At 27.8% G+C, this 60,948-nt stretch overlaps 2 protein-coding genes and 1 long non-coding RNA gene across 3 annotated transcripts; 1 reads left to right on the top strand and 2 right to left on the bottom strand.

Annotated features, from left to right (window-relative positions):
* Positions 1–1,411: 1,411 nt before the first annotated feature.
* Positions 1,412–56,039, top strand: LOC126267571 (NADH-ubiquinone oxidoreductase chain 5-like). Its single transcript, XM_049972875.1, has 2 exons — positions 1,412–2,251; positions 55,758–56,039. The coding sequence occupies exons 1-2, from the start codon at positions 2,152–2,154 to the stop codon at positions 56,006–56,008; spliced, it is 351 nt and encodes a 116-aa protein (XP_049828832.1). The 5' UTR covers positions 1,412–2,151; the 3' UTR covers positions 56,009–56,039.
* Positions 12,797–49,217, bottom strand: LOC126267584 (uncharacterized). Its single transcript, XR_007549043.1, has 2 exons — positions 48,448–49,217; positions 12,797–13,579 (listed from the first exon to the last, which is right to left on the bottom strand). It is a non-coding gene; the product is annotated as an uncharacterized LOC126267584 (long non-coding RNA).
* On the bottom strand, positions 22,087–23,806 carry LOC126267572 (NADH-ubiquinone oxidoreductase chain 5-like). Its single transcript, XM_049972876.1, has one exon. The coding sequence runs from the start codon at positions 23,037–23,039 to the stop codon at positions 22,689–22,691; it is 351 nt and encodes a 116-aa protein (XP_049828833.1). The 5' UTR covers positions 23,040–23,806; the 3' UTR covers positions 22,087–22,688.
* Positions 56,040–60,948: the final 4,909 nt, after the last annotated feature.

Genomic DNA, 60,948 nt, shown 5'->3' on the forward strand with positions numbered 1-60,948 from the left:
TTTTGATCCCTCTTTGTTTATTAAATAATTGTTGATGGTTGGTTCATTCTTTAATGTTTCTGTCGGGTTTTGTTTTTATAATTTGTGTTTATTCATATGCTGATTTGAATATAATTAGATATTATTTTGGTATTGATTATTTTTCTTTTAGTTTAATTTTACTTAGTTTTTGGATTTGTTCTTTAATAATCACTGCTAGAGGTTCAGTTTATTTAAGTTCATATCATTCTAATTTTTTTGTTTTTATTGTTTTGATTTTAATAATTATGCTTTATTGTTCATTTGCTAGATTAAGTCTTCTTTCTTTTTATATTTTTTTTGAGGCTAGATTAGTTCCTACTTTACTTTTAATTTTGGGTTGGGGTTATCAACCTGAGCGTTTGCAGGCTGGTGTTTATTTAATTTTTTATACTTTGGTTGCTAGATTACCTTTATTATTAGTTTTATTTAAGGTTTATGATTTTTCTAATACTTTATATTTTCCTTTATTGGTTGATTTTGGTTCTTATTATTTTATGTTTTATGTATTTATAATTTTGGCTTTTTTAGTTAAGATACCTATGTTTTTGGTTCATTTATGACTTCCTAAGGCTCATGTAGAGGCCCCTATTTCAGGTAGAATAATTCTTGCTGGTGTTTTATTAAAGTTAGGTGGTTATGGTATTTTTCGTGTTATAAAGGTTATTTCTTATTTGGGTTTAAAGTTTAATTATTTTTGATTGTCTTTAGGTTTATCTGGGGGTGTTATTGTAAGATTTATTTGTTTTCGTCAGGTTGATTTAAAGTCTTTAATTGCATATTCTTCTGTTGCTCATATAAGAATGGTTATTGGTGGATTGATGACTATGAATTGATGGGGTTGTGTAGGTTCTCTTTCTCTAATGGTTGGTCATGGTTTATGTTCTTCTGGTTTATTTTGTTTATCTAATATTATTTATGAACGTTTAGGTAGACAAAGATTATTAATTAACAAGGGTATAATTAATTTGATGCCAAGAATGGCTTTATGATGATTTCTTTTAAGATCATCAAATATGGCTGCTCCTCCTTCCTTAAATTTGGTAGGTGAAATTAGATTATTAAATAGAATTATATCTTGATCTTCTTTTAGATTCTTTGCTTTGATTTTTTTATCTTTTCTTAGAGCTGTTTATACTTTGTATATATATTCTTATTCTCAGCATGGGAATTATTATTCTGGTGTTTATACTTGTTCTCTTGGTTATTTTCGTGAATATCATCTTTTACTTTTACATTGATTGCCTTTAAATATTCTCTGTTTAAAGGGTGAATATTTCTTTGTTTAGTTTGCTTAAGTATTTTAATTAAAAATATTGTTTTGTGGAATCAATGATATGAAGTGTTTCATCTTAGGCTGTGAATTTATTTTCTATTTGTTCTTTGAGTTTTTTTTCTTTGTTTATTTCGAGAACTATAATTTTTATTTTAGGTATTTATTATTTAATAATTGATTATAGAGTTTTTGTTGAGTGAGAGCTTTTCAATTTAAATGGTTCTATAGTTGTTATAACTTTAATTTTGGATTGAATATCTCTTATTTTTATATCTTTTGTTATATATATTTCTTCTTTGGTTATTTATTATAGAGAGGATTATATATCTGGTGAAAAGAATATAAATCGTTTTATTATTATTGTTTTAATATTTATTCTTTCTATAGGTTTTTTAATTATTAGTCCTAATTTAATTAGAATTTTATTAGGTTGAGATGGTTTAGGTTTAGTTTCTTATTGTTTAGTTATTTATTATCAAAATGTAAAATCTTATAGTGCTGGTATATTAACTGCACTTTCTAATCGTATTGGTGATGTTGCTATTTTAATTTCTATTGCATGAATGTTAAATTTTGGTGGTTGAAATTATATTTATTATTATGATTTTATTTCTAATTCTTTTGAAATAAAGCTCATTACTATATTAATTGTTTTAGCAGCTATAACTAAGAGAGCTCAGATTCCTTTCTCTTCATGACTTCCTGCTGCTATAGCAGCTCCTACTCCTGTTTCTGCTTTAGTTCATTCTTCTACTCTTGTTACTGCTGGTGTTTATTTATTAATTCGTTTTAGACCAATATTGGATACTTATAATTGTGGTTGATTTTTACTTTTAATTGGTTGTATAACTATATTTATGGCTGGATTGGGCGCTAATTTTGAGTTTGATTTAAAGAAGATTATTGCTCTTTCTACTTTAAGACAACTTGGTTTAATAATAAGAATTTTGGCTATAGGTAATCCAAAGCTTGCATTTTTTCATTTATTGGCTCATGCTTTATTTAAGGCATTATTATTTATATGTGCAGGTTCAATAATTCATAATTTGAAGGATTCTCAGGATATTCGTTTTATAGGATCAATTGTTAATTTCATACCTTTAACTTCAGTTTGTTTTAATGTTTCTAGTTTATCTTTGTGTGGAATACCTTTTTTAGCGGGATTTTATTCAAAGGATTTAATTCTTGAGATGGTTTGTTTAAGATGAATTAATTGTTTAATTTTTTTTCTTTATTTTTTTTCTACTGGTTTAACTGCTTCTTATTCTTTTCGTTTGTTTTATTATTCAATATCTGGTGATAATAATTTTTATTCTAGATTTTCTTTTGATGATAAGGGTTATTATATTTCATTTGGAATAATTGGTCTATTGTTTGTTGCTGTTTTTGGTGGTAGTCTTTTATCTTGATTAATTTTTCCTATTCCTCATGTGATTGCTTTACCTTATTATTTAAAGTTTTTAACTATTACAGTTGTTATTTTAGGTGCTTATTTAGGTTATCTTATTTCTAATTTTGATTTTTCTCATAATTTATTTTCTTTAAGTATACTTTCTTTTGTTAGATTTGCTGGTTCTATATGATTTATACCTTTTCTTTCAACTAAGTTTATTAGATATATTCCTTTAAAAATAGGTTATTATTCATCTAAGTCATTTGATTATGGTTGAGGTGAATTACTTGGTGGTCAAGGTTTATATAGATTATTTATTTATTTAATTGGTTATATTCAAGGTTGATATGATTCTAATTTCCAGATTTATCTTTTAACTTTTATTTTTTGAATATTTATTTCGGTAATATTGTTTTTCGTTTACTTAAATAGCTTATAATTAGAGCGTGACACTGAAGATGTTAAGGAAGTATTTTTACTTTTAAGTATTTATAAATATAGATATATTATTTTTACAGTGAAAATGTAATGTTTTATTTAAACTATATAAATTTTAGAAATGTTAACGGAGTTTAACCGCTAATATAAAAAGTTAGCAGCTTTCATATTGGCTTTACATTTCCTTAATTGGAACTATTATAGTTCAATTATATTATTAACAGTAATACGCCTCTTTTTGGCTTCAATTAATAAGAATAAGGGTAGTACATACCAATCTTCCAGGTCGAAACTGACTGCAATATTTCGCTTCTTATTCTATTTAAGGTTGATTGATAATATCAATACTTTTTGAATGCAACCCAAATGTTATATTTAACTACAACCCTTTATTCTGCTCATTGTAATGCTCCTTGGTTTCATTCATGGTATAGTCCTCCTAATAGAACTAGAATAAAAAATATTGTTGATACTGTTCAGATTATAATGTCTGAAGTTTTAAAAATAATTACAATTGGTAGAATTAGTGCAATTTCTACATCAAAAATTAAAAAGATTACTGCGATTAGGAAGAATCGTATTGAGAATGGTATTCGTGCTGATCTTTTTGGATCAAACCCACATTCAAATGGTGATCTTTTCTCTCGATCATTAATTAATTTTTTTGATAGTGTTGTTGCCAGGATTATAACAATTATTGGAATAATAAATCTAATGAAAACTCTTGTTGATAGAATTAGAATTGTTTTTCTTGATTTATATCAAGCTTTCTGATTGGAAGTCAAATGTACTATTTATACTAGAAAAACAATTATCTACCTCATCAATAAATAGAGATATATAAGAATAATCATACTACGTCTACGAAGTGTCAGTATCATGCTGCTGCTTCAAATCCAAAGTGATGTCTTGGTGAAAATTGATTTATTGAGTGTCGAAGTAGACATGTTGATAAAAAGATTGTTCCAATAATTACGTGTAAACCATGGAATCCTGTTGCAACAAAGAATGTTGATCCATAAACTGCATCTGCAATGGTAAAAGGTGCTTCTCAATATTCATATGCTTGAAGTATTGTAAAGTATAGTCCTAATAACACTGTGAAGAATAATCCTTGTAGTGCTTGAGTATGATTAGATTCCATTAAACTATGATGTGCTCATGTTACTGTTACTCCTGATGCTAAAAGAATAGCTGTATTAAGTAATGGAATTTGTATAGGGTTAAAGGGTTGAATTCCTATTGGAGGTCATAGTATTCCTAGTTCAATTGTTGGTGCTAATCTTCTTCTAAAGAATGCTCAAAAAAAAGAAACGAAAAATAATACCTCTGATGCAATAAATAAAATTATTCCTCATCGTAATCCAATTGATACAAATCCTGTATGTAATCCTTGATATGTTCCTTCTCGTACTACATCTCGTCATCATTGAATTATAGTTAGTAGGGTAATTCCAAATCCAATTATGAATAAGTTAATATTAAATAGGTGGAATCATTTTGCTAGTCCTGATACTAGGACTATTGCTCCAATTGCTCCTGTTAATGGTCAAGGTCTATAGTCTACTAAGTGGAATGGGTGGTTTGAGTGAGTTGTTAACATAGGTTTAATATACTTCTCTAGAATATAGAGTTCTTAGAATTGAGAAAACATAGGCTAGAATTATTGCTACTGCTGATTCTAGAATTAATAGAAGTATTTGTCCAATAATTAGTAATGAGATTAAGTTTATTGCTATAGATGGTCCTGTGTTTCCTAATAAGGTTAATAATAAGTGTCCTGCAATTATATTTGCTGCCAACCGTACTGCTAATGTACCTGGTCAAATAACATTACTAATTGTTTCAATTTCTACTATAAATGATATTAATGCAGGCGGTGTACCTTGTGGTACAAGGTGTGTAAATATATGATTAGTATGGTTAATTCATCCAAATAATATAAATCTTAGCCATATAGGTAGGGCAATTGCAAATGTTAATGCTAAATGTCTTGTTCTAGTAAAAATATAAGGGAATAATCCTATGAAATTGTTAAATAATATTATAATAAAAATTGAGATGAAAATGAATGTGGTTCCATTAAATGATTTTGGTCCAAGAAGTGTTTTAAATTCATTATGTAAGGTTAAATTTAGTTTATTTCAGATAATGTTAATTCGTGATGGTGTAAGTCAAAATAGTGATGGGATTAATAATAGTCCTAGAAATGTTCTAGTTCAATTTAATGATAAATTAAAGATGTTAGTTGATGGGTCAAATGTTGAGAATAGATTTGTTATCATTTTCAATTTAAGTTTTTTATTTCAATTGTTCCTTTTTCTGCTCTTTTAATAAGGTTAGGTTTAAATGAGAAGAAGTTTATTTGATTAAACAAGATTAATGTAGCTGAAAATATAATGAATAGTGAGAATCATATAAGAGGGGATATTTGAGGGATTTGGATATAATTTCCCCATCAGAAGTAGTCGTTAATTTACTATTATTTGGTTTAAGAGACCATTACTTACTTTCAGTCATCTGATGAATTTCAAGGTGTACTAATTTTTTTAGTTACTTTAGATTGACACTCTAATGTTATTTATTTTAACTAACTCCTTAAATTATCTTAGATAATCACTTAATAAATAAATTTACTGAAGTTCTTTCAATTACAATTGGTATAAATCTGTGGTTTGCTCCACAGATTTCTGAGCATTGTCCAAAGAATAATCCAGGTCGATTTATTGTGAATGTTCCTTGATTTAACCGACCTGGCGTTGCATCAATTTTAACCCCTAATGCAGGAACTGCTCATGAGTGTAGAACATCTGATGCTCTTGTTAATACTCGTACTTCTGTATTTATTGGTAGGATTGTTCGGTTATCTACATCTAGTAGTCGGAATCCATCATTTTTAGGTCTTGTTCTGGTGTTATATAAGTGTCAAATTCTACGTCTATGAAGTCTGAATATTCATATCTTCAATATCATTGTCGTCCAATGGTTTTAATTGTAATTATTGCATCTACTGAATCATCAAGTAAATATAATAGTCGTAATGATGGAAGGGCAATAAAAATTAATGTAATTTCTGGTAAAGCTGTTCAGATTGTTTCAATTAAATGTCCATGAAGTATATTACGGTTAGTATAGGCAATAAATAATATATAACTTAGGGCATAACCTACAATTACTGTAATTAATAATAATACGACCATAGTATGATCATGAAAGAATGATAATTGCTCCATTAATGGTGAAGCTCCATCTTGAAGAGATAAATTTGATCATGTTGCCATTAATAAATATTTTCTAATAAAAGGTCAAACCTTTATTTGTAGAGCTTAAATCTACTGCACTAATCTGCCATATTAGAATCTAGAGATTAATGGTCATTCTGAGTAACTATGTTCTGCCGGAGGGTTATTTTGTAGTCATTCTGTTGATCTTCTTATGTTAGCTCTAAATATAATTGCTCGGTTTGTAATCATTCTTTCTCATATAATTACAATGAATATAATGATTCCTACAATAGAAATTGTAGACCCAATTCTTGATACTACGTTTCATGATGTATATGCGTCTGGGTAGTCAGAGTATCGTCGAGGTATTCCTGCTAATCCTAGGAAGTGTTGAGGGAAGAATGTTAAATTTACTCCAATGAATATAATTGTAAATTGGATTTTTAATCATGTATTATTTATAGTTAATCCTGTAAATAGTGGATATCATTGAATGACACCTCCTATAATTGCAAATACTGCTCCTATAGATAATACATAATGAAAGTGGGCTACTACATAATATGTATCATGTAATACAATATCAAGTGATGAATTTGCTAATACTAATCCTGTTAATCCACCAATTGTAAATAGGAAAATAAATCCTAGAGCTCATAATAATGGTGGATTGAACTTGAATTTAGTTCCATATAATGTAGCTAATCATCTAAATACCTTAAGTCCTGTAGGTACAGCAATAATTATTGTTGCTGATGTAAAATATGCTCGTGTGTCAACATCCATTCCTACTGTAAATATATGATGTGCTCATACAATAAATCCTATTAGTCCAATTGATAGTATAGCATAAATTATACCTAATGTTCCAAATGATTCAATTTTTCCTCTTTCTTGACATACAATATGTGAAATAATTCCGAACCCCGGTAGAATTAAAATATAAACTTCTGGGTGTCCAAAGAATCAAAATAGATGTTGATATAGAATTGGGTCACCCCCTCCTGCAGGGTCAAAGAATGATGTATTTAAATTTCGATCTGTTAATAATATAGTAATAGCTCCTGCTAAAACTGGAAGTGAAAGAAGGAGAAGTAATGCTGTAATAGCTACAGATCATACAAATAAAGGTGTTTGATCTAAAGTTATACTTTCTGATCGTATATTAATTGCTGTTGTAATGAAATTCACTGCACCAAGAATAGATGATACACCTGCTAAGTGCAGTGAAAAAATAGCTAGATCTACAGATGCACCCCCGTGTGCAATAGCTCCTGCTAGAGGAGGGTAAACTGTTCATCCTGTACCAGCACCATTATCTACTATAGAAGATGTAAGAAGAAGGGTTAGTGAAGGTGGTAGTAATCAAAAACTTATATTATTTATTCGTGGAAATGCTATATCTGGTGCACCAATTATTAGTGGAACAAGTCAATTACCAAATCCACCAATTATAATAGGTATTACTATAAAGAAAATTATTACGAATGCGTGAGCTGTAATAATAACATTATAAATCTGGTCATCCCCAATTAGAGATCCGGGTTGGCCAAGTTCAGCACGAATAAGTATTCTTATTGATGTTCCTACTATTCCTGCTCATGCTCCAAATATGAAGTATAAAGTACCAATGTCCTTATGGTTTGTTGAGAATAATCATTTTTGCGGTAAGATGGCTGAATTTTAGGTGGTAGACTGTAAATCTACTTATGAGATGTTTTCTCTCTTATCATATTTAGGTCTTATATTCAATTATGATTCTAGACTGCAATTCTAGAGGTGTAAAATTTTACTAAGGCCTAAAAGATTATTCTTTTAATTATAACTTTGAAGGTTATTAGTTTGATTAACTTAAGTCCTTAGTATAATGAAATTAAGGTTGATGTTGAAATCAATCCTATTGTTGAAATTATTACTGTTATAGGAAGAATGATTCTTGATTTTTGGGACTTTATCTTTATAGATCACGAATTTTCTGTGTATGATATAATTAGAGCTGAGAATCTAATACGTATATAGTAGTAGAGTGTAATTGTAGTTAATACAACTATAATAGTTATAATAGTTGTTATATTGTTTTCTATTAATGATTGTATTACAATTCATTTTGGTAAGAATCTAAAAGAAGATCAAGATATAATTCTATTTAATAATCTAATTTCACCTACCAAATTTAAAGAAGGAGGAGCAGCCATATTTGATGATCTTAAAAGAAATCATCATAAAGCCATTCTTGGCATCAAATTAATTATACCCTTGTTAATTAATAATCTTCGTCTACCTAAACGTTCATAAATAATATTAGATAAACAAAATAAACCAGAAGAACATAAACCATGACCAACCATTAGAGAAAGAGAACCTACACAACCTCATCAATTCATAGTCATCAATCCACCAATAACCATTCTTATATGAGCAACAGAAGAATATGCAATTAAAGACTTTAAATCAACCTGACGAAAACAAATAAATCTTACAATAACACCCCCAGATAAACCTAAAGACAATCAAAAATATTTAAACTTTAAACCCAAATAAGAAATAACCTTTATAACACGAAAAATACCATAACCACCTAACTTTAATAAAACACCAGCAAGAATTATTCTACCTGAAATAGGGGCCTCTACATGAGCCTTAGGAAGTTATAAATGAACCAAAAACATAGGTATCTTAACTAAAAAAGCCAAAATTATAAATACATAAAACATAAAATAATAAGAACCAAAATCAACCAATAAAGGAAAATATAAAGTATTAGAAAAATCATAAACCTTAAATAAAACTAATAATAAAGGTAATCTAGCAACCAAAGTATAAAAAATTAAATAAACACCAGCCTGCAAACGCTCAGGTTGATAACCCCAACTCAAAATTAAAAGTAAAGTAGGAACTAATGTAGCCTCAAAAAAAATATAAAAAGAAAGAAGACTTATTCTAGCAAATGAACAATAAAGCATAATTATTAAAATCAAAACCATAAAAACAAAAAAATTAGAATGATATGAACTTAAATAAACTGAACCTCTAGCAGTGATTATTAAAGAACAAATCCAAAAACTAAGTAAAATTAAACTAAAAGAAAAATAATCAATACCAAAATAATATCTAATTATATTCAAATCAGCATATGAATAAACACAAATTATAAAAACAAAACCCGACAGAAACATTAAAGAATGAACCAACCATCAACAATTATTTAATAAACAAAGAGGGATCAAAAAAATAGTTATAAATAAATACTTTAACATAAAGATAAACCAAAAGTATTAAAAAAATCATTACCATCAGAACGAATTATTGAAACTAAAATAGAAAGACCTAAAGCACCCTCACAAACAGAAAAAACTAAAAAAATAACAGGAAAAAAATAATCATAATCAAACTCAATAAGAAAAACAATAACTAACATAAATAAAGAAAGAACAATATATTCTAATCTCAAAAAAACCATTAATAAATGTTTACGTTTAGAAGAAAAAACATAAACACCAGCAAAATAAATCAATAAAGAAGTAAAAATAGAGAATACAAACATTAGTTTTAATAGTTTAAAAAAAACGCCGGTCTTGTAAACCGGAAATAAGTCCAGCCCCCACTTTTAAAACTTCAGAGGTGGAAAAGCTTCCATCATCGGTCCCCAAAACCGGTATTTTAAATAAACTAACCCCTGAAATGATCAAAATAATAATTATATCATTATCAAATGTAATAAATATTAATTTTATTAAATTAAGACACCCAATATCAATAATGCTTTTTATTATCCTTCAAACCTTCCTAGTTGGATTAATAACAGGAACAATAATAGAAAGATATTGATTATCATATATTTTATTTTTAACATTTCTTGGTGGTATACTAGTATTATTTATTTACATTACAAGAATTGCGTCAAACGAAATATTTCAGCCTAAATCAATCACTATAATTATTACATTAATAATGTGAGTATTTATCATATTAATATTAATTATTCTAGATATATCTATATTTATAGACTTTTTCAAAAACACCGAAACTATAAATATTGATAATTCAATCAATTATCAAGAAATAACAATATCTTTAGAAAAATTATATAATAGACCAACATTCATTATTACAATAATAATAATAATTTATTTATTTTTAGCACTACTAGCAGTTGTTAAAATCACCAATATTAATCAGGGACCTATTCGTAAAATAAGATAATTACTAATGAATAAACCCTTACGATTAAGACATCCTTTAATTAAAATTATTAATAACTCTTTAATTGACTTACCTGCCCCAACAAATATTTCATTTTGATGAAATTTTTGATCCCTATTAGGGTTATGTTTGGTAATTCAAATCGTAACTGGACTATTTTTAGCTACACATTATACATCAAATATTGAAATAGCATTCAGTAGTGTAGTACACATCTGCCGAGACGTAAATAATGGTTGAATTATCCGAACCTTACACGCAAATGGAGCATCTATATTTTTTATTTGTATTTACTTACATGTAGGACGGGGAATTTACTATGGATCTTATATATATATACATACCTGAATAATTGGTACAGTGATTTTATTTTTAGTTATAGCAACTGCATTTATAGGATATGTCTTACCCTGAGGCCAAATATCTTTTTGAGGTGCAACAGTAATTACTAATTTATTATCAGCAATCCCATACTTAGGAACAGATTTAGTCCAATGAGTATGAGGAGGATTCGCTGTTGATAATGCAACATTAAATCGATTCTTCACATTCCATTTTGTATTACCATTTATTATTGCTGCTATAGCAGCAATTCATTTATTTTTTCTTCACCAAACAGGATCTAATAATCCTCTTGGACTAAATGGAGATATTGAAAAAATTCCATTCCATCCATACTTTAGCTTTAAGGATTCTATTACATTTGTAATAATAACATCATTATTAATTATACTATGTTTAATTAATCCTTACCTATTAGGAGATCCAGATAACTTTGTACCTGCCAACCCATTAGTAACACCAGTTCACATTCAACCAGAATGATATTTCCTATTTGCATATGCAATTCTACGATCTATCCCTAATAAGTTAGGAGGTGTTATTGCATTATTTTTATCAATTAGAATCTTAATAATTTTACCATTTTATAATAAAACACCATTCCGAGGCATTCAATTTTACCCTATTAATCAAATTTTATTCTGAATTATAGTAGTTGTTGTATGCTTACTAACGTGAATTGGTAAACGACCTGTTGAAGAACCTTATATTATAACAGGTCAAATCTTAACAATTATTTACTTCACATATTTCTTAATTAATGTCCATGTCGCAAACGCATGAGATAAATTAATTAAGGAATAAAGTTAATTAGCTTAGGAAAAGCATATGTTTTGAAAACATAAAATTATAAGTTTAACTCTTCTATTAACTTTTCTCAAAAAATTTCACTAAACAAATGAGATAAATAAAATCTTTAAACCAACAAAGAAAATAAAAAAATTCAAAGATAAAGGTAAAAAACTTTTTCAAGCTAAGTACATTAATTTATCATAACGGAACCGTGGTAATGTTCCACGAACCCAAATAAAACCAAAAGATATAATAGCAAGCTTAATAAAAAATATAAAAGAATAAAAATCCCCGCCCAAAAAAATTAAAGCCAATAACATTCTTATGAAGACAATTCTAGTATATTCAGCTAAAAAAATTAAAGTAAAACCACCCGCACCATACTCAATATTAAATCCTGAAACTAACTCAGATTCCCCTTCAGCAAAATCAAAAGGAGTACGATTAGTTTCAGCTAAGCAAGAAGCAAAACAAGCTAAAGCTAAAGGAAAAGAAATAATAATAAATCAACAATAAAGCTGATAGTTTATAAAATCAAACATATTAAAACTACCAATTAAAATAATTAAAGACAATAAAATTAAAGCTAAACTAACTTCATAAGAAATTGTTTGAGCAACAGAACGAAGAGAACCTAATAATGAATAATTTGAATTAGAAGATCAACCAGCAATTATAACAGTATAAACACCTAATCTAGTACAACATAAAAAAAATAAAAATCCATAAGAAAAAGAATACATATAAGTTAAATAAGGAAAAATTACTCAAACGGCTAAAGAAATCATTAAATTAAAAACAGGGGAAAATAATAAAGTAGGTAATTAGATATAATAGGAATTGGCTGCTCCTTACAAATTAACTTAATAGAATCTCTAAATGGCTGAGGAATTCCAACAAAACCTACCTTATTTGGACCCTTTCGAATCTGAATATAACCTACAACCTTACGCTCTAATAAAGTTAAAAAGGCAACACTAATTAAAACACAAATAACCAATAAAAGAAAATTCAAAATAAATATAAATAAATCATAAAGTATCAATACTATTTGTAGAAAAAATCTACATAAATGAACTCTAAATTCAACACATTAATCTGTCAAAATAGTAAATAAATTAATATTAATCAATATAACAAAAAATATTTTAACCATATGGTCCTTTCGTACTAATATGGATTAACAATCTTAGGATAGAAACCGACCTGGCTCACGCCGGTCTGAACTCAAATCATGTAAGAATTTAAAGGTCGAACAGACCTAATCATTGGGCTCCTGCACCCAAAATTTTTCTTAATCCAACATCGAGGTCGCAATCTGCTTTGTCGATATGAGCTCTCAAAAACAATTACGCTGTTATCCCTAAGGTAACTTAATCTTATGATCATAAATTATGGATCAAAATAACAAACATAAATAAATGATATAATAATGAAGAGTTTATCTATTCTTCATGTCACCCCAACAAAACATCATCATTAAATATAGAAAGACAAACAAAAAACTATATAAAAGTAAAATGTCAAGCTCTATAGGGTCTTCTCGTCCTAAAGAAGAATTTAAGCCTTTTGACTCAAAAGTTAAATTCAAAAATTTATTAAGAGACAGTTGATTTCTCGTCAAGCCATTCATTCCAGCCACTAATTAAGAGACTAATGATTATGCTACCTTTGCACGGTCAAAATACCGCGGCTCTTTAAAAATACGCTCAGTGAGCAGGCCAGACCTCAAAATATAAACAAGAGGACATGTTTTTGATAAACAGGCGGAAATCAATTTTGCCTAGTTCCTTATAATAAGTTCACAAGGTAAAAATTTCATACAAATAAATATACTAATTCTATCATTATTACAAAAATTTTAAAATTAAATTAATAATCTTAATAAAAAACCTAAAATATTTATAAAGCAAAATAAAAAATAATGAACTAAAACGTAATCTTAAAGATAGCAGGTTTAAAGCTTACTATTATATTTCTATAAAATAAATTATAGGTTATTAACTTCAAAGCTTATCCCTTAAAGAATAAATAAGTTAATATTTTTACTTAAAAAATTAAATAAAAACAAATAACTTTAAAAAATTAAATTTTTTCTTAAGAAACTAGATATCTTGGGAAACGATTAACATCTCATTTCTATAAATAATTTAATAATAATTATGATACATTAACTATAAATTATTTATAAATCAACCCAAATCGAGACAAGTAAAATAAATACTAAAATTTTGATAAACCCTGATACAAAAGGTACAATAAATAAAATCTACTTAAAAAAATTTAAAATAATATTTCATAAAACACTTACATTACCAATAAACTATAATTTAAAAAATCAATTCTATAAAATATACTAAGACAAAAATACAATAAAATTATTTATATTAAATAATTAAATAAACAAAAAATAAATATAATAAAATAAATAATCAAGATATCCTGATTTGCACAGAAAAATTTTCAGTGTAAATGAAACACTTTACTAATAAGTTATATCTAGAAACTCTTCCTAGATACACTTTCCAGTACATCTACTATGTTACGACTTATCTCATCTAAATTGAAGCTACTTTAAAATAAAATAGAATAATCAATAATGAGAGCGACGGGCGATGTGTACACATCTCAGAGCCAACATCAGTTAAATTAAATAAATTAAATTACTATCAAATGCACCTTCATTAACAGTATTTCACTATCAAATCCGTTATAAACAAAAATCTATTGTAACCCACCTCCTCTTAACTATAAGCTGCACCTTGACCTGAAATATTTTATAATTATAAATCTTGAGAATTATAACTCTAAAAAGATTCTCTGATAACGGAGATATACAAACAAATAAATTAAGTAGAGTAAATCGTGTATTATCAATCATGGGGTAGGTTCCTCTGAATGGAATGAGATACCGCCAAATTCTTTGGGTTTAAAGACCTTAACTAATAGTACCCTGGTAAATATAATTAACATTTAAAATAATAGGGTATCTAATCCTAGTTTATTATTTAAATTTCACAGATTCATAAAAAGGGCCACAAATAAATTTTAACATTTCACCTTACAAATTTATATTTCAACCCTAATAATATAAACAACTGTTTTAACCAATAATATTCACTTGTATCAATCGTATAACCGCGGCTGCTGGCACGAATTATGCCGATACTAAATCAATTGCTAAATCCAAAATCACTTGATAATTAAATCAAATTACTGCAAAAAGAACATTTAGTCTAACAAAACTTACATATAATACAAAGAAAAAGTGAATAAACAAGCAAGAATAAAACTTTTAAAAATAAAAAATAAGAAAATTTTAAATCTATTAATTCAGGAAAAAATAAAAGATTCAAATATTTAAAGAAAAAAAAAGAAAAAAACCACATACATTAACAAAAAAAAGAAACTCCCCTATGTATGACCACAACAACTTCTCTATTATATATAATTAAAGATTAATATGGAACATGTATAGCAATAAATGTATTATATTCTTTCTTATTTAATCTTTCTTTTCACTAATAAATAAAGAAAGATTAAATAATATAATAAATATATTTTATACAATTATGTAATTTAATATAATATGTTATTAATATGAATTCTTTTTTTTATATTAAGTTAACTTTCATATAAATTAGTTAAATAATCTAATTATAGGTAATTTACATAATTATAATATTATAATTATTATAATTATTTATATTAATTTTAATATTTTATATTTAAATTAATAATTTTATTTATTATATCCAATTATAATAATATTAAATATTAAATTACATATTATTATATATATTATATTATAATAACCTATTTTAAGCTAAAAACAAAAGTAGCTATAATCCTAGGTAAATAATTGCATTAAAATAATCAATTGATAATGGTAAGATGAACTTAAAATACTTTAATTTCAATTAAATGTAATATATTAATATAAATTATTTATTACATATATATATATATATAAAAAAAATAAAATGAGCAGTATAAATTAATCCTAATTAAACAAAATAATACATAAAAGAATTTCAAAAAAAAACATTCGATTTATATATTAAATAAATGAGGTGCCTGATTAAAGGGTTACCTTGATAGGGTAAATAAAGTAAATAAAATTACCTTCATTAAAATTACATAAGATAGAATTAAACTACCTCCTTTAGTATCAAAAACTAACGTGCATCATACACCTTAATGTAAAAAGGTAAGCTAAACAAGCTAATGGGTTCATACCCCATTTATAGAGGTATCAATCCTCTCCTTTTTAATGACCAACAACTCTACAAAACTCTCTTCCTATCAACATTAATGATAGGAACGATCCTGTCCATTTCATCAAATTCCTGATTTGGGGTTTGAATAGGACTTGAGATCAACTTACTTTCATTTATTCCGCTCCTAACAAGAAATAAAAATATAATAATAAATGAATCATCAATTAAATATTTTATTGTCCAAGCAATAGCATCGACAATATTATTATTTTCAATTTTGCTGATTCAAATAAAATATCCCATGGGATGGGAAACAGAATTTATCCCATCAATAATAATTAGATCTAGACTATTATTAAAGATTGGAGCTGCACCTTTCCATTTCTGATTTCCAGAAGTTATAGGAGCATCAAGATGAAATAATTGTTTAACATTAATAACATGACAAAAAATCGCCCCAATAATGGTCTTATCTTATTGTATTCAATTAAGAACTTTTATTTGAACAATTATTATCTTAAGAATTATTATTGGGGCAATAGGAGGTTTAAATCAAACATCCTTACGACAACTTTTAGCATATTCATCAATCAGACACCTAGGTTGAATAATTAGATCATTAACAGTCAGAGAAAACATCTGAGAACTATACTTCATTATTTACTCACTATTAAGATTAATTATAGTTTTATTATTTAAGCAAATAAATTTATTTTTCATAAATCAAATTTATTCAGCCAGAAATATAAAAACCGAAATTAAATTCATAATATTCTTATCTTTATTATCTTTAGGTGGACTGCCACCATTCCTTGGATTCTTACCAAAATGAATTGTAATACAATCATTAATAGAAAACAATATAACAACTATTATAACTATTATAGTTGTATTAACTACAATTACACTCTACTACTATATACGTATTAGATTCTCAGCTCTAATTATATCATACACAGAAAATTCGTGATCTATAAAGATAAAGTCCCAAAAATCAAGAATCATTCTTCCTATAACAGTAATAATTTCAACAATAGGATTGATTTCAACATCAACCTTAATTTCATTATACTAAGGACTTAAGTTAATCAAACTAATAACCTTCAAAGTTATAATTAAAAGAATAATCTTTTAGGCCTTAGTAAAATTTTACACCTCTAGAATTGCAGTCTAGAATCATAATTGAATATAAGACCTAAATATGATAAGAGAGAAAACATCTCATAAGTAGATTTACAGTCTACCACCTAAAATTCAGCCATCTTACCGCAAAAATGATTATTCTCAACAAACCATAAGGACATTGGTACTTTATACTTCATATTTGGAGCATGAGCAGGAATAGTAGGAACATCAATAAGAATACTTATTCGTGCTGAACTTGGCCAACCCGGATCTCTAATTGGGGATGACCAGATTTATAATGTTATTATTACAGCTCACGCATTCGTAATAATTTTCTTTATAGTAATACCTATTATAATTGGTGGATTTGGTAATTGACTTGTTCCACTAATAATTGGTGCACCAGATATAGCATTTCCACGAATAAATAATATAAGTTTTTGATTACTACCACCTTCACTAACCCTTCTTCTTACATCTTCTATAGTAGATAATGGTGCTGGTACAGGATGAACAGTTTACCCTCCTCTAGCAGGAGCTATTGCACACGGGGGTGCATCTGTAGATCTAGCAATTTTTTCACTGCACTTAGCAGGTGTATCATCTATTCTTGGTGTAGTGAATTTCATTACAACAGCAATTAATATACGATCAGAAAGTATAACTTTAGATCAAACACCTTTATTTGTATGATCTGTAGCTATTACAGCATTACTTCTCCTTCTTTCACTTCCAGTTTTAGCAGGAGCTATTACTATATTATTAACAGATCGAAATTTAAATACATCATTCTTTGACCCTGCAGGAGGGGGTGACCCAATTCTATATCAACATCTATTTTGATTCTTTGGACACCCAGAAGTTTATATTTTAATTCTACCGGGGTTCGGAATTATTTCACATATTGTATGTCAAGAAAGAGGAAAAATTGAATCATTTGGAACATTAGGTATAATTTATGCTATACTATCAATTGGACTAATAGGATTTATTGTATGAGCACATCATATATTTACAGTAGGAATGGATGTTGACACACGAGCATATTTTACATCAGCAACAATAATTATTGCTGTACCTACAGGACTTAAGGTATTTAGATGATTAGCTACATTATATGGAACTAAATTCAAGTTCAATCCACCATTATTATGAGCTCTAGGATTTATTTTCCTATTTACAATTGGTGGATTAACAGGATTAGTATTAGCAAATTCATCACTTGATATTGTATTACATGATACATATTATGTAGTAGCCCACTTTCATTATGTATTATCTATAGGAGCAGTATTTGCAATTATAGGAGGTGTCATTCAATGATATCCACTATTTACAGTATTAACTATAAATAATACATGATTAAAAATCCAATTTACAATTATATTCATTGGAGTAAATTTAACATTCTTTCCTCAACACTTCCTAGGATTAGCAGGAATACCTCGACGATACTCTGACTACCCAGACGCATATACATCATGAAACGTAGTATCAAGAATTGGGTCTACAATTTCTATTGTAGGAATCATTATATTCATTGTAATTATATGAGAAAGAATGATTACAAACCGAGCAATTATATTTAGAGCTAACATAAGAAGATCAACAGAATGACTACAAAATAACCCTCCTGCAGAACATAGTTACTCAGAATTACCATTAATCTCTAGATTCTAATATGGCAGATTAGTGCAGTAGATTTAAGCTCTACAAATAAAGGTTTGACTTTTTATTAGAATATATTTATTAATGGCAACATGATCAAATTTATCTCTTCAAGATGGAGCTTCACCATTAATGGAGCAATTATCATTCTTTCATGATCATACTATGGTCGTATTATTATTAATTACAGTAATTGTAGGTTATGCCCTAAGTTATATATTATTTATTGCCTATACTAACCGTAATATACTTCATGGACATTTAATTGAAACAATCTGAACAGCTTTACCAGCAATTACATTAATTTTTATTGCCCTTCCATCATTACGACTATTATATTTACTTGATGATTCAGTAGATGCAATAATTACAATTAAAACCATTGGACGACAATGATATTGAAGATATGAATATTCAGACTTCATAGACGTAGAATTTGACACTTATATAACACCAGAACAAGACCTAGAAAATGATGGATTCCGACTACTAGATGTAGATAACCGAACCATCCTCCCAATAAATACAGAAGTACGAGTATTAACAAGAGCATCAGATGTTCTACACTCATGAGCAGTTCCTGCATTAGGGGTTAAAATTGATGCAACGCCAGGTCGGTTAAATCAAGGAACATTCACAATAAATCGACCTGGATTATTCTTTGGACAATGCTCAGAAATCTGTGGAGCAAACCACAGATTTATCCCAATTGTAATTGAAAGAACTTCAGTAAATTTATTTATTAAGTGATTATCTAAGATAATTTAAGGAGTTAGTTAAAATAAATAACATTAGAGTGTCAATCTAAAGTAACTAAAAAAATTAGTACACCTTGAAATTCATCAGATGACTGAAAGTAAGTAATGGTCTCTTAAACCAAATAATAGTAAATTAACGACTACTTCTGATGGGGAAATTATATCCAAATCCCTCAAATATCCCCTCTTATATGATTCTCACTATTCATTATATTTTCAGCTACATTAATCTTGTTTAATCAAATAAACTTCTTCTCATTTAAACCTAACCTTATTAAAAGAGCAGAAAAAGGAACAATTGAAATAAAAAACTTAAATTGAAAATGATAACAAATCTATTCTCAACATTTGACCCATCAACTAACATCTTTAATTTATCATTAAATTGAACTAGAACATTTCTAGGACTATTATTAATCCCATCACTATTTTGACTTACACCATCACGAATTAACATTATCTGAAATAAACTAAATTTAACCTTACATAATGAATTTAAAACACTTCTTGGACCGAAATCATTTAATGGAACCACATTCATTTTCATCTCAATTTTTATTATAATATTATTTAACAATTTCATAGGATTATTCCCTTATATTTTTACTAGAACAAGACATTTAGCATTAACATTTGCAATTGCCCTACCTATATGGCTAAGATTTATATTATTTGGATGAATTAACCATACTAATCATATATTTACACACCTTGTACCACAAGGTACACCGCCTGCATTAATATCATTTATAGTACTAATTGAAAGAATTAGTAATGTTATTCGACCAGGTACATTAGCAGTACGGTTGGCAGCAAATATAATTGCAGGACACTTATTATTAACCTTATTAGGAAACACAGGACCATCTATAGCAATAAACTTAATCTCATTACTAATTATTGGACAAATACTTCTATTAATTCTAGAATCAGCAGTAGCAATAATTCAAGCCTATGTTTTCTCAATTCTAAGAACTCTATATTCTAGAGAAGTATATTAAACCTATGTTAACAACTCACTCAAACCACCCATTCCACTTAGTAGACTATAGACCTTGACCATTAACAGGAGCAATTGGAGCAATAGTCCTAGTATCAGGACTAGCAAAATGATTCCACCTATTTAATATTAACTTATTCATAATTGGATTTGGAATTACCCTACTAACTATAATTCAATGATGACGAGATGTAGTACGAGAAGGAACATATCAAGGATTACATACAGGATTTGTATCAATTGGATTACGATGAGGAATAATTTTATTTATTGCATCAGAGGTATTATTTTTCGTTTCTTTTTTTTGAGCATTCTTTAGAAGAAGATTAGCACCAACAATTGAACTAGGAATACTATGACCTCCAATAGGAATTCAACCCTTTAACCCTATACAAATTCCATTACTTAATACAGCTATTCTTTTAGCATCAGGAGTAACAGTAACATGAGCACATCATAGTTTAATGGAATCTAATCATACTCAAGCACTACAAGGATTATTCTTCACAGTGTTATTAGGACTATACTTTACAATACTTCAAGCATATGAATATTGAGAAGCACCTTTTACCATTGCAGATGCAGTTTATGGATCAACATTCTTTGTTGCAACAGGATTCCATGGTTTACACGTAATTATTGGAACAATCTTTTTATCAACATGTCTACTTCGACACTCAATAAATCAATTTTCACCAAGACATCACTTTGGATTTGAAGCAGCAGCATGATACTGACACTTCGTAGACGTAGTATGATTATTCTTATATATCTCTCTTTATTGATGAGGTAGATAATTGTTTTTCTAGTATAAATAGTACATTTGACTTCCAATCAGAAAGCTTGATATAAATCAAGAAAAACAATTCTAATTCTATCAACAAGAGTTTTCATTAGATTTATTATTCCAATAATTGTTATAATCCTGGCAACAACACTATCAAAAAAATTAATTAATGATCGAGAAAAAAGATCACCATTTGAATGTGGGTTTGATCCAAAAAGATCAGCACGAATACCATTCTCAATACGATTCTTCCTAATCGCAGTAATCTTTTTAATTTTTGATGTAGAAATTGCACTAATTCTACCAATTGTAATTATTTTTAAAACTTCAGACATTATAATCTGAACAGTATCAACAATATTTTTTATTCTAGTTCTATTAGGAGGACTATACCATGAATGAAACCAAGGAGCATTACAATGAGCAGAATAAAGGGTTGTAGTTAAATATAACATTTGGGTTGCATTCAAAAAGTATTGATATTATCAATCAACCTTAAATAGAATAAGAAGCGAAATATTGCAGTCAGTTTCGACCTGGAAGATTGGTATGTACTACCCTTATTCTTATTAATTGAAGCCAAAAAGAGGCGTATTACTGTTAATAATATAATTGAACTATAATAGTTCCAATTAAGGAAATGTAAAGCCAATATGAAAGCTGCTAACTTTTTATATTAGCGGTTAAACTCCGTTAACATTTCTAAAATTTATATAGTTTAAATAAAACATTACATTTTCACTGTAAAAATAATATATCTATATTTATAAATACTTAAAAGTAAAAATACTTCCTTAACATCTTCAGTGTCACGCTCTAATTATAAGCTATTTAAGTAAACGAAAAACAATATTACCAAAATAAATATTCAAAAAATAAAAGTTAAAAGATAAATCTTGAAATTAGAATCATATCAACCTTGAATATAACCAATTAAATAAATAAATAATCTATATAAACCTTGACCACCAAGTAATTCACCTCAACCATAATCAAATGACTTAGATGAATAATAACCTATTTTTAAAGGAATATATCTAATAAACTTAGTTGAAAGAAAAGGTATAAATCATATAGAACCAGCAAATCTAACAAAAGAAAGTATACTTAAAGAAAATAAATTGTGAGAAAAATCAAAATTAGAAATAAGATAACCTAAATAAGCACCTAAAATAACAACTGTAATAGTTAAAAACTTTAAATAATAAGGTAAAGCAATCACATGAGGAATAGGAAAAATTAATCAAGATAAAAGACTACCACCAAAAACAGCAACAAACAATAGACCAATTATTCCAAATGAAATATAATAACCCTTATCATCAAAAGAAAATCTAGAATAAAAATTATTATCACCAGATATTGAATAATAAAACAAACGAAAAGAATAAGAAGCAGTTAAACCAGTAGAAAAAAAATAAAGAAAAAAAATTAAACAATTAATTCATCTTAAACAAACCATCTCAAGAATTAAATCCTTTGAATAAAATCCCGCTAAAAAAGGTATTCCACACAAAGATAAACTAGAAACATTAAAACAAACTGAAGTTAAAGGTATGAAATTAACAATTGATCCTATAAAACGAATATCCTGAGAATCCTTCAAATTATGAATTATTGAACCTGCACATATAAATAATAATGCCTTAAATAAAGCATGAGCCAATAAATGAAAAAATGCAAGCTTTGGATAACCTATAGCCAAAATTCTTATTATTAAACCAAGTTGTCTTAAAGTAGAAAGAGCAATAATCTTCTTTAAATCAAACTCAAAATTAGCGCCCAATCCAGCCATAAATATAGTTATACAACCAATTAAAAGTAAAAATCAACCACAATTATAAGTATCCAATATTGGTCTAAAACGAATTAATAAATAAACACCAGCAGTAACAAGAGTAGAAGAATGAACTAAAGCAGAAACAGGAGTAGGAGCTGCTATAGCAGCAGGAAGTCATGAAGAGAAAGGAATCTGAGCTCTCTTAATTATAGCTGCTAAAACAATTAATATAGTAATGAGCTTTATTTCAAAAGAATTAGAAATAAAATCATAATAATAAATATAATTTCAACCACCAAAATTTAACATTCATGCAATAGAAATTAAAATAGCAACATCACCAATACGATTAGAAAGTGCAGTTAATATACCAGCACTATAAGATTTTACATTTTGATAATAAATAACTAAACAATAAGAAACTAAACCTAAACCATCTCAACCTAATAAAATTCTAATTAAATTAGGACTAATAATTAAAAAACCTATAGAAAGAATAAATATTAAAACAATAATAATAAAACGATTTATATTCTTTTCACCAGATATATAATCCTCTCTATAATAAATAACCAAAGAAGAAATATATATAACAAAAGATATAAAAATAAGAGATATTCAATCCAAAATTAAAGTTATAACAACTATAGAACCATTTAAATTGAAAAGCTCTCACTCAACAAAAACTCTATAATCAATTATTAAATAATAAATACCTAAAATAAAAATTATAGTTCTCGAAATAAACAAAGAAAAAAAACTCAAAGAACAAATAGAAAATAAATTCACGGCCTAAGATGAAACACTTCATATCATTGATTCCACAAAACAATATTTTTAATTAAAATACTTAAGCAAACTAAACAAAGAAATATTCACCCTTTAAACAGAGAATATTTAAAGGCAATCAATGTAAAAGTAAAAGATGATATTCACGAAAATAACCAAGAGAACAAGTATAAACACCAGAATAATAATTCCCATGCTGAGAATAAGAATATATATACAAAGTATAAACAGCTCTAAAAAAAGATAAAAAAATCAAAGCAAAGAATCTAAAAGAAGATCAAGATATAATTCTATTTAATAATCTAATTTCACCTACCAAATTTAAAGAAGGAGGAGCAGCCATATTTGATGATCTTAAAAGAAACCATCATAAAGCCATTCTTGGCATCAAATTAATTATACCCTTGTTAATTAATAATCTTCGTCTACCTAAACGTTCATAAATAATATTAGATAAACAAAATAAACCAGAAGGCCTCGGGAAAGTGCGGGATGGGCTGCAATGTCAAAGGGTGCTTGGCAATTACAGGACGTGCTTGGATCAAGGAACAGTCGGAATTATAGTTGTAAACTGTTGTAGTTGCGCTGGAAAAGTCCCTGAGCTTCAAGCGCTAATAGAAAGCACAGAAGCGGATATCGTTATAGGTACAGAAAGCTGGCTAAAGCCTGAAATAAGTTCTGCAGAAATTTTTACGAAGTCTCAGACGGTGTTCAGGAAAGATAGATTAGGCAGAATTGGTGGTGGAGTGTTGGTGTCTGTCAGTAGTGGTTTATCTTGTAGTGAAGTCGAAGTAGATACTCTGTGCGAATTGGTGTGGGTGGAGGTTATACTTAACAGCCGAATTAAGTTAATAATTGGCTCCTTCTACCGACCCCCAGACTCCGATGATACAGTTGCGGAACAGTTCAGAGAAAGTTTGAGTCTCGTAACAAATAAATACCCCACTCATACGGTTATAGTTGGTGGGGACTTCAACCTACCCTCGGTATGTTGGCAAAAATACTTGTTCAAAACCGGTGGTAGGCACAAAACGTCTTCCGAGATTGTCCTAAATGCATTCTCCGAAAATTATTTAGAGCAGTTAGTCCACGAACCCACGCGAATTGTAAATGGTTGCGAAAACACACTTGACCTCTTGGCCACAAACAATCCAGAGCTGATAGAGAGCATCATGACTGATACAGGGATTAGTGATCACAAGGTCATTGTAGCTAGGCTCAATACCATATCTTCCAAATCCATCAGAAACAAACGCAAAATAATTTTATTTAAAAAAGCGGATAAAGTACCACTAGAAGCCTTCCTAAAAGACAATTTCCATTCCTTCCGAACTGACTATGCGAATGTAGACGAGATGTGGCTCAAATTCAAAGATATTGTAGCAACAGCAATTGAGATATTCATACCTCATAAATTGGTAAGAGATGGAACGGATCCCCCGTGGTACACAAAAAAGGTCCGAACGCTGTTGCAGAGGCAACGGAAAAAGCATGCGAAGTTCAGAAGAACGCGAAATCCTGAAGATGGGCTAAAATTTACAGACGCGCGAAATTTGGCACGTACTTCGATGCGAGATGCCTTTAATAGGTTCCACAACGAAACATTGTCTCGAAATTTGGTAGAAAATCCGAAGAAATTCTGGTCGTATGTAAAGTACACAAGCGGCAAGACGCAGTCAATACCTTCGCTGCGCAGTGCCGATGGTACTGTTATCGACGACTGCGCCGCTAAAGCGGAGTTATTGAACGCAGTTTTCCGAAATTCCTTCACCAGGGAAGACGAATGGAATATTCCAGAATTTGAAACACGAACATCTGCTAGCATGAGTTTCTTAGAAGTAGATACCTTAGGGGTTGCGAAGCAACTCAAATCGCTTGATACGGGCAAGTCTTCAGGTCCAGATTGTATACCGATTAGGTTCCTTTCAGATTACGCTGATACTATAGCTCCCTACTTAGCACTCATATACAACCGCTCGCTCACCGATAGATCTGTACCTACAGATTGGAAAATTGCGCAGGTCGCACCAGTGTTCAAGAAGGGTAGTAGGAGTAATCCATTTAACTACAGACCTATATCATTGACGTCGGTTTGCAGTAGGGTTTTGGAGCATATACTGTATTCAAACATTATGAATCACCTCGAAGGGAACGATCTATTGACACGTAATCAGCATGGCTTCAGAAAACATCGCTCTTGTGCAACGCAGCTAGCTCTTTATTCTCACGAAGTAATGGCCGCTATCGACAGGGGATCTCAAGTTGATTCCGTATTTCTAGATTTCCGGAAAGCTTTTGACACCGTTCCTCACAAGCGACTTCTAATCAAGCTGCGGAGCTATGGGGTATCGTCTCAGTTGTGCGACTGGATTCGTGATTTCCTGTCAGGAAGGTCACAGTTCGTAGTAATAGACGGCAAATCATCGAGTAAAACTGAAGTGATATCAGGTGTTCCCCAGGGAAGCGTCCTGGGACCTCTACTGTTCCTGATCTATATAAATGACCTGGGTGACAATCTGAGCAGTTCTCTTAGGTTGTTCGCAGATGATGCTGTAATTTACCGTCTAGTAAGGTCATCCGAAGACCAGTATCAGCTGCAAAGCGATTTAGAAAAGATAGCTGTATGGTGTGTCAGGTGGCAGTTGACGCTAAATAACGAAAAGTGTGAGATGATTCACATGAGTTCCAAAAGAAATCCGTTGGAATTCGATTACTCGATAAATAGTACAATTCTCAAGGCTGTCAATTCAACTAAGTACCTGGGTGTTAAAATTACAAACAACTTCAGTTGGAAGGACCACATAGATAATATTGTCGGGAAGGCGAGCCAAAGGTTGCGTTTCATGGGCAGGACACTTAGAAGATGCAACAAGTCCACTAAAGAGACAGCTTACACTACACTCGTTCGTCCTCTGTTAGAATATTGCTGCGCGGTGTGGGATCCTTACCAGGTGGGATTGACGGAGGACATCGAGAGGGTGCAAAGAAGGGCAGCTCGTTTTGTATTATCGCGTTATAGGGGAGAGAGTGTGGCAGATATGATACACGAGTTGGGATGGAAGTCATTACAGCATAGACGTTTTTCGTCGCGGCGAGACCTTTTTACGAAATTTCAGTCACCAACTTTCTCTTCCGAATGCGAAAATATTTTGTTGAGCCCAACCTACATAGGTAGGAATGATCATCAAAATAAAATAAGAGAAATCAGAGCTCGAACAGAATGGTTTAGGTGTTCGTTTTTCCCGCTCGCTGTTCGGGAGTGGAATAGTAGAGAGATAGTATGATTGTGGTTCGATGAACCCTCTGCCAAGCACTTAAATGTGAATTGCAGAGTAGTCATGTAGATGTAGAAGAACATAAACCATGACCAACCATTAGAGAAAGAGAACCTACACAACCTCATCAATTCATAGTCATCAATTCACCAATAACCATTCTTATATGAGCAACAGAAGAATATGCAATTAAAGACTTTAAATCAACCTGACGAAAACAAATAAATCTTACAATAACACCCCCAGATAAACCTAAAGACAATCAAAAATAATTAAACTTTAAACCCAAATAAGAAATAACCTTTATAACACGAAAAATACCATAACCACCTAACTTTAATAAAACACCAGCAAGAATTATTCTACCTGAAATAGGGGCCTCTACATGAGCCTTAGGAAGTCATAAATGAACCAAAAACATAGGTATCTCAACTAAAAAAGCCAAAATTATAAATACATAAAACATAAAATAATAAGAACCAAAATCAACCAATAAAGGAAAATATAAAGTATTAGAAAAATCATAAACCTTAAATAAAACTAATAATAAAGGTAATCTAGCAACCAAAGTATAAAAAATTAAATAAACACCAGCCTGCAAACGCTCAGGTTGATAACCCCAACCCAAAATTAAAAGTAAAGTAGGAACTAATCTAGCCTCAAAAAAAATATAAAAAGAAAGAAGACTTAATCTAGCAAATGAACAATAAAGCATAATTATTAAAATCAAAACCATAAAAACAAAAAAATTAGAATGATATGAACTTAAATAAACTGAACCTCTAGCAGTGATTATTAAAGAACAAATCCAAAAACTAAGTAAAATTAAACTAAAAGAAAAATAATCAATACCAAAATAATATCTAATTATATTCAAATCAGCATATGAATAAACACAAATTATAAAAACAAAACCCGACAGAAACATTAAAGAATGAACCAACCATCAACAATTATTTAATAAACAAAGAGGGATCAAAAAAATAGTTATAAATAAATACTTTAACATAAAGATAACCAAAAGAATTAAAAAAATCATTACCATGAGAACGAATTATTGAAACTAAAATAGAAAGACCTAAAGCACCCTCACAAACAGAAAAAACTAAAAAAATAACAGGAAAAAAATAATCATAATCAAACTCAATAAGAAAAACAATAACTAACATAAATAAAGAAAGAACAATATATTCTAATCTCAAAAGAACCATTAATAAATGTTTACGTTTAGAAGAAAAAACATAAACACCAGCAAAATAAATCAATAAAGAAGTAAAAATAGAGAATATAAACATTAGTTTTAATAGTTTAAAAAAAACGCCGGTCTTGTAAACCGGAAATAAGTCCAGCCCCCACTTTTAAAACTTCAGAGGTGGAAAAGCTTCCATCATCGGTCCCCAAAACCGGTATTTTAAATAAACTAACCCCTGAAATGATCAAAATAATAATTATATCATTATCAAATGTAATAAATATTAATTTTATTAAATTAAGACACCCAATATCAATAATGCTTTTTATTATCCTTCATACCTTCCTAGTTGGATTAATAACAGGAACAATAATAGACAGATATTGATTATCATATATTTTATTTTTAACATTTCTTGGTGGTATACTAGTATTATTTATTTACATTACAAGAATTGCATCAAACGAAATATTTCAGCCTAAATCAATCACTATAATTATTACATTAATAATGTGAGTATTTATCATATTAATATTAATTATTCTAGATATAACTATATTTATAGACTTTTTCAAAAACACCGAAACTATAAATATTGATAATTCAATCAATTATCAAGAAATAACAATATCTTTAGAAAAATTATATAATAGACCAACATTCATTACTACAATAATAATAATAATTTATTTATTTTTAGCACTACTAGCAGTTGTTAAAATCACCAATATTAATCAGGGACCTATTCGTAAAATGAGATAATTACTAATGAATAAACCCTTACGATTAAGACATCCTTTAATTAAAATTATTAATAACTCTTTAATTGACTTACCTGCCCCAACAAATATTTCATTTTGATGAAATTTTGGATCCCTATTAGGGTTATGTTTGGTAATTCAAATCGTAACTGGACTATTTTTAGCTATACATTATACATCGAATATTGAAATAGCATTCAGTAGTGTAGTACACATCTGCCGAGACGTAAATAATGGTTGAATTATCCGAACCTTACACGCAAATGGAGCATCTATATTTTTTATTTGTATTTACTTACATGTAGGACGGGGAATTTACTATGGATCTTATATATATATACATACCTGAATAATTGGTACAGTGATTTTATTTTTAGTTATAGCAACTGCATTTATAGGATATGTCTTACCCTGAGGCCAAATATCTTTTTGAGGTGCAACAGTAATTACTAATTTATTATCAGCAATCCCATACTTAGGAACAGATTTAGTCCAATGAGTATGAGGAGGATTCGCTGTTGATAATGCAACATTAAATCGATTCTTCACATTCCATTTTGTATTACCATTTATTATTGCTGCTATAGCAGCAATTCATTTATTTTTTCTTCACCAAACAGGATCTAATAATCCTCTTGGACTAAATGGAGATATTGAAAAAATTCCATTCCATCCATACTTTAGCTTTAAGGATTCTATTACATTTGTAATAATAACATCATTATTAATTATACTATGTTTAATTAATCCTTACCTATTAGGAGATCCAGATAACTTTGTACCTGCCAACCCATTAGTAACACCAGTTCACATTCAACCAGAATGATATTTCCTATTTGCATATGCAATTCTACGATCTATCCCTAATAAGTTAGGAGGTGTTATTGCATTATTTTTATCAATTAGAATCTTAATAATTTTACCATTTTATAATAAAACACCATTCCGAGGCATTCAATTTTACCCTATTAATCAAATTTTATTCTGAATTATAGTAGTTGTTGTATGCTTACTAACGTGAATTGGTAAACGACCTGTTGAAGAACCTTATATTATAACAGGTCAAATCTTAACAATTATTTACTTCACATATTTCTTAATTAATGTCCATGTCGCAAACGCATGAGATAAATTAATTAAGGAATAAAGTTAATTAGCTTAGGAAAAGCATATGTTTTGAAAACATAAAATTAGAAGTTTAACTCTTCTATTAACTTTTCTCAAAAAATTTCACTAAACAAATGAGATAAATAAAATCTTTAAACCAACAAAGAAAATAAAAAAATTCAAAGATAAAGGTAAAAAACTTTTTCAAGCTAAGTACATTAATTTATCATAACGGAACCGTGGTAATGTTCCACGAACCCAAATAAAACCAAAAGATATAATAGCAAGCTTAATAAAAAATATAAAAGAATAAAAATCACCGCCCAAAAAAATTAAAGCCAATAACATTCTTATGAAGACAATTCTAGTATATTCAGCTAAAAAAATTAAAGTAAAACCACCCGCACCATACTCAATATTAAATCCTGAAACTAACTCAGATTCCCCTTCAGCAAAATCAAAAGGAGTACGATTAGTTTCAGCTAAGCAAGAAGCAAAACAAGCTAAAGCTAAAGGAAAAGAAATAATAATAAATCAACAATAAAGCTGATAGTTTATAAAATCAAACACATTAAAACTACCAATTAAAATAATTAAAGACAATAAAATTAAAGCTAAACTAACTTCATAAGAAATTGTTTGAGCAACAGAACGAAGAGAACCTAATAATGAATAATTTGAATTAGAAGATCAACCAGCAATTATAACAGTATAAACACCTAATCTAGTACAACATAAAAAAAATAAAAATCCATAAGAAAAAGAACACATATAAGTTAAATAAGGAAAAATTACTCAAACGGCTAAAGAAATCATTAAATTAAAAACAGGGGAAAATAATAAAGTAGGTAATTAGATATAATAGGAATTGGCTGCTCCTTACAAATTAACTTAATAGCATCTCTAAATGGCTGAGGAATTCCAACAAAACCTACCTTATTTGGACCCTTTCGAATCTGAATATAACCTACAACCTTACGCTCTAATAAAGTTAAAAAGGCAACACTAATTAAAACACAAATAACCAATAAAAGAAAATTCAAAATAAATATAAATAAATCATAAAGTATCAATACTATTTGTAGAAAAAATCTACATAAATGAATTCTAAATTCAACACATTAATCTGTCAAAATAGTAAATAAATTAATATTAATCAATATAACAAAAAATATTTTAACCATATGGTCCTTTCGTACTAATATGGATTAACAATCTTAGGATAGAAACCGACCTGGCTCACGCCGGTCTGAACTCAGATCATGTAAGAATTTGAAGGTCGAACAGACCTAATCATTGGGCTCCTGCACCCAAAATTTTTCTTAATCCAACATCGAGGTCGCAATCTGCTTTGTCGATATGAGCTCTCAAAAACAATTACGCTGTTATCCCTAAGGTAACTTAATCTTATGATCATAAATTATGGATCAAAATAACAAACATAAATAAATGATATAATAATGAAGAGTTTATCTATTCTTCATGTCACCCCAACAAAACATCATCATTAAATATAGAAAGACAAACAAAAAACTATATAAAAGTAAAATGTCAAGCTCTATAGGGTCTTCTCGTCCTAAAGAAGAATTTAAGCCTTTTGACTCAAAAGTTAAATTCAAAAATTTATTAAGAGACAGTTGATTTCTCGTCAAGCCATTCATTCCAGCCACTAATTAAGAGACTAATGATTATGCTACCTTTGCACAGTCAAAATACCGCGGCTCTTTAAAAATACGCTCAGTGAGCAGGCCAGACCTCAAAATATAAACAAGAGGACATGTTTTTGATAAACAGGCGGAAATCAATTTTGCCTAGTTCCTTATAATAAGTTCACAAGGTAAAAATTTCATACAAATAAATATACTAATTCTATCATTATTACAAAAATTTTAAAATTAAATTAATAATCTTAATAAAAAACCTAAAATATTTATAAAATCAAAATAAAAAATAATGAACTAAAACGTAATCTTAAAGATAGCTGGTTTAAAGCTTACTATTATATTTCTATAAAATAAATTATAGGTTATTAACTTCAAAGCTTATCCCTTAAAGAATAAATAAGTTAATATTTTTACTTAAAAAATTAAATAAAAACAAATAACTTTAAAAAACTAAATTTTTTCTTAAGAAACTAGATATCTTGGGAAACGATTAACATCTCATTTCTATAAATAATTTAATAATAATTATGATACATTAACTATAAATTATTTATAAATCAACCCAAATCGAGACAAGTAAAATAAATACTAAAATTTTGATAAACCCTGATACAAAAGGTACAATAAATAAAATCTACTTAAAAAAATGTAAAATAATATTTCATAAAACACTTACATTACCAATGAACTATAATTTAAAAAATCAATTCTATAAAATATACTAAGACAAAAATACAATAAAATTATTTATATTAAATAATTAAATAAACAAAAATTAAATATAATAAAATAAATAATCAAGATATCCTGATTTGCACAGAAAAATTTTCAGTGTAAATGAAACACTTTACTAATAAGTTATATCTTGAAACTCTTCCTAGATACACTTTCCAGTACATCTACTATGTTACGACTTATCTCATCTAAATTGAAGCTACTTTAAAATAAAATAGAATAATCAATAATGAGAGCGACGGGCGATGTGTACAAATCTCAGAGCCAATATCAGTTAAATTAAATAAATTTAATTACTATCAAATCCACCTTCATTAACAGTATTTCACAATCAAATCCGTTATAAACAAAAATCTATTGTAACCCACCTCCTCTTAACTATAAGCTGCACCTTGACCTGAAATATTTTATAATTATAAATCTTGAGAATTATAACTCTAAAAAGATTCTCTGATAACGGAGATATACAAACAAATAAATTAAGTAGAGTAAATCGTGTATTATCAATCATGGGGTAGGTTCCTCTGAATGGAATGAGATACCGCCAAATTCTTTGGGTTTAAGGACCTTAACTAATAGTACCCTGGTAAATATAATTAACATTTAAAATAATAGGGTATCTAATCCTAGTTTATTATTTAAATTTCACAGATTCATAAAAAGGGCCACAAATAAATTTTAACATTTCACCTTACAAATTTATATTTCAACCCTAATAATATAAACAACTGTTTTAACCAATAATATTCACTTGTATCAATCGTATAACCGCGGCTGCTGGCACGAATTATGCCGATACTAAATCAATTGCTAAATCCAAAATCACTTGATAATTAAATCAAATTACTGCAAAAAGAACATTTAGTCTAACAAAACTTACATATAATACAAAGAAAAAGTGAATAAACAAGCAAGAATAAAACTTTTAAAAATAAAAAATAAGAAAATTTTAAATCTATTAATTCAGGAAAAAATAAAAGATTCAAATATTTAAAGAAAAAAAAAAGAAAAAAACCACAAACATTAACCAAAAAAAAAGAAACGCCCCTATGTATGACCACAACAACTTCTCTATTATATATAATTAAAGATTAATATGGAACATGTATAGCAATAAATGTATTATATTCTTTCTTATTTAATCTTTCTTTTCACTAATAAATAAAGAAAGATTAAATAATATAATAAATATATTTTATACAATTATGTAATTTAATATAATATGTTATTAATATGAATTCTTTTTTTTATATTAAGTTAACTTTCATATATATTAGTTAAATAATCTAATTATAGATAATTTACATAATTATATTATTATAATTAATATAATTATTTATATTAATTATAATATTTTATATTTAAATTAATAATTTTATTTATTATATCTAATTATAATAATATTAAATATTAAATTACATATTATTATATATATTATATTATAATAACCTATTTTAAGCTAAAAACATAAGTAGCTATAATCCTAGGTAAATAATTGCATTAAAATAATCAATTGATAATGGTAAGATGAACTTATAATACTTTAATTTCAATTAAATGTAATATATTAATATAAATTATTTATTATATATATATATATATATAAAAATAAAATGAGCAGGATAAATTAATCCTAATTAAACAAAATAATACATAAAAGAATTTCAAAAAAAACTTTCGATTTATATATTAAATAAATGAAGTGCCTGATGAAAGGGTTACCTTGATAGGGTAAATAAAGTAAATAAAATTACCTTCATTAAAATTACATAAGATAGAATTAAACTACCTCCTTTAGTATCAAAAGCTAACGTGCATCATACACCTTAATGTAAAAAGGTAAGCTAAACAAGCTAATGGGTTCATACCCCATTTATAGAGGTATCAATCCTCTCCCTTTTAATGACCAACAACTCTACAAAACTTCTCTTCCTACCAACATTAATGATAGGAACGATCCTGTCCATTTCATCAAATTCCTGATTTGGGGTTTGAATAGGACTTGAGATCAACTTACTTTCATTTATTCCGCTCCTAACAAGAAATAAAAATATAATAATAAATGAATCATCAATTAAATATTTTATTGTCCAAGCAATAGCATCGACAATATTATTATTTTCAATTTTGCTGATTCAAATAAAATATCCCATGGGATGGGAAACAGAATTTATCCCATCAATAATAATTAGATCTAGACTATTATTAAAGATTGGAGCTGCACCTTTCCATTTCTGATTTCCTGAAGTTATAGGAGCATCAAGATGAAATAATTGTTTAACATTAATAACATGACAAAAAATCGCCCCAATAATGGTCTTATCTTATTGTATTCAATTAAGAACTTTTATTTGAACAATTATTATCTTAAGAATTATTATTGGGGCAATAGGAGGTTTAAATCAAACATCCTTACGACAACTTTTAGCATATTCATCAATCAGACACCTAGGTTGAATAATTAGATCATTAACAGTCAGAGAAAACATCTGAGAACTATACTTCATTATTTACTCACTATTAAGATTAATTATAGTTTTATTATTTAAGCAAATAAATTTATTTTTCATAAATCAAATTTATTCAGCCAGAAATATAAAAACCGAAATTAAATTCATAATATTCTTATCTTTATTATCTTTAGGTGGACTACCACCATTCCTTGGATTCTTACCAAAATGAATTGTAATACAATCATTAATAGAAAACAATATAACAACTATTATAGTTGTATTAACTACAATTACACTCTACTACTATATACGTATTAGATTCTCAGCTCTAATTATATCATACACAGAAAATTCGTGATCTATAAAGATAAAGTCCCAAAAATCAAGAATCATTCTTCCTATAACAGTAATAATTTCAACAATAGGATTGATTTCAACATCAACCTTAATTTCATTATACTAAGGACTTAAGTTAATCAAACTAATAACCTTCAAAGTTATAATTAAAAGAATAATCTTTTAGGCCTTAGTAAAATTTTACACCTCTAGAATTGCAGTCTAGAATCATAATTGAATATAAGACCTAAATATGATAAGAGAGAAAACATCTCATAAGTAGATTTACAGTGTACCACCTAAAATTCAGCCATCTTACCGCAAAAATGATTATTCTCAACAAACCATAAGGACATTGGTACTTTATACTTCATATTTGGAGCATGAGCAGGAATAGTAGGAACATCAATAAGAATACTTATTCGTGCTGAACTTGGCCAACCCGGATCTCTAATTGGGGATGACCAGATTTATAATGTTATTATTACAGCTCACGCATTCGTAATAATTTTCTTTATAGTAATACCTATTATAATTGGTGGATTTGGTAATTGACTTGTTCCACTAATAATTGGTGCACCAGATATAGCATTTCCACGAATAAATAATATAAGTTTATGATTACTACCACCTTCACTAACCCTTCTTCTTACATCTTCTATAGTAGATAATAGTGCTGGTACAGGATGAACAGTTTACCCTCCTCTAGCAGGAGCTATTGCACACGGGGGTGCATCTGTAGATCTAGCTATTTTTTCACTGCACTTAGCAGGTGTATCATCTATTCTTGGTGCAGTGAATTTCATTACAACAGCAATTAATATACGATCAGAAAGTATAACTTTAGATCAAACACCTTTATTTGTATGATCTGTAGCTATTACAGCATTACTTCTCCTTCTTTCACTTCCAGTTTTAGCAGGAGCTATTACTATATTATTAACAGATCGAAATTTAAATACATCATTCTTTGACCCTGCAGGAGGGGGTGACCCAATTCTATATCAACATCTATTTTGATTCTTTGGACACCCAGAAGTTTATATTTTAATTCTACCGGGGTTCGGAATTATTTCACATATTGTATGTCAAGAAAGAGGAGAAATTGAATCATTTGGAACATTAGGTATAATTTATGCTATACTATCAATTGGACTAATAGGATTTATTGTATGAGCACATCATATATTTACAGTAGGAATGGATGTTGACACACGAGCATATTTTACATCAGCAACAATAATTATTGCTGTACCTACAGGAATTAAGGTATTTAGATGATTAGCTACATTATATGGAACTAAATTCAAGTTCAATCCACCATTATTATGAGCTCTAGGATTTATTTTCCTATTTACAATTGGTGGATTAACAGGATTAGTATTAGCAAATTCATCACTTGATACTGTATTACATGATACATATTATGTAGTAGCCCACTTTCATTATGTATTATCTATAGGAGCAGTATTTGCAATTATAGGAGGTGTCATTCAATGATATCCACTATTTACAGGATTAACTATAAATAATACATGATTAAAAATCCAATTTACAATTATATTCATTGGAGTAAATTTAACATTCTTTCCTCAACACTTCCTAGGATTAGCAGGAATACCTCGACGATACTCTGACTACCCAGACGCATATACATCATGAAACGTAGTATCAAGAATTGGGTCTACAATTTCTATTGTAGGAATCATTATATTCATTGTAATTATATGAGAAAGAATGATTACAAACCGAGCAATTATATTTAGAGCTAACATAAGAAGATCAACAGAATGACTACAAAATAACCCTCCTGCAGAACATAGTTACTCAGAATTACCATTAATCTCTAGATTCTAATATGGCAGATTAGTGCAGTAGATTTAACCCTACAATTAAAGGTTTGACCTTTTATTAGAAAATATTTATTAATGGCAACATGATCAAATTTATCTCTTCAAGATGGAGCTTCACCATTAATGGAGCAATTATCATTCTTTCATGATCATACTATGGTCGTATTATTATTAATTACAGTAATTGTAGGTTATGCCCTAAGTTATATATTATTTATTGCCTATACTAACCGTAATATACTTCATGGACATTTAATTGAAACAATCTGAACAGCTTTACCAGCAATTACATTAATTTTTATTGCCCTTCCATCTTTACGACTATTATATTTACTTGATGATTCAGTAGATGCAATAATTACAATTAAAACCATTGGACGACAATGATATTGAAGATATGAATATTCAGACTTCATAGACGTAGAATTTGACACTTATATAACACCAGAACAAGACCTAGAAAATGATGGATTCCGACTACTAGATGTAGATAACCGAACAATCCTACCAATAAATACAGAAGTACGAGTATTAACAAGAGCATCAGATGTTCTACACTCATGAGCAGTTCCTGCATTAGGGGTTAAAATTGATGCAACGCCAGGTCGGTTAAATCAAGGAACATTCACAATAAATCGACCTGGATTATTCTTTGGACAATGCTCAGAAATCTGTGGAGCAAACCACAGATTTATACCAATTGTAATTGAAAGAACTTCAGTAAATTTATTTATTAAGTGATTATCTAAGATAATTTAAGGAGTTAGTTAAAATAAATAACATTAGAGTGTCAATCTAAAGTAACTAAAAAAAATTAGTACACCTTGAAATTCATCAGATGACTGAAAGTAAGTAATGGTCTCTTAAACCAAATAATAGTAAATTAACGACTACTTCTGATGGGGAAATTATATCCAAATCCCTCAAATATCCCCTCTTATATGATTCTCACTATTCATTATATTTTCAGCTACATTAATCTTGTTTAATCAAATAAACTTCTTCTCATTTAAACCTAACCTTATTAAAAGAGCAGAAAAAGGAACAAATGAAATAAAAAACTTAAATTGAAAATGATAACAACTCTATTCTCAACATTTGACCCATCAACTAACATCTTTAATTTATCATTAAATTGAACTAGAACATTTCTAGGACTATTATTAATCCCATCACTATTTTGACTTACACCATCACGAATTAACATTATCTGAAATAAACTAAATTTAACCTTACATAATGAATTTAAAACACTTCTTGGACCAAAATCATTTAATGGAACCACATTCATTTTCATCTCAATTTTTATTATAATATTATTTAACAATTTCATAGGATTATTCCCTTATATTTTTACTAGAACAAGACATTTAGCATTAACATTTGCAATTGCCCTACCTATATGGCTAAGATTTATATTATTTGGATGAATTAACCATACTAATCATATATTTACACACCTTGTACCACAAGGTACACCGCCTGCATTAATATCATTTATAGTACAAATTGAAACAATTAGTAATGTTATTCGACCAGGTACATTAGCAGTACGGTTGGCAGCAAATATAATTGCAGGACACTTATTATTAACCTTATTAGGAAACACAGGACCATCTATAGCAATAAACTTAATCTCATTACTAATTATTGGACAAATACTTCTATTAATTCTAGAATCAGCAGTAGCAATAATTTCTAGCCTATGTTTTCTCAATTCTAAGAACTCTATATTCTAGAGAAGTATATTAAACCTATGTTAACAACTCACTCAAACCACCCATTCCACTTAGTAGACTATAGACCTTGACCATTAACAGGAGCAATTGGAGCAATAGTCCTAGTATCAGGACTAGCAAAATGATTCCATCTATTTAATATTAACTTATTCATAATTGGATTTGGAATTACCCTACTAACTATAATTCAATGATGACGAGATGTAGTACGAGAAGGAACATATCAAGGATTACATACAGGATTTGTATCAATTGGATTACGATGAGGAATAATTTTATTTATTGCATCAGAGGTATTATTTTTCGTTTCTTTTTTTTGAGCATTCTTTAGAAGAAGATTAGCACCAACAATTGAACTAGGAATACTATGACCTCCAATAGGAATTCAACCCTTTAACCCTATACAAATTCCATTACTTAATACAGCTATTCTTTTAGCATCAGGAGTAACAGTAACATGAGCACATCATAGTTTAATGGAATCTAATCATACTCAAGCACTACAAGGATTATTCTTCACAGTGTTATTAGGACTATACTTTACAATACTTCAAGCATATGAATATTGAGAAGCACCTTTTACCATTGCAGATGCAGTTTATGGATCAACATTCTTTGTTGCAACAGGATTCCATGGTTTACACGTAATTATTGGAACAATCTTTTTATCAACATGTCTACTTCGACACTCAATAAATCAATTTTCACCAAGACATCACTTTGGATTTGAAGCAGCAGCATGATACTGACACTTCGTAGACGTAGTATGATTATTCTTATATATCTCTATTTATTGATGAGGTAGATAATTGTTTTTCTAGTATAAATAGTACATTTGACTTCCAATCAGAAAGCTTGATATAAATCAAGAAAAATAATTCTAATTCTATCAACAAGAGTTTTCATTAGATTTATTATTCCAATAATTGTTATAATCCTGGCAACAACACAATCAAAAAAATTAATTAATGATCGAGAAAAAAGATCACCATTTGAATGTGGGTTTGATCCAAAAAGATCAGAACGAATACCATTCTCAATACGATTCTTCCTAATCGCAGTAATCTTTTTAATTTTTGATGTAGAAATTGCACTAATTCTACCAATTGTAATTATTTTTAAAACTTCAGACATTATAATCTGAACAGTATCAACAATATTTTTTATTCTAGTTCTATTAGGAGGACTATACCATGAATGAAACCAAGGAGCATTACAATGAGCAGAATAAAGGGTTGTAGTTAAATATAACATTTGGGTTGCATTCAAAAAGTTTTGATATTATCAATCAACCTTAAATAGAATAAGAAGCGAAATATTGCAGTCAGTTTCGACCTGGAAGATTGGTATGTACTACCCTTATTCTTATTAATTGAAGCCAAAAAGAGGCGTATTACTGTTAATAATATAATTGAACTATAATAGTTCCAATTAAGGAAATGTAAAGCCAATATGAAAGCTGCTAACTTTTTATATTAGCGGTTAAACTCCGTTAACATTTCTAAAATTTATATAGCTTAAATAAAACATTACATTTTCACTGTAAAAATAATATATCTATATTTATAAATACTTAAAAGTAAAAATACTTCCTTAACATCTTCAGTGTCACGCTCTAATTATAAGCTATTTAAGTAAACGAAAAACAATATTACCAAAATAAATATTCAAAAAATAAAAGTTAAAAGATAAATCTGGAAATTAGAATCATATCAACCTTGAATATAACCAATTAAATAAATAAATAATCTATATAAACCTTGACCACCAAGTAATTCACCTCAACCATAATCAATTGACTTAGATGAATAATAACCTATTTTTAAAGGAATATATCTAATAAACTTAGTTGAAAGAAAAGGTATAAATCATATAGAACCAGCAAATCTAACAAAAGAAAGTATACTTAAAGAAAATAAATTATGAGAAAAATCAAAATTAGAAATAAGATAACCTAAATAAGCACCTAAAATAACAACTGTAATAGTTAAAAACTTTAAATAATAAGGTAAAGCAATCACATGAGGAATAGGAAAAATTAATCAAGATAAAAGACTACCACCAAAAACAGCAACAAACAATAGACCAATTATTCCAAATGAAATATAATAACCCTTATCATCAAAAGAAAATCTAGAATAAAAATTATTATCACCAGATATTGAATAATAAAACAAACGAAAAGAATAAGAAGCAGTTAAACCAGTAGAAAAAAAATAAAGAAAAAAAATTAAACAATTAATTCATCTTAAACAAACCATCTCAAGAATTAAATCCTTTGAATAAAATCCCGCTAAAAAAGGTATTCCACACAAAGATAAACTAGAAACATTAAAACAAACTGAAGTTAAAGGTATGACATTAACAATTGATCCTATAAAACGAATATCCTGAGAATCCTTCAAATTATGAATTATTGAACCTGCACATATAAATAATAATGCCTTAAATAAAGCATGAGCCAATAAATGAAAAAATGCAAGCTTTGGATAACCTATAGCCAAAATTCTTATTATTAAACCAAGTTGTCTTAAAGTAGAAAGAGCAATAATCTTCTTTAAATCAAACTCAAAATTAGCGCCCAATCCAGCCTTAAATATAGTTATACAACCAATTAAAAGTAAAAATCAACCACAATTATAAGTATCCAATATTGGTCTAAAACGAATTAATAAATAAACACCAGCAGTAACAAGAGTAGAAGAATGAACTAAAGCAGAAACAGGAGTAGGAGCTGCTATAGCAGCAGGAAGTCATGAAGAGAAAGGAATCTGAGCTCTCTTAGTTATAGCTGCTAAAACAATTAATATAGTAATGAGCTTTATTTCAAAAGAATTAGAAATAAAATCATAATAATAAATATAATTTCAACCACCAAAATTTAACATTCATGCAATAGAAATTAAAATAGCAACATCAGCAATACGATTAGAAAGTGCAGATAATATACCAGCACTATAAGATTTTACATTTTGATAATAAATAACTAAACAATAAGAAACTAAACCTAAACCATCTCAACCTAATAAAATTCTAATTAAATTAGGACTAATAATTAAAAAACCTATAGAAAGAATAAATATTAAAACAATAATAATAAAACGATTTATATTCTTTTCACCAGATATATAATCCTCTCTATAATAAATAACCAAAGAAGAAATATATATAACAAAAGATATAAAAATAAGAGATATTCAATCCAAAATTAAAGTTATAACAACTATAGAACCATTTAAATTGAAAAGCTCTCACTCAACAAAAACTCTATAGTCAATTATTAAATAATAAATACCTAAAATAAAAATTATAGTTCTCGAAATAAACAAAGAAAAAAAACTCAAAGAACAAATAGAAAATAAATTCACGGATTAAGATGAAACACTTCATATCATTGATTCCACAAAACAATATTTTTAATTAAAATACTTAAGCAAACTAAACAAAGAAATATTCACCCTTTAAACAGAGAATATTTAAAGGCAATCAATGTAAAAGTAAAAGATGATATTCACGAAAATAACCAAGAGAACAAGTATAAACACCAGAATAATAATTCCCATGCTGAGAATAAGAATATATATACAAAGTATAAACAGCTGTAAAAAAAGATAAAAAAATCAAAGCAAAGAATCTAAAAGAAGATCAAGATATAATTCTATTTAATAATCTAATTTCACCTACCAAATTTAAAGAAGGAGGAGCAGCCATATTTGATGATCTTAAAAGAAATCATCATAAAGCCATTCTTGGCATCAAATTAATTATACCCTTGTTAATTAATAATCTTCGTCTACCTAAACGTTCATAAATAATATTAGATAAACAAAATAAACCAGAAGAACATAAACCATTAGAGAAAGAGAACCTACACAACCTCATCAATTCATAGTCATCAATCCACCAATAACCATTCTTATATGAGCAACAGAAGAATATGCAATTAAAGACTTTAAATCAACCTGACGAAAACAAATAAATCTTACAATAACACCCCCAGATAAACCTAAAGACAATCAAAAATAATTAAACTTTAAACCCAAATAAGAAATAACCTTTATAACACGAAAAATACCATAACCACCTAACTTTAATAAAACACCAGCAAGAATTATTCTACCTGAAATAGGGGCCTCTACATGAGCCTTAGGAAGTCATAAATGAACCAAAAACATAGGTATCTTAACTAAAAAAGCCAAAATTATAAACACATAAAACATAAAATAATAAGAACCAAAATCAACCAATAAAGGAAAATATAAAGTATTAGAAAAATCATAAACCTTAAATAAAACTAATAATAAAGGTAATCTAGCAATCAAAGTATTAAAAATTAAATAAACACCAGCCTGCAAACGCTCAGGTTGATAACCCCAACCCAAAATTAAAAGTAAAGTAGGAACTAATCTAGCCTAAAAAAAAATATAAAAAGAAAGAAGACTTAATCTAGCAAATGAACAATAAAGCATAATTATTAAAATCAAAACCATAAAAACAAAAAAATTAGAATGATATGAACTTAAATAAACTGAACCTCTAGCAGTGATTATTAAAGAACAAATCCAAAAACTAAGTAAAATTAAACTAAAAGAAAAATAATCAATACCAAAATAATATCTAATTATATTCAAATCAGCATATGAATAAACACAAATTATAAAAACAAAACCCGACAGAAACATTAAGGAATGAACCAACCATCAACAATTATTTAATAAACAAAGAGGGATCAAAAAATAGTTATAAATAAATACTTTAACATAAAGATAAACCAATAGAATTAAAAAAATCATTACCATGAGAACGAATTATTGAAACTAAAATAGAAAGACCTAAAGCACCCTCACAAACAGAAAAAACTAAAAAAATAACAGGAAAAAAATAATCATAATCAAACTCAATAAGAAAAACAATAACTAACATAAATAAAGAAAGAACAATATATTCTAATCTCAAAAGAACCATTAATAAATGTTTACGTTTAGAAGAAAAAACATAAACACCAGCAAAATAAATCAATAAAGAAGTAAAAATAGAGAATATAAACATTAGTTTTAATAGTTTAAAAAAAACGCCGGTCTTGTAAACCGGAAATAAGTCCAGCCCCCACTTTTAAAACTTCAGAGGTGGAAAAGCTTCCATCATCGGTCCCCAAAACCGGTATTTTAAATAAACTAACCCCTGAAATGATCAAAATAATAATTATATCATTATCAAATGTAATAAATATTAATTTTATTAAATTAAGACACCCAATATCAATAATGCTTTTTATTATCCTTCAAACCTTCCTAGTTGGATTAATAACAGGAACAATAATAGAAAGATATTGATTATCATATATTTTATTTTTAACATTTCTTGGTGGTATACTAGTATTATTTATTTACATTACAAGAATTGCATCAAACGAAATATTTCAGCCTAAATCAATCACTATAATTATTACATTAATAATGTGAGTATTTATCATATTAATATTAATTATTCTAGATATATCTATATTTATAGACTTTTTCAAAAACACTGAAACTATAAATATTGATAATTCAATCAATTATCAAGAAATAACAATATCTTTAGAAAAATTATATAATTGACCAACATTCATTATTACAATAATAATAATAATTTATTTATTTTTAGCACTACTAGCAGTTGTTAAAATCACCAATATTAATCAGGGACCTATTCGTAAAATAAGATAATTACTAATGAATAAACCCTTACGATTAAGACATCCTTTAATTAAAATTATTAATAACTCTTTAATTGACTTACTTGCCCCAACAAATATTTCATTTTGATGAAATTTTGGATCCCTATTAGGGTTATGTTTGGTAATTCAAATCGTAACTGGTCTATTTTTAGCTATACATTATACATCAAATATTGAAATAGCATTCAGTAGTGTAGTACACATCTGCCGAGACGTAAATAATGGTTGAATTATCCGAACCTTACACGCAAATGGAGCATCTATATTTTTTATTTGTATTTACTTACATGTAGGACGGGGAATTTACTATGGATCTTATATATATATACATACCTGAATAATTGGTACAGTGATTTTATTTTTAGTTATAGCAACTGCATTTATAGGATATGTCTTACCCTGAGGCCAAATATCTTTTTGAGGTGCAACAGTAATTACTAATTTATTATCAGCAATCCCATACTTAGGAACAGATTTAGTCCAATGAGTATGAGGAGGATTCGCTGTTGATAATGCAACATTAAATCGATTCTTCACATTCCATTTTGTATTACCATTTATTATTGCTGCTATAGCAGCAATTCATTTATTTTTTCTTCACCAAACAGGATCTAATAATCCTCTTGGACTAAATGGAGATATTGAAAAAATTCCATTCCATCCATACTTTAGCTTTAAGGATTCTATTACATTTGTAATAATAACATCATTATTAATTATACTATGTTTAATTAATCCTTACCTATTAGGAGATCCAGATAACTTTGTACCTGCCAACCCATTAGTAACACCAGTTCACATTCAACCAGAATGATATTTCCTATTTGCATATGCAATTCTACGATCTATCCCTAATAAGTTAGGAGGTGTTATTGCATTATTTTTATCAATTAGAATCTTAATAATTTTACCATTTTATAATAAAACACCATTCCGAGGCATTCAATTTTACCCTATTAATCAAATTTTATTCTGAATTATAGTAGTTGTTGTATGCTTACTAACGTGAATTGGTAAACGACCTGTTGAAGAACCTTATATTATAACAGGTCAAATCTTAACAATTATTTACTTCACATATTTCTTAATTAATGTCCATGTCGCAAACGCATGAGATAAATTAATTAAGGAATAAAGTTAATTAGCTTAGGAAAAGCATATGTTTTGAAAACATAAAATTATAAGTTTAACTCTTCTATTAACTTTTCTCAAAAAATTTCACTAAACAAATGAGATAAATAAAATCTTTAAACCAACAAAGAAAATAAAAAAATTCAAAGATAAAGGTAAAAAACTTTTTCAAGCTAAGTACATTAATTTATCATAACGGAACCGTGGTAATGTTCCACGAACCCAAATAAAACCAAAAGATATAATAGCAAGCTTAATAAAAAATATAAAAGAATAAAAATCACCGCCCAAAAAAATTAAAGCCAATAACATTCTTAAGAAGACAATTCTAGTATATTCAGCTAAAAAAATTAAAGTTAAACCACCCGCACCATACTCAATATTAAATCCTGAAACTAACTCAGATTCCCCTTCAGCAAAATCAAAAGGAGTACGATTAGTTTCAGCTAAGCAAGAAGCAAAACAAGCTAAAGCTAAAGGAAAAGAAATAATAATAAATCAACAATAAAGCTGATAGTTTATAAAATCAAACATATTAAAACTACCAATTAAAATAATTAAAGACAATAAAATTAAAGCTAAACTAACTTCATAAGAAATTGTTTGAGCAACAGAACGAAGAGAACCTAATAATGAATAATTTGAATTAGAAGATCAACCAGCAATTATAACAGTATAAACACCTAATCTAGTACAACATAAAAAAAATAAAAATCCATAAGAAAAAGAACACATATAAGTTAAATAAGGAAAAATTACTCAAACGGCTAAAGAAATCATTAAATTAAAAACAGGGGAAAAATAATAAAGTAGGTAATTAGATATAATAGGAATTGGCTGCTCCTTACAAATTAACTTAATAGCATCTCTAAATGGCTGAGGAATTCCAACAAAACCTACCTTATTTGGACCCTTTCGAATCTGAAAATAACCTAAAACCTTACGCTCTAATAAAGTTAAAAAGGCAACACTAATTAAAACACAAATAACCAATAAAAGAAAATTCAAAATAAATATAAATAAATCATAAAGTATCAATACTATTTGTAGAAAAAATCTACATAAATGAATTCTAAATTCATAATATTCTTATCTTTATTATCTTTAGGTGGACTACCACCATTCCTTGGATTCTTACCAAAATGAAATGTAATACAATCATAAATAGAAAACAATATAACAACTATTATAACTGTATTAATCTTTAATTATATATAATAGAGAAGTTGTTGTGGTCATACATAGGGGCGTTTCTTTTTTTTTTTTTGTTAATGTTTGTGGTTTTTTTCTTTTTTTTTCTTTAAATATTTGAATCTTTTATTTTTTCCTGAATTAATAGATTTAAAATTTTCTTATTTTTTATTTTTAAAAGTTTTATTCTTGCTTGTTTATTCACTTTTTCTTTGTATTATATGTAAGTTTTGTTAGACTAAATGTTCTTTTTGCAGTAATTTGATTTAATTATCAAGTGATTTTGGATTTAGCAATTGATTTAGTATCGGCATAATTCGTGCCAGCAGCCGCGGTTATACGATTGATACAAGTGAATATTATTGGTTAAAACAGTTGTTTATATTATTAGGGTTGAAATATAAATTTGTAAGGTGAAATGTTAAAATTTATTTGTGGCCCTTTTTATGAATCTGTGAAATTTAAATAATAAACTAGGATTAGATACCCTATTATTTTAAATGTTAATTATATTTTATCAGGGTACTATTAGTTAAGGTCTTTAAACCCAAAGAATTTGGCGGTATCTCATTCCATTCAGAGGAACCTACCCCATGATTGATAATACACGATTTACTCTACTTAATTTATTTGTTTGTATATCTCCGTTATCAGAGAATCTTTTTAGAGTTATAATTCTCAAGATTTATAATTATAAAATATTTCAGGTCAAGGTGCAGCTTATAGTTAAGAGGAGGTGGGTTACAATAGATTTTTGTTTATAACGGATTTGATAGTGAAATACTGTTAATGAAGGTGGATTTGATAGTAATTTAATTTATTTAATTTAACTGATATTGGCTCTGAGATGTGTACACATCGCCCGTCGCTCTCATTATTGATTATTCTATTTTATTTTAAAGTAGCTTCAATTTAGATGAGATAAGTCGTAACATAGTAGATGTACTGGAAAGTGTATCTAGGAAGAGTTTCAAGATATAACTTATTAGTAAAGTGTTTCATTTACACTGAAAATTTTTCTGTGCAAATCAGGATATCTTGATTATTTATTTTATTATATTTATTTTTTGTTTATTTAATTATTTAATATAAATAATTTTATTGTATTTTTGTCTTAGTATATTTTATAGAATTGATTTTTTAAATTATAGTTTATTGGTAATGTAAGTGTTTTATGAAATATTATTTTAAATTTTTTTAAGTAGATTTTATTTATTGTACCTTTTGTATCAGGGTTTATCAAAATTTTAGTATTTATTTTACTTGTCTCGATTTGGGTTGATTTATAAATAATTTATAGTTAATGTATCATAATAATTATTAAATTATTTATAGAAATAAGATGTTAATCGTTTCCCAAGATATCTAGTTTCTAAAGAAAAAATTTAATTTTTTAAAGTTATTTGTTTTTATTTAATTTTTTAAGTAAAAATATTAACTTATTTATTCTTTAAGGGATAAGCTTTGAAGTTAATAACCTATAATTTATTTTATAGAAATATAATAGAAAGCTTTAAACCAGCTGTCTTTAAGATTACGTTTTAGTTCATTATTTTTTATTTTTATTTTATAAATATTTTAGGTTTTTTATTAAGATTATTAATTTAATTTTAAAATTTTTGTAATAATGATAGAATTAGTATATTTATTTGTATGAAATTTTTACCTTGTGAACTTATTATAAGGAACTAGGCAAAATTGATTTCCGCCTGTTTATCAAAAACATGTCCTCTTGTTTATATTTTGAGGTCTGGCCTGCTCACTGAGCGTATTTTTAAAGAGCCGCGGTATTTTGACCGTGCAAAGGTAGCATAATCATTAGTCTCTTAATTAGTGGCTGGAATGAATGGCTTGACGAGAAATCAACTGTCTCTTAATAAATTTTTGAATTTAACTTTTGAGTCAAAAGGCTTAAATTCTTCTTTAGGACGAGAAGACCCTATAGAGCTTGACATTTTACTTTTATATAGTTTTTTGTTTGTCTTTCTATATTTAATGATGATGTTTTGTTGGGGTGACATGAAGAATAGATAAACTCTTCATTATTATATCATTTATTTATGTTTGTTATTTTGATCCATAATTTATGATCATAAGATTAAGTTACCTTAGGGATAACAGCGTAATTGTTTTTGAGAGCTCATATCGACAAAGCAGATTGCGACCTCGATGTTGGATTAAGAAAAATTTTGGGTGCAGGAGCCCAATGATTACGTCTGTTCGACCTTTAAATTCTTACATGATCTGAGAAACACTTTACTAATAAGTTATATCTTGAAACTCTTCCTAGATACACTTTCCAGTACATCTACTATGTTACGACTTATCTCATCTAAATTGAAGCTACTTTAAAATAAAATAGAATAATCAATAATGAGAGCGACGGGCGATGTGTACACATCTCAGAGCCAATATTAGTTAAATTAAATAAATTAAATTACTATCAAATCCACCTTCATTAACAGTATTTCACTATCAAATCCGTTATAAACAAAAATCTATTGTAACCCACCTCCTCTTAACTATAAGCTGCACCTTGACCTGAAATATTTTATAATTATAAATCTTGAGAATTATAACTCTAAAAGATTCTCTGATAACGGAGATATACAAACAAATAAATTAAGTAGAGTAAATCGTGTATTATCAATCATGGGGTAGGTTCCTCTGAATGGAATGAGATACCGCCAAATTCTTTGGGTTTAAAGACCTTAACTAATATTACCCTGGTAAATATAATTAACATTTAAAATAATAGGGTATCTAATCCTAGTTTATTATTTAAATTTCACAGATTCATAAAAAGGGCCACAAATAAATTTTAACATATCACCTTACAAATTTATATTTCAACCCTAATAATATAAACAACTGTTTTAACCAATAATATTCACTTGTATCAATCGTATAACCGCGGCTGCTGGCACGAATTATGCCGATACTAAATCAATTGCTAAATCCAAAATCACTTGATAATTAAATCAAATTACTGCAAAAAGAACATTTAGTCTAACAAAACTTACATATAATACAAAGAAAAAGTGAATAAACAAGCAAGAATAAAACTTTTAAAAATAAAAAATAAGAAAATTTTAAATCTATTAATTCAGGAAAAATAAAAGATTCAAATATTTAAAGAAAAAAAAAGAAAAAAACCACAAACATTAACAAAAAAAAAAAAAGAAACGCCCCTATGTATGACCACAACAACTTCTCTATTATATATAATTAAAGATTAATACAGTTATAATAGTTGTTATATTGTTTTCTATTAATGATTGTATTACATTTCATTTTGGTAAGAATCCAAGGAATGGTGGTAGTCCACCTAAAGATAATTAAGATTAGAATATTATGAATTTAGAATTCATTTATGTAGATTTTTTCTACAAATAGTATTGATACTTTATGATTTATTTATATTTATTTTGAATTTTCTTTTATTGGTTATTTGTGTTTTAATTAGTGTTGCCTTTTTAACTTTATAGGAGCATAAGGTTTTAGGTTATATTCAGATTCGAAAGGGTCCAAATAAGGTAGGTTTTGTTGGAATTCCTCAGCCATTTAGAGATGCTATTTATGTAATTTGTAAGGAGCAGCCAATTCCTATTATATCTAATTACCTACTTTATTATTTTTTCCCCTGTTTTTAATTTAATGATTTCTTTAGCCGTTTGAGTAATTTTTCCTTATTTAACTTATATGTGTTCTTTTTCTTATGGATTTTTATTTTTTTTATGTTGTACTAGATTAGGTGTTTATACTGTTATAATTGCTGGTTGATCTTCTAATTCAAATTATTCATTATTAGGTTCTCTTCGTTCTGTTGCTCAAAACAATTTCTTATGAAGTTAGTTTAGCTTTAATTTTATTGTCTTTAATTATTTTAATTGGTAGTTTTAATATGTTTGATTTTATAAACTATCAGCTTTATTGTTGATTTATTATTATTTCTTTCCTTTAGCTTTAGCTTGTTTTGCTTCTTGCTTAGCTGAAACTAATCGTACTCCTTTAGATTTTGCTGAAGGGGAATCTGAGTTAGTTTCAGGATTTAATATTGAGTATGGTGCGGGTGGTTTTACTTTAATTTTTTTAGCTGAATATACTAGAATTGTCTTCATAAGAATGTTATTGGCTTTAATTTTTTGGGCGGTGATTTTTATTCTTTTATATTTTTTTATTAAGCTTGCTATTATATCTTTTGGTTTTATTTGGGTTCGTGGAACATTACCCACGGTTCCGTTATGATAAATTAATGTACTTAGCTTGAAAAAGTTTTTACCTTTATCTTTGATTTTTTTTATTTTCTTTGTTGGTTTAAAGATTTTATTTATCTCATTTGTTTAGTGAAATTTTTGAGAAAAGTTAATAGAAGAGTTAAACTTCTAATTTTATGTTTTCAAAACATATGCTTTTCCTAAGGCTAATTAACTTTATTCCTTAATTAATTTATCTCATGCGTTTGCGACATGGACATTAATTAAGAAATATGTGAAGTAAATAATTGTTAAGATTTTGACCTGTTATAATATAAGGTTCTTCAACAGGTCGTTTACCAATTCACGTTAGTAAGCATACAACAACTACTATAATTCAGAATAAAATTTGATTAATAGGGTAAAATTGAATGCCTCGCAATGGTGTTTTATTATAAAATGGTAAAATTATTAAGATTCCAATTGATAAAAATAATGCAATAACACCTCCTAACTTATTAGGGATAGATCGTAATCTGTCTCGCGTGTGTTGGAAATATCATTCTGGTTGAATGTGAACTGGTGTTACTAATGGGTTGGCAGGTACAAAGTTATCTGGATCTCCTAATAGGTAAGGATTAATTAAACATAGTATAATTAATAATGATGTTATTATTACAAATGTAATAGAATCCTTAAAGCTAAAGTATGGATGGAATGGAATTTTTTCAATATCTCCATTTAGTCCAAGAGGATTATTAGATCCTGTTTGGTGAAGAAAAAATAAATGAATTGCTGCTATAGCAGCAATAATAAATGGTAATACAAAATGGAATGTGAAGAATCGATTTAATGTTGCATTATCAACAGCGAATCCTCCTCATACTCATTGGACTAAATCTGTTCCTAAGTATGGGATTGCTGATAATAAATTAGTAATTACTGTTGCACCTCAAAAAGATATTTGGCCTCAGGGTAAGACATATCCTATAAATGCAGTTGCTATAACTAAAAATAAAATCACTGTACCAATTATTCAGGTATGTATATATATATAAGATCCATAGTAAATTCCCCGTCCTACATGTAAGTAAATACAAATAAAAAATATAGATGCTCCATTTGCGTGTAAGGTTCGGATAATTCAACCATTATTTACGTCTCGGCAGATGTGTACTACACTACTGAATGCTATTTCAATATTTGATGTATAATGTATAGCTAAAAATAGTCCAGTTACGATTTGAATTACCAAACATAACCCTAATAGGGATCCAAAATTTCATCAAAATGAAATATTTGTTGGGGCAGGTAAGTCAATTAAAGAGTTATTAATAATTTTAATTAAAGGATGTCTTAATCGTAAGGGTTTATTCATTAGTAATTATCTTATTTTACGAATAGGTCCCTGATTAATATTGGTGATTTTAACAACTGCTAGTAGTGCTAAAAATAAATAAATTATTATTATTATTGTAATAATGAATGTTGGTCAATTATATAATTTTTCTAAAGATATTGTTATTTCTTGATAATTGATTGAATTATCAATATTTATAGTTTCGGTGTTTTTGAAAAAGTCTATAAATATAGATATATCTAGAATAATTAATATTAATATGATAAATACTCACATTATTAATGTAATAATTATAGTGATTGATTTAGGCTGAAATATTTCGTTTGATGCAATTCTTGTAATGTTAATAAATAATACTAGAAAAAAATGTTAAAAATAAAATATATGATAATCAATATCTTTCTATTATTGTTCCTGTTATTAATCCAACTAGGAAGGTTTGAAGGATAATAAAAAGCATTATTGATATTGGGTGTCTTAATTTAATAAAATTAATATTTATTACATTTGATAATGATATAATTATTATTTTGATCATTTCAGGGGTTAGTTTATTTAAAATACCGGTTTTGGGGACCGATGATGGAAGCTTTTCCACCTCTGAAGTTTTAAAAGTGGGGGCTGGACTTATTTCCGGTTTACAAGACCGGCGTTTTTTTTAAACTATTAAAACTAATGTTTATATTCTCTATTTTTACTTCTTTATTGATTTATTTTGCTGGTGTTTATGTTTTTTCTTCTAAACGTAAACATTTATTAATGGTTCTTTTGAGATTAGAATATATTGTTCTTTCTTTATTTATGTTAGTTATTGTTTTTCTTATTGAGTTTGATTATGATTATTTTTTTCCTGTTATTTTTTTAGTTTTTTCTGTTTGTGAGGGTGCTTTAGGTCTTTCTATTTTAGTTTCAATAATTCGTTCTCATGGTAATGATTTTTTTAATTCTTTTGGTTTATCTTTATGTTAAAGTATTTATTTATAACTATTTTTTTGATCCCTCTTTGTTTATTAAATAATTGTTGATGGTTGGTTCATTCTTTAATGTTTCTGTCGGGTTTTGTTTTTATATTTTGTGTTTATTCATATGCTGATTTGAATATAATTAGATATTATTTTGGTATTGATTATATTTCTTTTAGTTTAATTTTACTTATTTTTTGGATTTGTTCTTTAATAATCACTGCTAGAGGTTCAGTTTATTTAAGTTCATATCATTCTAATTTTTTTGTTTTTATGGTTTTGATTTTAATAATTATGCTTTATTGTTCATTTGCTAGATTAAGTCTTCTTTCTTTTTATAATTTTTTTGAGGCTAGATTAGTTCCTACTTTACTTGTAATTTTGGGTTGGGGTTATCAACCTGAGCGTTTGCAGGCTGGTGTTTATTTAATTTTTTATACTTTGGTTGCTAGATTACCTTTATTATTAGTTTTATTTAAGGTTTATGATTTTTCTAATACTTTATATTTTCCTTTATTGGTTGATTTTGGTTCTTATTATTTTATGTTTTATGTATTTATAATTTTGGCTTTTTTAGTTAAGATACCTATGTTTTTGGTTCATTTATGACTTCCTAAGGCTCATGTAGAGGCCCCTATTTCAGGTAGAATAATTCTTGCTGGTGTTTTATTAAAGTTAGGTGGTTATGGTATTTTTCGTGTTATAAAGGTTTTTTCTTATTTGGGTTTAAAGTTTAATAATTTTTGATTGTCTTTAGGTTTATCTGGGGGTGTTATTGTAAGATTTATTTGTTTTCGTCAGGTTGATTTAAAGTCTTTAATTGCATATTCTTCTGTTGCTCATATAAGAATGGTTATTGGTGGATTGATGACTATGAATTGATGAGGTTGTGTAGGTTCTCTTTCTCTAATGGTTTATGTTCTTCTGGTTTATTTTGTTTATCTAATATTATTTATGAACGTTTAGGTAGATGAAGATTATTAATTAACAAGGGTATAATTAATTTGATGCCAAGAATGGCTTTATGATGATTTCTTTTAAGATCATCAAATATGGCTGCTCCTCCTTCTTTAAATTTGGTAGGTGAAATTAGATTATTAAATAGAATTATATCTTGATCTTCTTTTAGATTCTTTGCTTTGATTTTTTTATCTTTTTTTACAGCTGTTTATACTTTGTATATATATTCTTATTCTCAGCATGGGAATTATTATTCTGGTGTTTATACTTGTTCTCTTGGTTATTTTCGTGAATATCATCTTTTACTTTTACATTGATTGCCTTTAAATATTCTCTGTTTAAAGGATGAATATTTCTTTGTTTAGTTTGCTTAAGTATTTTAATTAAAAATATTGTTTTGTGGAATCAATGATATGAAGTTTTTCATCTTAGGCCGTGAATTTATTTTCTATTTGTTCTTTGAGTTTTTTTTTCTTTGTTTATTTCTAGAACTATAATTTTTATTTTAGGTATTTATTATTTAATAATTGATTATAGAGTTTTTGTTGAGTGAGAGCTTTTCAATTTAAATGGTTCTATAGTTGTTATAACTTTAATTTTGGATTGAATATCTCTTATTTTTATATCTTTTGTTATATATATTTCTTCTTTGGTTATTTATTATAGAGAGGATTATATATCTGGTGAAAAGAATATAAATCGTTTTATTATTATTGTTTTAATATTTATTCTTTCTATAGGTTTTTTAATTATTAGTCCTAATTTAATTAGAATTTTATTAGGTTGAGATGGTTTAGGTTTAGTTTCTTATTGTTTAGTTATTTATTATCAAAATGTAAAATCTTATAGTGCTGGTATATTAACTGCACTTTCTAATCGTATTGGTGATGTTGCTATTTTAATTTCTATTGCATGAATGTTAAATTTTGGTGGTTGAAATTATATTTATTATTATGATTTTATTTCTAATTCTTTTGAAATAAAGCTCATTACTATATTAATTGTTTTAGCAGCTATAACTAAGAGAGCTCAGATTCCTTTCTCTTCATTACTTCCTGCTGCTATAGCAGCTCCTACTCCTGTTTCTGCTTTAGTTCATTCTTCTACTCTTGTTACTGCTGGTGTTTATTTATTAATTCGTTTTAGACCAATATTGGATACTTATAATTGTGGTTGATTTTTAATTTTAATTGGTTGTATAACTATATTTATGGCTGGATTGGGCGCTAATTTTGAGTTTGATTTAAAGAAGATTATTGCTCTTTCTACTTTAAGACAACTTGGTTTAATGATAAGAATTTTGGCTATAGGTTATCCAAAGCTTGCATTTTTTCATTTATTGGCTCATGCTTTATTTAAGGCATTATTATTTATATGTGCAGGTTCAATAATTCATAATTTGAAGGATTCTCAGGATATTCGTTTTATAGGATCAATTGTTAATTTCATACCTTTAACTTCAGTTTGTTTTAATGTTTCTAGTTTATCTTTGTGTGGAATACCTTTCTTAGCGGGATTTTATTCAAAGGATTTAATTCTTGAGATGGTTTGTTTAAGATGAATTAATTGTTTAATTTTTTTCTTTATTTTTTTTCTACTGGTTTAACTGCTTCTTATTCTTTTCGTTTGTTTTATTATTCAATATCTGGTGATAATAATTTTTATTCTAGATTTTCTTTTGATGATAAGGGTTATTATATTTCATTTGGAATAATTGGTCTATTGTTTGTTGCTGTTTTTGGTGGTAGTCTTTTATCTTGATTAATTTTTCCTATTCCTCATGTGATTGCTTTACCTTATTATTTAAAGTTTTTAACTATTACAGTTGTTATTTTAGGTGCTTATTTAGGTTATCTTATTTCTAATTTTGATTTTTCTCATAATTTATTTTCTTTAAGTATACTTTCTTTTTTTAGATTTGCTGGTTCTATATGATTTATACCTTTTCTTTCAACTAAGTTTATTAGATATATTCCTTTAAAAATAGGTTATTATTCATCTAAGTCATTTGATTATGGTTGAGGTGAATTACTTGGTGGTCAAGGTTTATATAGATTATTTATTTATTTAATTGGTTATATTCAAGGTTGATATGATTCTAATTTCAAGATTTATCTTTTAACTTTTATTTTTTGAATATTTATTTTGGTAATATTGTTTTTCGTTTACTTAAATAGCTTATAATTAGAGCGTGACACTGAAGATGTTAAGGAAGTATTTTTACTTTTAAGTATTTATAAATATAGATATATTATTTTTACAGTGAAAATGTAATGTTTTATTTAAACTATATAAATTTTAGAAATGTTAACGGAGTTTAACCGCTAATATAAAAAGTTAGCAGCTTTCATATTGGCTTTACATTTCCTTAATTGGAACTATTATAGTTCAATTATATTATTAACAGTAATACGCCTCTTTTTGGCTTCAATTAATAAGAATAAGGGTAGTACATACCAATCTTCCAGGTCGAAACTGACTGCAATATTTCGCTTCTTATTCTATTTAAGGTTGATTGATAATATCAATACTTTTTGAATGCAACCCAAATGTTATATTTAACTACAACCCTTTATTCTGCTCATTGTAATGCTCCTTGGTTTCATTCATGGTATAGTCCTCCTAATAGAACTAGAATAAAAAATATTGTTGATACTGTTCAGATTATAATGTCTGAAGTTTTAAAAATAATTACAATTGGTAGAATTAGTGCAATTTCTACATCAAAAATTAAAAAGATTACTGCGATTAGGAAGAATCGTATTGAGAATGGTATTCGTGATGATCTTTTTGGATCAAACCCACATTCAAATGGTGATCTTTTTTCTCGATCATTAATTAATTTTTTTGATAGTGTTGTTGCCAGGATTATAACAATTATTGGAATAATAAATCTAATGAAAACTCTTGTTGATAGAATTAGAATTGTTTTTCTTGATTTATATCAAGCTTTCTGATTGGAAGTCAAATGTAATATTTATACTAGAAAAACAATTATCTACCTCATCAATAAATAGAGATATATAAGAATAATCATACTACGTCTACGAAGTGTCAGTATCATGCTGCTGCTTCAAATCCAAAGTGATGTCTTGGTGAAAATTGATTTATTGAGTGTCGAAGTAGACATGTTGATAAAAAGATTGTTCCAATAATTACGTGTAAACCATGGAATCCTGTTGCAACAAAGAATGTTGATCCATAAACTGCATCTGCAATGGTAAAAGGTGCTTCTCAATATTCATATGCTTGAAGTATTGTAAAGTATAGTCCTAATAACACTGTGAAGAATAATCCTTGTAGTGCTTGAGTATGATTAGATTCCATTAAACTATGATGTTCTCATGTTACTGTTACTCCTGATGCTAAAAGAATAGCTGTATTAAGTAATGGAATTTGTATAGGGTTAAAGGGTTGAATTCCTATTGGAGGTCATAGTATTCCTAGTTCAACTGTTGGTGCTAATCTTCTTCTAAAGAATGCTCAAAAAAAAGAAACGAAAAATAATACCTCTGATGCAATAAATAAAATTATTCCTCATGGTAATCCAATTGATACAAATCCTGTATGTAATCCTTGATATGTTCCTTCTCGTACTACATCTCGTCATCATTGAATTATAGTTAGTAGGGTAATTCCAAATCCAATTATGAATAAGTTAATATTAAATAGGTGGAATCATTTTGCTAGTCCTGATACTAGGACTATTGCTCCAATTGCTCCTGTTAATGGTCAAGGTCTATAGTCTACTAAGTGGAATGGGTGGTTTGAGTGAGTTGTTAACATAGGTTTAATATACTTCTCTAGAATATAGAGTTCTTAGAATTGAGAAAACATAGGCTTGAATTATTGCTACTGCTGATTCTAGAATTAATAGAAGTATTTGTCCAATAATTAGTAATGAGATTAAGTTTATTGCTATAGATGGTCCTGTGTTTCCTAATAAGGTTAATAATAAGTGTCCTGCAATTATATTTGCTGCCAACCGTACTGCTAATGTACCTGGCCGAATAACATTACTAATTGTTTCAATTAGTACTATAAATGATATTAATGCAGGCGGTGTACCTTGTGGTACAAGGTGTGTAAATATATGATTAGTATGGTTAATTCATCCAAATAATATAAATCTTAGCCATATAGGTAGGGCAATTGCAAATGTTAATGCTAAATGTCTTGTTCTAGTAAAAATATAAGGGAATAATCCTATGAAATTGTTAAATAATATTATAATAAAAATTGAGATGAAAATGAATGTTGTTCCATTAAATGATTTTGGTCCAAGAAGTGTTTTAAATTCATTATGTATGGTTAAATTTAGTTTATTTCAGATAATGTTAATTCGTGATGGTGTAAGTCAAAATAGTGATGGGATTAATAATAGTCCTAGAAATGTTCTAGTTCAATTTAATGATAAATTAAAGATGTTAGTTGATGGGTCAAATGTTGAGAATAGATTTGTTATCATTTTCAATTTTAGTTTTTTATTTCCATTGTTCCTTTTTCTGCTCTTTTAATAAGGTTAGGTTTAAATGAGAAGAAGTTTATATGATTAAACAAGATTAATGTAGCTGAAAATATAATGAATAGTGAGAATCATATAAGAGGGGATATTTGAGGGATTTGGATATAATTTCCCCATCAGAAGTAGTCGTTAATTTACTATTATTTGGTTTAAGAGACCATTACTTACTTTCAGTCATCTGATGAATTTCAAGGTGTACTAATTTTTTTTAGTTACTTTAGATTGACACTCTAATGTTATTTATTTTAACTAACTCCTTAAATTATGTTAGATAATCACTTAATAAATAAATTTACTGAAGTTCTTTCAATTACAATTGGTATAAATCTGTGGTTTGCTCCACAGATTTCTGAGCATTGTCCAAAGAATAATCCAGGTCGATTTATTGTGAATGTTCCTTGATTTAACCGACCTGGCGTTGCATCAATTTTAACCCCTAATGCAGGAACTGCTCATGAGTGTAGAACATCTGATGCTCTTGTTAATACTCGTACTTCTGTATTTATTGGTAGGATTGTTCGGTTATCTACATCTAGTAGTCGGAATCCATCATTTTCTAGGTCTTGTTCTGGTGTTATATAAGTGTCAAATTCTACGTCTATGAAGTCTGAATATTCATATCTTCAATATCATTGTCGTCCAATGGTTTTAATTGTAATTATTGCATCTACTGAATCATCAAGTAAATATAATAGTCGTAATGATGGAAGGGCAATAAAAATTAATGTAATTGCTGGTAAAGCTGTTCAGATTGTTTCAATTAAATGTCCATGAAGTATATTACGGTTAGAATAGGCAATAAATAATATACAACTTAGGGCATAACCTACAATTACTGTAATTAATAATAATACGACTATAGTATGATCATGAAAGAATGATAATTGCTCCATTAATGGTGAAGCTCCATCTTGAAGAGATAAATTTGATCATGATGCCATTAATAAATATTTTCTAATAAAAGGTCAAACCTTTATTTGTAGAGCTTAAATCTACTGCACTAATCTGCCATATTAGAATCTAGAGATTAATGGTAATTCTGAGTAACTATGTTCTGCAGGAGGGTTATTTTGTAGTCATTCTGTTGATCTTCTTATGTTAGCTCTAAATATAATTGCTCGGTTTGTAATCATTCTTTCTCATATAATTACAATGAATATAATGATTCCTACAATAGAAATTGTAGACCCAATTCTTGATACTACGTTTCATGATGTATATGCGTCTGGGTAGTCAGAGTATCGTCGAGGTATTCCTGCTAATCCTAGGAAGTGTTGAGGAAAGAATGATAAATTTACTCCAATGAATATAATTGTAAATTGGATTTTTAATCATGTATTATTTATAGTTAATCCTGTAAATAGTGGATATCATTGAATGACACCTCCTATAATTGCAAATACTGCTCCTATAGATAATACATAATGAAAGTGGGCTACTACATAATATGTATCATGTAATACAATATCAAGTGATGAATTTGCTAATACTAATCCTGTTAATCCACCAATTGTAAATAGGAAAATAAATCCTAGAGCTCATAATAATGGTGGATTGAACTTGAATTTAGTTCCATATAATGTAGCTAATCATCTAAATACCTTAATTCCTGTAGGTACAGCAATAATTATTGTTGCTGATGTAAAATATGCTCGTGTGTCAACATCCATTCCTACTGTAAATATATGATGTGCTCATACAATAAATCCTATTAGTCCAATTGATAGTATAGCATAAATTATACCTAATGTTCCAAATGATTCAATTTTTCCTCTTTCTTGACATACAATATGTGAAATAATTCCGAACCCCGGTAGAATTAAAATATAAACTTCTGGGTGTCCAAAGAATCAAAATAGATGTTGATATAGAATTGGGTCACCCCCTCCTGCAGGGTCAAAGAATGATGTATTTAAATTTCGATCTGTTAATAATATAGTAATAGCTCCTGCTAAAACTGGAAGTGAAAGAAGGAG

Source organism: Schistocerca gregaria, chromosome 4, assembly GCF_023897955.1.
Source record: "Schistocerca gregaria isolate iqSchGreg1 chromosome 4, iqSchGreg1.2, whole genome shotgun sequence".
NCBI lineage: Eukaryota > Metazoa > Arthropoda > Insecta > Orthoptera > Acrididae > Schistocerca > Schistocerca gregaria.

Excerpts from the sequence above, each read along its gene's own strand:
- LOC126267571 (XM_049972875.1), top strand. The coding sequence starts at position 2,152 with ATGGCTGGATTGGGCGCTAATTTTGAGTTTGATTTAAAGAAGATTATT. Across the intron at positions 2,252-55,757 it reads AATAAGAATTTTGGCTATAG|GTTATCCAAAGCTTGCATTT; the intron begins GTAATCCAAAGC and ends TTTTGGCTATAG.
- LOC126267572 (XM_049972876.1), bottom strand. The coding sequence starts at position 23,039 with ATGGCTGGATTGGGCGCTAATTTTGAGTTTGATTTAAAGAAGATTATT.